This window comes from Miscanthus floridulus, unplaced genomic scaffold (assembly GCF_019320115.1).
Source record: "Miscanthus floridulus cultivar M001 unplaced genomic scaffold, ASM1932011v1 os_1970_1_2, whole genome shotgun sequence".
In the NCBI taxonomy this organism is placed as follows: domain Eukaryota; kingdom Viridiplantae; phylum Streptophyta; class Magnoliopsida; order Poales; family Poaceae; genus Miscanthus; species Miscanthus floridulus.
In genome coordinates, this window is record NW_027098019.1 from 596 (window position 1) to 72,684 (window position 72,089).

A 72,089-nucleotide genomic window follows, 5' to 3' on the forward strand; every position below is an offset into this window, starting at 1 on the left:
CATGGGTGCGAAGGCTCGGTATATAAGAGGCTAGCGGCGTGGGGCGCACGCCACCAAGAGGAATCGTGGCGGAGACGAACATGGCCACCATAGCAGAGTCCGCGTCAAAGAAGGCTGAAGGTAGGAGATGGCACTGATAGGGTGCGTCCACCTGTTAGTGTCAGCGAGAGTGGGGCCAGGCGGTCAGCCAGAGAGAAAGGGCGTGGGCACGCTGCCGAGAGGGCTACGGGCGAAGCTGGGCCGGCGCTTGAGTGAGAAGAGAGGAAGGGGGGAGAGCACTGGGCCAGGAGCAGTAGGCCCATGTGGGGGAGTGAGGGAGAGGAGAAGGCGGGCTATGCCTTGGGCCAGCAGACAGAATAGAGGGAGAGGGGAAAAAATAAAAAAAATTCTTTTTCTATTTTCTTAAACACCATTTCAACTCCAATTTAAACTCAAATTCAATTCTTTTGCAAATTTCAATGAATCCAAAGCATCACAAATAAAATATGCAGCAGCATGTATGCACATACATGTATGTAGTCCTATATTTGATTTTATTTTTAACAAAGTTATTATTTTTCTAAATTTAAATGCTCACAAAATGCATAATTAAATCATTTTCTCCTATTTTACAATCATGCAAATTTTAGAGTGTTACAGCACAGAACCTACAAAAAAGAGGATGGCCACACCACGAACGCTGCATACTTTGCAATGGCCCATTAGAAACTGGCCTTCACCTCTGTTTGTGTTGTCCCATTGCAAAGGCGGCTTGGGACCAAATCTTCTCAAAAACAGGCTGACCCCATCCACTTCAGAGCATGGTGCGAGGAGGCGAAACATAGAAGGCTCAATGGGGTGGTCATCTACATATTTTGGAATATTTAAAAAGAGAGAAATAGGAGAATTTTCAACAATGAAGCAGAAATGGCGCTACAGGTGTGGGGGGGTATGACCCCAGATACCCATGATAGACTACATGAGTTGCGCCCCTAGGGGTGGTTCGGCCCACAAGACAGCCTTGAGGAGCACGACGCTGCTCGGTGCACCCCGCAAGACACCGGGAAGATATCCTGAAGATACTACGAGATCTGTTAGGATACGTTCGATCCCATGATTCATGTAATTTGTTATTACTTACTAGTTATCTCCTAGATCTAACCGATTTGTACCCCTGCCCCCAGACTATATAAGGCGAGCAGGGACCCTCTCAAAACGTACGCAATATCATACGATAGCCAATATAAACCAACAGACCACAGGAGTAGAGTATTACATCGTGCTGACGGCCCAAACCTGTCTAACTCTTGTGTCTCTGTTGCCTTCTTGTTCTTAATTATACACACCTCTGCCGATCAATCTACCTTTATGGGATACCCCTCGGAGGACTACTGAGCATCTTTTATCGACAGTTGGCATGCTAGGTAGGGGTATGCGTGTTGTTTCTATGACAAACAATATGGTATGTTTTGTAGGCTCTTCGTCCTCCCCAAAGCCCGACTAGATCTTTACTATCGGATCAAATCTCCTAGGTCCATTAATGCTGACGAAGACGGAGAGAATCATCAATCCGGGTGCAGATCGATTTCGGTGCTGACCACACCGACACCTGCAACAACAGATCTAATTTGGAACCGCCTCCGAGGGTCGTCTTCATCAACAACTCACTGCCTGCTCCACCACTATCCAAGGAAGCAGATCAACAACGATGATCTGATCACATCCATCGATTAGGTTGGCTAGAAGCTCACCGACTGCCTCTCCCATCGTGAATTGGCTCTGACCACTCTGGTTCAGTGCCAACCACCCCTCCAATTCTGATCCATCAAAGGCCAATTAGGAAAACTCTAGGGGGTATGGCCCTACCCTTTGGGATCACCAGCATCGCCTCCTCCTACAAAGATGCCCTAAGGGGCAAATTTCGCCGACCAGGTGGGAGACATCTATTCTCTTGCCAATCAGATCATCGACCAGCTCTCTCCAACCGTCAATAAGCTGCAAATCGGCCAACGTCCCAAAGCATCCCTCCCAACCATTCTGGAGAAAAACCCAGACTCCGAGTCCTAGGGCTCTACGGAGACTGTCACCAAAAACCGCCGCCATTCAACCTCGTTTCCTACCCTTTTGAGGAGGCAGGATTTTCAATGTCAGAGTTGATAGCCCCCCCACAGGATGGGGAAACCGATGAGGGACCGCGCCGCTCATGTCCACAGAAATGCCAACCATGTGCAGCACTGAGCAAATGAGGCCGCCATTGTGCTAGCCGAGGCTGCTCGTAATGAAGAATAGCTCGACTCGCAAGGGAGGCCACGCCCACTCCGCTGCAAACCTCGATGACGAATTTGTCCGTGTAGATGGCTGTGACGTCTACAAGACTCATAAGCAGCCAACTTGGCCATGGCTGCTAATGAGCTCGCTCGGCTCGAGCAAATGCCAGAAGTCACCAAGGTCACCGCCATGCTTAAAGCGACGCACTGCCAGGTCAACGAGATCCGCCAGGATTAGAGGACCTTCCTACTCGACAAGCTCGATTCACCGATCCACCACGCTAAGATCCAATTACTACCCTAGCCAAAGCCATTTCGCCGACCAACAGTGTGATGATGGACAAACCCCTCTAGGGGAGAGTTAGGGGAAACCGCATCGACTACCCTCTCCAACCGATGAAGAAGTCGATCAGGATGTCCGAGCGCACATCAACAATCTCTAGGACGCGTGACTCATATCGATGGGCATCCGTTTCTCTCACCATGAAGAAGAAGTATGCCGACATCAAGAATACGAGTAAGAATTTAGTATTTGAATGCTGCCCCTCCAGCCACTTTAACACTGACAATGACGATGGTGATGAGCCCAAAGGGCCCTGAGCATTCACGAGGGCACTCCAAACACTCTAGTGGCCCCATGGTTTTAAAATCATCAGGGTCGAGCCCTATGAGGGATGGATGAACCCCACATAGTGGCTTCAAGCTTATGCCACCACTGTGCATGCCGCCGGGGGAGATACCAGTGTCATGTCAAACTATCTTCCCATCATGTTCATGCCAACCGCGATGAACTGACTCACGAGTCTCACCCTAGATTCCATTGGATCTTGGGACAGTTGAAGAGAAAGTCTTCACCGACAACTACATGGTTACATGTACTTAGCCAGGCACCAAGCACGATCTAAATCACATCTACCAGAAACCATCCGAGCTCCTCTGTAGCTACATCAGGTGATTTGTTGAGATGAAGAATTCTAATTCCCAACATCACGGAAGCAGAAGTCATCAGCGCCTTCATCCGAGGACTCCATCACTGTGTCCTTTGCTCCAAATTCAATTGCAAGTTGCCAAAGGGGATTGGCGAGTTGATCACGACCGCTGATCAGTACGCTGACACTGAAGAGGCCAAAGTTTGCTTCAACGAGGATGCGGGGCACTCATTGTCCAGCTTGTAGCAGCAACGAGCGCCCTGACGAACAATGCCACAATGACCACCGCTACGACTACCGTGGCCACCATTAGGACAGTGGCCATGATCGGCCGGAAGGGTCCAAAGCTGGTCAATATCGCCGCCGCCGACCAGACCATGTCATCACTGCCATTGACGAACCTCGCACTAAGCGCAACTTCAATGAGCAGTACAAGAAAATCTTCCAAGGCCTGTGCCCCCTTCCACCAGAACAGCAAACATAAGATGAAGGACTGCCTTGGCTTGTCTAAGGAGTTCTAGGCCACAGAAGAAGGACGACGATGATGGAGCCAGAGGTCGTCGACCACCTTGGGACAACAACAACACATTCTAGGATAACAACAAAGTGGTGCCACCATCTTTGGGGGCCTCGCCACCGCCGAGAGCAGAAGAGATCAAAAGCTCACCGCCCACCGGGTGCTCGCCGTCAACACAGAAGACTCCATCGCCAACCCTAGCTATGCCCCTGGTCTGAGGTCCCCATCACCTTTAGCAGGGCCGACTAGTGGGCGGACATCCCTTACATAGGGCATTTCCCCCTCATCCTCGATGCCACCATCAAGAAAGTACTCTTCAGGAAAGTACTCGTCCGATGGTAGAAGTGCTCTGAACCTCCTCTTCGCCAAAGCCCTCAAGGAGCTAGGCCTCGAAATAGAAGAGCTCACTCCCTTTGACTCCTCCTTCTAGGGTGTGGTACCTGGTAGGGGGCATCCAACCGCTGGGAAGAGATCACCCTCCTAGTAAAGTTCAGCATGGCTAGCAACTTCCACGTTGAGCAAATCAACTTCTACCTCGCCTACTACGCACACCCATACTTGGTCAGCCAGCTCTGGCCAAGTTCATGGTCATAACCGCACTATGCCTATCTGGTACTAAAGATGCCTTCTCCTGCTAGAGTTTTGGCCCTGTGGGCCAACCCTCTCCATCGCCTACGCCTGCGAAATAGAGAGTCTCGACCCTCGCCGAAGCCATTGACCTCTCCATCTAGATGGCTAGCATGGTCACCCTGCCAAGATGGTGCCCGTCGATGATTTGGAGATCCCAGCACTAGAGCCTCCATGTGCCTCCACCAAGTCCAAGGAAATGAAGGAGGTTGGCCTTGGCCTCGATGACCCCACCAAGACTATCAAGATTGGGGGCTCATCTCGACCCCAAATAGCGAAGCACGCTCATCTCCTTCATATGTGCCAACGCCGACGTGTTTGCTTGAAACCTGCAGACATGCCGGGGGTACCATAGGAGAAGACCGAGCACTCCTTGAATGTCTCGCCGACCGCCAAACTGATCAAGTAGAAACTCTGATGATTCATGCTAGACAAGAAGGAGGCTATTAGGGTAGAAATAAAATAGCTCCAAGCCGTCGGATTTATTAAAGAAGTGTATCATCCTGAGTGGTTAGGAAATCCAGTTCTTGTTCAAAAAAAGAATAAAGAATGGAGAATGTGCGTTGATTACACTGATCTCAACAAACATTGCCCTGAAGACCCCTTCGTCTGCCTCAGATAGATGAGGTTGTAGACTACACCGCTAGCTACGAACTCCTCTCCTTCCTCGACCGTTACTCTAGCAATCACCAGATATCTCACAAAGAGGATGACTAGATCAAAACATCGTTCATCACGCCTTTCGGTGCGTATTGCTACACCACCATGTCCTTTGGACTCAAAAAGGCTAGGGTGACCTACCAAAGGGCCATCTAGATGTGGCTTCACCAACAGATAGGCCACAATGTTGAAGCTTACATCGATGATGTGGTCGTTAAGTCCAAAACCACTGATAATCTCATCGTCGACCTCGAAGAAATGTTCGCCAACCTAAAAAGATACCAATGGAAGTTGAACCCTTCAAAGTGCATCTTTGGAGTTCCATCCGGCATACTCCTGGGCTACATTGTCAGCGCCCGTGGCATCGAACCCAACTTCGACAAGGTCTCCGCCATTACCAATATGAAATGGCCAACCTACGTAAAAGATATACATAAGCTCACAGGGTGCATCACTGCTCTTAGCCGCTTTATATCACACCTTGGTGAAAAGGGACTACCATTCTTTAAACTACTCAAGGCCTCCGAGCACTTCTCCTGGTTGGAGGAGGCTAACATGGCCTTCGAGCAGCTCTAGTTGTTTATAACAAAGCCTCCAATCATGATGGCACCTCGACCAGATGAAACCCTATTGATCTACATCGCTGCCACCTCTCGCGTCGTTAGCACAGCTATCGTTGTTGAGCGTGAGGAAGCCAGGCATGCCTATAAGGTACAACGTCCGGTCTACTTCATCAGTGAGGTTCTTAATGAGTCCAAAACTCATTACCCTTAGGTCTAGAAGCTGTTATACGCCATCCTGGTCATGTCGCGCAAGCTCCGCCGTTACTTCGAGTACTACAAGATCACCGTGGTCACCGAGTTCCCTCTAGGGGACATTCTCCATAACAAAGAGGCCAATGGCCACATCATCAAGTGGGAAGTTGAGCTCGGCACTTACTCCATAGAATTCAGAAGTAGACCTACCATTAAGTCATAGGCACTAGTTGACTTTGTCGCTAAGTGGACCAAGATCTAGGAGCCCATTGCTGCTACTTGCCCCCGAGCACTGGATAATGTAATTCGACAACACCCTCAACATCAATGGTGTTGGCGCCAACATTTTGTTCATCACTCCAACTAAGGACAAGCTCTGTTATGTTCTCTAAATTCATTTTCCAGCCTCCAACAACGCCGCAGAGTATGAAGCATGTCTCCATAGACTTCGTATAGTCATCGAGCTCGGCGTCAAATGCCTCATGGTATATGGAGACTCTGCGCTGGTCATCAACCAAGTCAACAAAGATTGGTCCTATTCTAGTGAGAAGATGGACACATACTGCGCCGAGATTAGGAACTCGAAGGAAAGTTCTATAGTATCGAGTACCACCATGTGGTACGAGACAAAAATCAACTCGCCGACCACCTATCTAAAATAGGCTCTTCTCGCACCGTGATTCCACCTAGGGTCTTCATTCAAGACCTCTTTACACCATCTATTAAGGAAGAGAAGGAACTTCAAGAAATCCCCCCCCGCTGAGCAGCTGGTACTTGCAGTACCTTCGCTGGCCATAGATTGGAGGGAACAGTTCATCAAGTACCTCACCAGCGCCGACGTACCCGCTAATAAGATTGAAACTAAACGCCTCATCTGTCGCAGCAAGCATTATGTGCTAGTAGATGGGAACTTGATGAGGAAAAGTGCCAAGGAAGGGATACTATAGAAATGCATCACATAAAAAGAGGGAGTAAAATTACTTCTTGAAATTCACTCTGGCTCCTGTGGCAACCACGCGACCTCTAGGAACTTGGTCGGCAAAGCTTTCTGAGCTAGTTTTTACTAGCCCATGGCCATCGCCGATGCAGAAGGCCTCGTCCGATGTTGTGAAGGATGTCAATTTTTCGCCAAGCAAATACACGTGCTAGCATAGGAATTGCAGACCATCCTAGCTTCTTTCCCTTTGCATGCTGGGGACTAGACATGATCGGGCCTTTCAAGCCTGTGCCAGGTGGTTTTTGGTACATATACGTCGCCATTAACAAGTTCTCCAAGTGGATCGAATACAAGCCGCTTGTTTAGGCTACTACTAAGAAGGCAGTTGAGCTTTTCAAGGATATCATCCACAGATTCGGTTTACCAAATAGCATTATCATCGACCTTGGAACTACATTCATTGGTCACCATTTTTGGGACTTCTATGAAGACCGATGCATCTCCATCAAATACATCTCTATTGCCCATCCTAGAGCCAACGACCAAGTCGAACGGGCAAATGGGTAAATCCTCGATGCCCTCAAAAAGAGACTATACCAGAAAGAGGAAAAGCATCCGGGCAGATGGCTCAAAGAGCTCCCAGCTATGGTCTGGGAACTATGCACTCAAGTTAATCACAACACCGATGTGTCTCCATATTTTTAGGTCTATGACTCAGAGGTCATACTTCCCACGGACATTGCTTTCTGAGCACCTAGAGTAGAGCATTATAATGAAGAGCAAACCATAGTTGTTCGAACAGAGGACATCGATAAGGCCGAAGAAGAATGCCTAATCACTTGCATCTGCATGCCCAAATACCTAGAAGGCCTGCAAAGATACTACAATCACAATATCAAAGGTCGTTCATTTGTGGTCGGCGACCTCATTCTCCGTAGAAAGCAGAAAACCGAAGGGATGCATAAGCTCTCCTCCCCCTAGGAATGGCCTTATGTGGTCAAAGAGGTTACCCGACTAGGATCTTACCGGCTATGTGACATGGAAGGAGTCGATATCCCCAATTCGTGGCACATCGAGCACCTTATACATTTCTATTCTTGAAACGCTCCAAATATGTACTCTCCACTCCATGATGAATAAAGTTTTTATTGCCATAATTTGTCTCCACTATTTCTCCACTTCAGTTTAATCTCCATTTGTGGTCGCCAGCTCTAAGCTACTCCTTAACAAACTCCGACAATTATACGTGATCTCCATAAATGCTCCGCCCCGTTTCTCCATACTAAAATATCTCTAAGATACTTCGCCAACCATCGAGCAGCACACGTTCTGCTCTGTGTTCTTTGGAGAAAACCCTACCTCTGATCTCTCCCTACACGTGCTATAGGCTCCAGCACTCTGCGTTATGGATGGTCAGCTGTGGTTCCTTGGTCATGCCTGTTCCTCCTACACATGCACGGGCTCTAGCGCTCAATGTTATGGAATATAAGCTAGCCAAGGCCAAGAGCCCAGTAACAAACTAACTACTCGGACGCTACTTATACCACGTATAAATGCGTTAGGGTTAACAATACACGTATTTTTCTCTGAAAGTGCTAGCAAGCCGCATAAACATGCACATGTCATCTACATACAACATTTATACAAATACATAAATGTTTGCGTATGCCCTCGCACATCTAACTATCCTCTCTAGATGTCCCATACAAGTTTCCTCTCCACTCAGGTTACTAGGCTTGGCCATCAGCGTCTACCTTGCCGAATAGATCGACATCACCGGCCAGACTCTTCACCGCGTCCTCCACCTCATCTTTCAGTTGCTCCTTCTTTGTCGCACCTGTCCCTTTGGTGAAGCTAGCCCCTATCGCTCGAAGATTGATGGCAGGGTAGTGAGACTAGACCATCACCAAGGCGTGTGTCATGATAGAGATAGTGGCATCGTGGTTGAAGCTCTTGAAGTTCTCCCATGCCGCTTTGCACCTATCGATGATGGCGTCCGGACATGGTGGCCTATCGTTGGGCTGAGGAGCTACCTCCATGTTGATACAGTCGAGCACCGGCTTGACTCTAGCCACCATGGCATTGAGTTTTTCCCTCTAGGTTTGTGCCTCTAGCTCTAACATGTCAAACTACACCCTGGTCCTTCGATGGTATTCTGCAAACACCAAAGGGATTCTTTAAACGAAGCAACCATATCAGCATCAACTCTGACCATGAACTATTCACCTTCAAGATCCACAGCCAGCTTCTCCACTCGCCTAGACACCTTCTCTTTCTCCTCTTGGAGTTGACCGATGACTTGATGCAACTGGCCGAGCTCTGCATCTTGGTCTACAAACGTGATGATCGTTAGCAACATCAAGACTGTTTGGCAATGTAGAATAAACTCACTGGCCCGCAATACCTTTTTTTTGGTCGGAGACACCCTTCAGCTGCTCGAAGGTGCACCCTAGCTGCTTGGAGATGCTTCTCAACTGCTTGGAGGTGCGCTCCAGTTGCTCAGAGATGGTCTTCAGCTGCTTGGATAAGGCACCCTTTTGGTACTCTAGGTCCCTCACTTTTGATTCAACAAGATCTCTTTCGTGCTAGGCCCTCTGGATGTTTTCCACCTTTAGTTTCATTGCCTCCTTCAGCTTCATGTTCTCCTTGGCAAGGGGCACCATCCTCTTGATCAGTTGCTGCCATTGTACGACAGTTCACGCTATGCCCTGCAAAATCACCAAGATTATAAAGAACCCTATTCTCCAATGCCAAAGATGGGCATCGCTGACGCAATACTAACCTCAATTTGCTTCATGGCTGTGCAAAGGGTGGACCATAACCTCTTCACCTCCCTGGTGGTCTCCTCCTCCTCCATGACCACAACTTTGCCCCCTCGCTTGTAGAGGATGCGAACGGCTTAAGGTCATGATTCTTCACGGTCAATCCGCTCGACCTCGTCCTCTTCCTCCACAGCTGGTGGTGCTCCCTGGGGGCTCGGTGGCCACACGAAGTGACTGACCATGCCTCGCAGCATCTCTGGGTGCCCCGCTTGCTCTTTTGACATTGCTAGTGTCTACGCCCCAAACTTTGGCACGACATTGGCAACTCCCGCCTCCACCTCCAAAGACTCGGTGGCTCTCACCGTTGCTCCTGGCGCTTCCATCGACTCGGCTGCCGTCGTCGCCAGCTGCTCTTCACCTTCAACTCCACCAGCAGCGGTGGTCGACTCCTCTGCAAACCACCAAGCACCCAGGGACTCTAGGGCAAAGTTTGCTGGCATTGTCTTCGCATCGGGAACAGCCCCCGGTTGCTCGCCAGTCTGGCCTAAAGGGTTCAGATCCTCCACGGCCCCCGTCCTGCATCAATTTAGCTTTTCAGGCACCGCAACTATAAAAATTGGATAGCTACTGATACCAAGGCAAAGATAGTTACACGTCAGCTTTCCGATAGACGGTCCTAAACTAGGGCTGCCTCCCCGAGCACCTAGCTAGTGCTCAAGGGTCAACCCGTGTGTCCTGGGCTAGAGGTCATGCAGCCCTCACTGCCGGCATCTCCTTCGCCTACTGCTCAGGGACTCCTTCCCCTCCCTCCAATTACACCTCCATGGGCATAGTGCTCGGAGGGGAGCTATTGGAGCCCCATCATCATCTGACCACTTGGATATCGCCGCACTCTGTGTCCGAGCAGTTTGATCGCCGCCAAGTGAGATGCTGCCAGTCTTGCGGGGTGCTACATCTATCGTTCTCCTTTTCTTTCGGGTCAGCTCATCTATCGCTGCCCTTTTCCCTGAACCTTCTTCGACACTGGGGGGGACTATCCTTCTGACCAGCACCTGCACCTCTGGATTCGGATGACGTGTTGATGGCACTTTCCTCTGGCTAAGTGGTCGGCCTAGCATCCACTACCTTCAGCCAATCGCTCCTTGGCACGCCCGAGAAGTACGCCACCCATTCCTGCAAATGGATCTTTCCACAAGCGAATTAGTCCACTGCTCGACATCGGCACATTATAAAAAGCACCAGGAAGAATAGTCGAGATTTTTACCTAAGGAGGTGGGTTCATGCAGTTGAAGGTTTTCGGTTGCCCTGGCACGCTGAATGGTACATTTGGAGCGAATAGCTCTGTGGCCTGGCGTAGCATAGCCTCCTTTGTTAATCTCTTTGTCCTCTCTCGGGTGCCGTTAGTGTCTTCCTTGAAGTTAAAGCCTAGATGGGCCCTCTCCTTGTAGGGCTAGATGTGGTGCACTATGAAGCTCACCACCACCATCACTCCATTCATTTTCATGCCCTTTATTAGCTCAAGGAGCTCCTTCACTTGATCCATGTCAGCATTGGTCGGCTTCTCCGACTAGCTCTTCTGGTTCTCTAGAATCTGATCGATGTTGCATCGGATGGTAGGATGGCTCTACTTCATGTAAAATCACCTGGCATTCCACCCTTTCAGCGAGGTATTTAGTGGCACCATAATGTACTCGCCCGCCATCCCATCGTGGAGTTGTAGATACACACCATTGACCACTTTGGAACCACCCCTGCCCTTCTTCTTTAGCCAGAACCGGTGTCAGAAAAGATTGAACTGGGGAAGAATGCCAAGATACGCCTTGTAGAAATGGATAAACACAGCAATGTGCAAGATCGTGTTTAGATGCAGATTGCATAGGCTCACTCCCCAATACTCCAACGGATCCCACAAGAAAGGATGCACCGAAAGTCCTAATCCACGCCAAAAATAATCTTCAAATACTATGACTTCGTCGGTGTGTGGCATCGGATAGGGCTCACCGTCGGCCAAACACCATCCGGTGGTGACTCGGTCAGGAAGAACGCCTGCCTCCACCATCTCATTGAGCTCCGTCTCCCCCATGAGTGCCGACGCCCATTCCTTGTCACGGCTCGTCCCGACGGCCACCTTCTTTGGCTTACCACCTCCCTCTTCGGTGCCATCCCTCAGATCTAGATCGGAACTATTTCCTTTGCACAAGCTTTCTAGCGCTAGCGGCAGAGCGTGTGTGAGTGCGAATCGGGAAGCGCGAGGGCTGAGGAGGAAGACAAAGTGGTGGAGTGGCAAAGGTGGGAGCATGGAGTGCGGTGATGCAATTATAAAGGCACCCTCTCCACTTTTCGCATTCAAGGGTTTTTGGGAAACTGTGCCATGATTTGCGCCCTTCCGAATTCCCTGAAGCAGCATGCTGGGTCGTTATCTAGGCTTCTACGCAACTACGGCCCATATCACCTATTCTCCGACACAACTTAGAACTGCACACTAAATATTCGCCGACTTCTCCGTAATACCATCAAGGCTCAGTAATTTCTACTGTACGGCCATTACTCCAATTTTTTCTCCATGATTTGATTTCTCTGAGATTTTCACTTGTGACTTGGGGACTACGTCATCATTATGACTTGGTTTCTCACCATATTGGGGACTTTCTTCTAGTTACTGTTGTTTCTGACCCTGGCACCATGTGACTACATCACCTACTATCAGGCTCGGGGATTAAGTGGGCACACTTCACCTTGCGGTGAATGTGTGCTTTTCATTTTAGGACTCTGCCCATGGACTGGTTGCCTGCTCGGCCGATCTTTTTGCCTTTCTTCTACTTTCTGGACCCTGGCACCATGTGACTATGTCACCTACTATTAGGCTCGGAGACTAAGTGGGCACACTTCATATTGCGGTGAGTGTGTTTTCTCTAATCTAGAAGACTCTGTGCCTCCTAAAGTTGAAGACGATTACCTCCCTTTCTCGTGGTCGGACTCTAAGTGGGCACACTTGGTTCACAGCGAGAAATTTTTTGATTTTGAACTTGAGCTCCTTACATCCTTATGGCAAGCCTTACTTGGGATACTCTGCTCGATGATGGTTCACAACTGCTCGGTGACTCATTATGGTGGTCGGACTATGAGTCTGACTGCTCAGCTTTGTTTACACCTGCTTGGACAAGCTCAAGATAGTGTTGCACAATGGATACAAGGCGCTCGGGGACTAGCTATGGGCGGTACAACCCTAGATACCCATGGTAGACTACATGGACTGCGCCCCTAGGGGTGATCCAGCCCACAAGACGAAGCCTTGAGGAGCACGGCAATGCTCGGCGCGCCCCGCAAGACACCGAGAAGATATCATGAAGATACTACGAGATCTGTTAGGATATGTTCGATCCTATGATTCATGTAATCTGTTATTACTTATCGGTTATCTCCTAGATCTAACCGATTTGTAACCCTGCCCCTCAGACTATATAAGGCAGGCAGGGACCTCCTCAAAACACATGTAATATCAAACGATAGCCAATACAAACCAACAGACCACAGGAGTAGGGTATTACATCGTGCTGATGGCCCAAACCTGTCTAACTCTTGTGTCTCTATTGCCTTCTTGTTCTTGATTACGCGCACCTCTGTCAATCAATCTAGCTTCGTAGGATACCCCTCGGAGGACTTCCGAGCATCTTTTGTCGACAAGGTGGCTGCAAGAATCAAAGAAGACATAGAGCAAAGAAAGAGAGCTTTCACTTATGTTTAGCCACTGCCTCCCCCTAGATTGTTGGCTGTTTTTGTGCGGCTCTATTCTGCCTTCCTTTTTGTTTTGAGCGGCCTATCTCTGTTGCTTGTTTCTAAACTCTCTTTCCCTCTTACTTAATTGAAAGGTAGAGCTCCTGCCATTGCATCAAAAAAAACATTGTCTTAGTTGCATATCCATGAATGATGTAGGAGTTGAAGATGATGGGATGGAGATGTAGAGCCTTCAGTCATGAGATAAGGCCTGTGTTTGGTTTTGGACTAATAACTAACCGGCTAAAGTTTGTTCAAATTAGCCCCCTTTGACCAGGTAATATGGTAATACATAATGTGTATGGGTAAAAAGTTAGCGTGCTACAAAGGGCAGTCTCAATGGCATATTTATGGTAGTTTCTATCTATATTAATTATTTTACCAACTAAGTAATTTGTTGACGTGATAGTAGATTTATCATGGAAAGAAGAGAAAAATGAGAGAAACCGTTTCTCATAAAGGAAACCTAGTCTTCTCGTGAATCGATGGACTAAGAAACGAGGGAACCGGCGTTGGGAAGACTCTGCTCATTTCTTCCTTCCCTCTCCGGGATCTCTTGCGCCGCCGGCCGCCGCCAGTTTCTCTCGCTCGCGCACTCTAGTTCCCTTTCCCTCCTGTGCACTCTCCGGCTTCGCTGCTCCCCCGCATGCGCTTTCCTTCTGAAGCCAGAGATCATCACCGACCAGGCCACGGCGTCCTCCTGTGATTCGTTGTCAAACAACATAGGGGATGTGAAGCTGGAGATCATCGCCGATTAGGCCATGGCATCCTCCTGTGCTTTCCTGCGAAGCTAGAGATCATCGCCTACCAGGCCGTACCGCCGCCGCTACCGGCGCTGTGCTGGGCCATGCACCGTGCGCGGGCGCTGACAGAGGATGTGAAGATGAGCTCCGACAGGGAGCCCAGAATAGTGACAAAGATGTAGTGATTACTCCGCTCTCACGGCCTGTGGGCCTGTCATCATCCTGAATGATGGTCATGTTAATATACATGCATATGCTTGCCACAGCTCTCACGGCCCCTGTCGCAAGCACAGTGCAACATGGATTTCTACATAGATGTTTGTCACTGCTGATTGTTCTCAGTTTTTAATACATACACATGCTTCTTAAATGTAATTTTCTACAAAAACTGTTACAGGAAACCAATCATTGGAAGGAATTAGGTCTATAATAATTTATTGTTTTTGGAAAGTACCCTAAGAAACTATGCATTGGGACTACCCTAACCCGACCTGTTTGGATGAGCTAATTCCAAAATTTCAGTCTGCACTCTAATTAGCCTATCGAAACATGCCCTTAACGCGGTGAATAGTATGTAAATACAATGCATGAGTAGTTAAACGTGTCTAGGGAATGACAAATCTAAACATTATTGACTTTGGTTTTGCTACGGTACTTCCATTACCCCTTAGGAGGTACTAAGAGTTTGAATAAATCACAACCATAAAATTTTAGAACATGTTAGACAATTAATGTAACGCCACAGAGTCCAAATGGCTCAGATCTACTCTGCACGCTGAGTGAACCACACCTACACCACCATCCCACTTACGTTTTCGTCCTCATTTCATGTAAAAGGATTAACCCCGTATGGTGGGATGGACTCTAAAAGCCTCATATGTTGGTCTAACCCACCTTTTCACAACCAAGGTAGGACTGAACCTCCCATAATATCTCAATAACATGCACATGGGCTACTACAAGCCAAATTTTAAATTGGGCTGGATGTGACATACACCCCCCTCAAAGGGTCTGACGTCCTTGTTGGCCCAACACACCCGCAACTTGTAAACAATGACCACGAACGTACTTTCTTAGCCCACATGATCGTGTGTCCATGCCTTGCCATGCACCAGCAGGGCCTACACGTGCAATGAACCTCCATATCCACGCCCCTGACCCACACAAGTCCGTGGCCATGAAAGTTGGCTCCGATACCATTTGTAACGCCCCAGAGTCCAAACGGCTCAGATCCACTCTACACATTGAGTGAACCACACCTACACCACCATTCCACTTACGCTTTCATCCTCGCTTAACGTAAAAGGATTAACTCAGGGATTGTGGGATGGACTCTAGAAGCCTTATATGTTGGTCTAACCCACCTTTTAACAACCAAAGTGGGACTAAACCCCCACAATATCTCAATAACAAGCACATGGGACACTACGGGCCAAATTCCAAATTAGGCCGGATGTGACAATTAAATAACAAAATAATCAAGGAAACATTGTTGGCTATATCTATGCGCTGCTTTCCTTGCCATATTATCTGATATATAGGAGCATGCATGACAGTTATGGCACGTATGTAGCAGAATGCAGGACAATTATGCATGATAGTTTCTTTCTTTACATGACGAAGGCATCCAGGCCCCTAGTTGGGTTTCGTTGATTAATCACGACATAAAATTACTGTGACTAACATGTGGTTTGCAGAGGCATTATAAGTTAGGTGAAAGCATCTAGGCCCCTAGTTGGGTTTCGGTGATTAATGACAATACGTGATTACTGTGACTAACGTGTGTTTTGTAGAGGCAATTAAGTTAGGTCACGGTAATGGAGATCGATTGGGCAATTATGGTTGTCATGCCCCTACGATGGAAATCATTTCGATTTTCAAAGGTTGAACGACAAGGTTAAGGATGGACTAGTTCTAAGTGTCGATTGGAGTTGGAGAGACACTTAGAGTAGTTTAGGACTTTGTTTTTCTTTTGGCCATACTATTAAGGGGGGTATGAACGGGTAGCTTGACCTAGGTGAGTCTAGTGAGTTAGATGTGGTGCACACTTGCTAAATCTAGCACTAGGTAGCTCCTTAACAGCCCTTTGATCCAATGGAGCGAACTTCATTCACATATGATCGAGAGTTGGAAGTGAATGGAGGGTCAAATACTGACCGAACGCTGGCTTCGGTGTGACCGGACGCTGGCTCAGGGTCCAATCAGTTCATTTGACTAAGGTGAAAGCATTTGGAAGTGACTAGACGCTGAGAGGTCAAGTGACCGGATGCTGAGGGCCGGCGTCCGGTCAACTCCAGTAAGGTCCTAGAGAGGGAGAATCCTAATCGGACGCGTTCGGTCAATGCTGACCGGACGCTGATTAGGTTTCGACTACTGACCGAATGCTGCTCAGCAAGTGACCGGATGCTGGGGGTCCCGCATTCAGTCGACATCAGTAAGGTTCCAGTGAGGGGAAAACATGACCGAACGTGTCCGGTCAGTGCTGACCGAACGCTGGCCAGCGTCTGGTCAACACTTAACCACTGGAGTTTGGGGGGTACTGACCGGAGCATCTGGTCAACATGACCGGAGCGTCCGGTCACCCCGTAGAGGCACATAACGGTTCGTTTTTTAGCCCATGTTATAAATACCACCTCCATTTGTGTATGGGGGTACTTTTGCTCATTCCAACAGCTGAGAAACACGTTTGAGAGTGCCAAGAAGAGCAAGGTCCTAGTGAGGTGATTGAGATTTGAGAATCCCAAAGAGAGCCCTCATTAGTGAGATCAAGAGTAGCAAAGTGTGTATCCACCCTTCTCATTAGGCTTGTCATGGTCAAGTGAGAGTTCGTGCTTGTTACTCTTGGTGATCGCCATCACCTAGACGGCTTAGTGGTGATTGGAAGCTTGGTGATCATCCGGAGAGCTTGTGGATGACCCAACTCAAGTTGTGAGCGGTTGTGGGTGATTCACCACGATAGAGTGTTGAAGAATCTACCCGTAGAGAGCACTTGATCCATGCACGGATCAAGGGGGAGCTACACCCTTGCATGGGTGCTCCAACGAGGACTAGTGGGGAGTGGCAACTCTCCAATACCTTGGCAAAACATCGCCGCATTTCTTCTCCTCTCTTTACTTTAAGCATTTACTTTGAGCAATTCAATACTTATCTTTTACATTCCTAGAATTGCCATGCTAGAGTAGGATTGGAACTTAGGGTGCTAAACTTTTGTGCGTTAGATCAATAGAAACACTTTCTAGGTATAAGGGGTTAATTGGGCTAACCATAGGATTTGTTTATTGCAAAGAAATTTGTAATTAGCCCAATTCACCCCCCCCTCTTGGGCATCTTGATCCTTTCAATTGGTATCAGAGCCTCGTGCTCACGTATTTAGGCTTAACCGCCTAGAGCAAGATGTCTCAAGGGGATGAACCTCCTCCTATCTTTAAGGGAGATGATTTTCCTTATTAGAAAATTTGCATGGAGGTGTATCTAGAAACTCTAGATGTTGGTACACTTAGAGCCACCTCACAAGGCTTCCCAAAATCTCGGGATGCTACTCACCTATAAGACAATGAGGTGAATTACGAGAAGTGGAATGCAAAGGCTCAAAACATTATCTTTAGAGGCCTTTGCAAAGATGTGTTCAATCGGGTGAGGAACCACAAAGACGCCCATGCACTATGGTCGGACGTTTGTGCGCTCCATGAGGGAACTAAGAGTGAGCATGAGGAACGCTATCATCTTGTCATGAAAAAGCTCAACTCTTTTGAAATGCTTCCTAAAGAATGTGCTAATAAAATGTATTCATGTTTGAATGTTTTTATAGAGGAAGTCAATGGGATTGGACTCACTCAAATGCAACCATCCGATGTTGTAAGAAAGATCTTGAGTGTCCTCCCCATTGATAAATATGGGCATATTGTGACCATGCTGCATCAAGGTGATCTTTCCACCGCTACACTGACACAAATCTTGGGAAAGATCAATGCTCATGAGATGTACATGCACATCATGCCACAAGATGGCTCATCCTCTACCAAGAAGAAAGATAAAGACTTAGCATTCAAAGCTAGCCAAGAGAAGGGCAAAGCAAGACTTGAGTACGAGAGCTCAAGTGATGATGGAGTTGATGATGAAAGTCTTGCTCTCATGGTGAAAAAGACCGCCAAGATGCTAAAGAAGCTCAACAAGAGTGGCATCAAGTTTGATGGCAAGAAGAAGTTCTTCACTACCTCTAGAAGAAAGCCAATCTCCGAGATGGATTGCTTCAATTGTGGAGAACTTGGTCATCTTGCACACCAATGCACTAAGCCCAAGAAAGACAAGTTCAAGAACAAGTACAAGGGCAAGAAAGATGACTCAAGTAATGAAGAAGAAGAAGAGAAGAAGAAGAACAAGCCATACAAGAAGAGAGATGGCAAGAAGAAGGACTTCCACAAGAAGAAGAGTGGAAAGGCATACATTGTCGGTGATTGGCTCATGGACACTGATTCATCTAGTGCCTCATCCGATGATGATAGTGACAATGAGAAGGTGGCCGCCATCGTTATTGACTCTTCATCATCTTCACCGCCACCACTGCCATCATCCTCTACACACCTATGCCTTATGGCCAAGGGTGACCGCAAGGTATCTAATGATGATGATAGTAGTGATGATGAGCATGTTAGTGATGATGATAGCGATAGTGATGATGATGAATATGAATCACCTTCTTATGATGATCTTGCTAGGTTGCTAAAACAATACACTAATATCATTATAAAAACTAGAGCTAAAAATGAAAAGCTAGAAGCTAAAAATGATTCTCTTTTAGCCAAATGTGATATAGCAGAAAAGGCTAGTGTTGAGCTTAGAGAAGCAAATCATGCTATATCATCCAAACTCAAGGAGCTCAAATCTTCTAAGAAAGAGCTTAAAGAAAAACATGATAAACTTGAGATGACACATAATGAGCTCATCACTAGCCACAACAAGCTAAGAGAAGAATATACTACTCTTAAGGTTAATCATGATAATCTTGTTATTGCTCAAGAATTCTTATCCAATGAGCCACATGATGCTACTAACAATGTTGTTAAGATTGATATAGCTACATTATGTGATGACTTGATTATTGAGAGCATTGAGCAAAGTTCTAGTAGCAAGGGCAAGCAAGTGGTTGAGGCCGATGATTATGATGAGTTTGTCAAGCTCAAGAAAGATCTTGAAGAGATCAAAAGCCACAACACCATTGTGCTAGAAACTCTTGATCATGATGGTGAGTTGATGCTTGAAAATGAGAAGCTCAAAGAAGATAATAAGAAGCTCAAGGAAGAGAAGAACAATGATGCTCTTAAGGAAGAAAACAAGAAGCTTAATTTGGAGAAAGAGCATCTCAAGATTGGATTGAGCAAGTTCACAAGAGGCAAGTATCTTCAAAGTGAGCTACTAATGAACACCGTCATGAAGATGGATAGAAGTGGCATTAGGTACATGGCAAACAAAGAGAAGAAGGCTCAAGCTCAACAACAACAAAAGCCAAAGCCAAAGAAGTGTTTTGAGTGTGGACAAGAAGGCTACTTTGCTCATGAGTGTCAAACTCCACCACCACAACCCTTGCCCAAGCATGCTAGACCTTTTGCCTTCAATGCTCACTACATGCTTAGAAAGGATTCTAGTGGAAAGATGAAAGTGATGTTCTTAGGACCTCCTAACAAGAATAGGCCTAAGAAAATTTGAGTTGCTAAGTCACTTGTTGAGAAGGTGAAGGGCCCTCAACAAGTTTGGGTTCCTAAAGCTTGATCTCTTGTGTGTAGGTGAACTACAAGACCGGTGGAAGTCATTGGGTTATTGATAGTAGTTGCACACAACATATGACCAGTGATCCTCGTATGTTCACCTCACTAGATGAAGAAGTATATGGACAAGAAAGAATCACATTTGGAGATAACTCAAAGGGCAAGGTCAAAGGATTGGGCAAAGTGGCTATATCAAATGATCATTCCATCTCAAATGTGCTATATGTTGCTTCATTGAGTTTCAACTTGCTATCCATTGGACAATTGTGTGATCATGGCTTCCAATGCTTATTTACCGAGAAGGAGGTTGTTGTATCCAAGAAGAATAATGATCATGTGATATTCAAAGGATTTAGATACAACAATCTATATCTAGTGGACTTCACCTCTAAAGATGCTAACTTGAAGACTTGCCTATTCACCAAAACAACTCTTGGGTGGCTATGGCATAGAAAACTTGCTCATGTTAGGATGAGCTCACTCAAGAAGTTAATGAAGAATGATTTGGTGAGAGGGTTGAAGGATGTGAAGTTTGAGAAGGACAAGCTTTGTAGTGCATGTCAAGCCGGCAAGCAAGTTTCAAATACTCATCCAACCAAAGCTTTCATGTCAACCATAAGAGTGCTAGAACTCCTTCACATGGACTTATTTGGACCAACAACATACAAGAGTTTGAGAGAAAATCTTTATTGTTTTGTGATTGTTGATGATTATTCAAGGTATACATGGGTATTCTTCCTTCATGACAAATCCAAAGTTACGTCTTGCTTCAAGAAGTTTGCCAAGAGAGCACAAAATGAATTTGAAGTGAAGCTCAAAAAGATAAGAAGTGACAATGGGAAGGAATTTGACAACACAAACATAGAAGCATATTGTGATGAAGTTGGGATCAAGCATGAAGTCTCCGCAACATATACTCCTCAACAAAATGATATAGTTGAAAGAAAGAACCGGACATTGATCACTCTTGCAAGAACAATGCTAGATGAGTACAACACTCCCAAAGCTCTATGGGCGGAAGCAATCAACACCGCATGCTATGCATCTAATCGCCTATTCCTTCAAAAGTTCCTTGGCAAGACACCTTATGAGTTGCTCAATGGGAAGAAGCCGGGCGTCTCTTTCTTTAGGGTGTTTGGTTGCAAATGCTACATCTACAAGAAGCGGCAACACCTAGGGAAGTTTCAAAGACGTTGTGATATTGGTTTTCTTGTTGGTTACTCATCAAAGTCCAAAGCATATAGAGTATTTAATCATGCCACCGGCTTGGTTGAAGAAACATATGATGTGGAATTTGATGAATCTAACGGCTCCCAAGGAGCACATGAGAATCTTGATGATGTAGGTGATGAACCATTGAGGGAGGCTATGAAGAATATTCTAGTTGGAGACATCAAGCCTAAAGATGATGAAGATGATGTACAAGTGATTGATCCACCTTCTTCATCAAGTGTGCCACAAGATGGTGAAAAAGATGGGAGAGTAGAAAATGAAGATACTCATGTCTCCTATGAACAAATGGTGGTACAAGCATAAGATGTTGATGCTCCACAACCTCCCCCTCAAGTGGTCAATAGAAGAAATACACCTCTACTTCAAGATCATCCACAAGATCCCATCATAGGGAGTCCATCAAAGGGTGTAATGACTCGATCACAAAAACTTGCTTCATTTATTGCTCATCACTCTTTTGTCTCTTGCTATGAGCCTACTAAGGTAGAAGAAGCTCTTCAAGATCCGGATTGGATAAATGTCATGCATGAAGAGTTGAACAACTTCACCTGCAATGAAGTTTGGACTCTTGAAGAGCGACCACAAGGTGCAAGAGTCATTAGAACAAAGTGGGTGTTCCGCAACAAGCAAGATGATCAAGGTGTTGTTGTGAGGAACAAGGCAAGACTCGTAGCAAAGGGGTTCTCTCAAGTTGAAGGTTTGGATTTTGGAGAGACCTTTGCACCGGTTGTAAGATTAGAAGCTATCCCTATCCTCCTTGCATATGCATCACATCATGAAATGAAACTTTATCAAATGGATGTGAAAAGTGTATTTTTAAATGGCTTTATTAATGAACTAGTCTATGTTGATCAACCTCTTGGGTTTGAAGACCCTAGATATCCTAATCATGTTTATAGGTTGTCTAAGGCTTTATATGGGCTTAAGCAAGCCCCAAGAGCTTGGTATGAGCGCCTTTGGGACTTCCTCATTGAGAAGGGCTTCACCATTGGGAAGGTTGACACCACACTATTCACCAAGAAGCTTGATGGGCATATCTTCATTTGTCAAGTGTATGTTGATGATATCATCTTTGGATCATCAAATGAAGATTCTTGCAAAGAGTTTAGTGAATTGATGTTGAAGGAGTTTGAGAAGTCAATGATTGGAGAGCTTACATTCTTTCTTGGTTTTCAAGTCAAGCAAATGAGAGAAGGGATTTTCATCTCTCAAGAGAAATATACTAATGATCTTCTCAAGAGATTCAAGATGGATGAATGTAAGCCAATCAAGACACCAATGCCAACTAATGGACATCTCGACCTAGATGAGGGAGGTAACCCAGTTGATCAAACTCTCTACCGCTCTATGATTGGTAGCTTGTTATATTTGACCGCATCTAGGCCCGACATCATGTTTAGTGTGTGTATGTATGCTAGATTTCAAGCTAATCCTAAGGAAACTCATTTAATTGCCATAAAAAGAATTCTTAGGTATCTTAAGCACACACCAAGCATTGGCCTTTGGTATCTCAAAGGAGCTATATTTGAATTAGTTGGCTATTTCAATTCGGATTATGCCGGTTGCAAAGTTGATAGAAAGAGCACATCCAGAGGGTGCCATTTGCTTGGTAGATCACTTATGTCTTGGTCCTTCAAGAAACAAAATAGTGTGGCTTTGTCCACCGCCAAAGCGGAATACATTGCCGCGGGTGCTTGTTGTGCACAAATACTTTACATGAAACAAACTTTGCTAGACTATGGAGTAGTTCTAGAAAAGGTACCTCTTTTGTGTGACAATGAAAGTATAGTAAAACTTGCAAATAATCCGGTTTAACACTCTCACACAAAGCACATAGATATCCGCCATCACTTTCTTAGAGATCATGTTGCAAAGAATGATATATCACTAGAAGGTGTAAGGACCGAGGATCAATTGGTGGATATCTTCACTAAACCGCTAGATGAGGCAACATTTTGTAGATTGCAAAATGAGCTCAATGTGCTTGATTTTAGTAACTTCACTAAGGATGAGCTTGTGTTGTCCCTTGCATTGCATTGTAATATACAACATGTTTAATGTTTTGTAATGCATATAGGGCTTGTCTAACATGGTTAAGATAACCGCCGAAAAGCGTGTGAAGAAGCTTAACCTTGGATTAAACTTGACAAACAACTAGATTTACTTTCAAGTATTGCATTGCATATGCATGAATGTTGTTTGTCGTTTATCTTCAATTGCCCTCTTATTGCCTATTTTCTTAAAAAGAATTATAGCCTAAGGCAAAATATTTTTGAAAAACATGATGGTTTGAGAGAGGTCACTCACATCAGTCCCAATTGGTGTTTATTTGGATCTTACTCAAGTTGGGACTTGATTGGGAACAGGCAGCATGAAGAACTTTGAAGATTTGCTGGAAAAAGAGTGACCGGACGCTGCACCAGACTCTGATGTCCAGCGTCCGGTCAGTTCACAGGAGGTGAACTTGCTGCAAAGAAGTGACCGAACTCTGCCTTTCAGCGTTCGGTCAGAAGGCATTTCAGCGTCCGGGCGTGTGGAGAAGACGAAGGCTGTATTGATCGGACTTTGGCTGTGCCCGGTCGGTGTCCACCGGACATGTTCGGTCATGATTCCAGAGGCATTGGACCTCTATGGAATCGACCGAACGCTAGGTGGCAGTGTCCGGTCACTGCCACCGGAGCATTCGGTCAATAGGAATCGTGCGGATTACAAACTCTTTTTCCGTTTCCTATTTACTCCCACGGGGGACCCCTTTATAATCGCCAAGCCATTATCCTTACCCCGCATCAACACCGCAACCGTGCCCTAGCCACTGACTTCGCTGCCTATCCATGCCACCATGCCCGCGCTCATGCCCTAGCCACCGCCTCCATGCCGCCGCAGCACCTCCCCGCGCTGTCTTGAGCACGCACGCCACCGCACGCACCGCGCTGTCGCAGCCTGCTCATGCCGCGCCACCACAGCACCACCCTCTGCGCCAGCACCGCTGCCCTGCTTCCGTGCGCCATCCCGAGCCCACACTGCCGCATCCATGCCTGCGCTCGTCGCAATCCCACATCACCGTGCCCTGCCGTGCTTGGTTCCAGCGCCGCCCTAGCATGCTCCAGTGGCCTCACAGCTCTAGCTTCAGTGCTTGACTGATTCCATGGCTGATCCATGCCATCCAGCGAACCCTAGCCGATCCGGTGGTTCCCCATTCGTACCTCTTCTCATCGATTCGCCGGTTCATCAGGTAGCAAGCCCGTGTTTCAATTCCATACCTCATTGCTTGCTCTATTAAGGTTTCGTATCTCTAGATGAATAATTAAAATTATTTGTATATCCTATCTATTCCATCGTGCAGTGAGTCGGTGTCATTGAGGTGTTAGTGGCAGTTGTCAGTTAACTCGAGGCCAAGCTCGTGAGTACGGAATGGGGCCAAGCCTCGAAAGTGACAGTTGATCTTTGTCAGCGGTAGTTGATTCTTCTCACATCCATTAGATGGCTCGTACGAAGAATGTTGGAGGTGGTCCCTGTGATGAGGATCCGAGGCCCCCGCCTCACCAGCCTATAGATCCAAAAGGCAAGGCGACAAAGAAGATGGCAGTAAGGAAGCACAAGTATCCAGATGCAGAGACAGCGAGAGCCGCCACAGTTGCAGAGGCCACAGAGCGTGCCGAGAGAGGAGGTGCTCGCAGCAGAGTCCGGATTGCAGATCAGCTTTCACTAGAAGCAAGGGCTACACTTGAGCGAGTTGAGCGCCTTCATGGTGGTCCAAGTGGGACTCTCATGATTGGAGGACAGCGTGTTGCCATTGATGAGGGTTAGCCTTAGGGAGAGTCATAGCAGCAGCCATAGGCAGCAAAGCAGACTCAGGAGGCACAGCCAGCACAGTAGACTTAGGAGGGTGAGTAGGCTGAGTAGGCCAAGGAGACAAAGCCAGCACCTCAGCCACTATTACGCCGCTCTGGTCATACTCGTGCTCTAGTCACGCCGAGGGTAGATACTCAGCAGAGGGGTTCTCATCCACTGCCTAGACCACAGGGTCCACCTCTAGTGACCCATCTTGACCTAAGGGCCGCCACGGCCAAGCAGGTGCAGCAGCTGAGGTTCATGGACTTTGAGGTGTGGTTTCCACCCAGGAAGGATGAGAGAGCATTAGAGGGCTTCTACACACCATTCTAGGAGGATTTCTATAATTCCTATCTTAATAGTGGAGCAGTATTTAGATCACAGAGGGTGTGCAACATAGAGTCTATAGTAGCAGTAGCTGGAGAGCACATTCGCCCGTATCTATCCTATTTACCAGGGCTAACAAATCTGATCAGACGGACAGGCCTGTATGTTCCATCTTGGGTTCGACAGTTCTATGCTACTCTCTAGATTGATCCGCAGCACAGATATATTCACTTTGCATTTAGAGGCAGAGATTACAGGCTGACGAGTACTAGGGTCAGGGAGATACTCAGGCTTCAGGAGCAGCCAGTCAGGCTTCATGTGGTTTGCTATGGACAGACCGTGCCTCCCAGATGCCCTCATGGTTGTATGGTGCCGCCTACGAACTTGGTCCATCACTGTTTCACAGAGCCCTTTGGCGAAGGGTCGAGGAGGAACCCCTATGATCTCACTCCCACTGCTCGCGTGATTGAGGCTAGCATAAGGAGGACATTACTTCCGAGGATGGGATATAGAGAGGGATTGACTCATATACAGCTATGGCTTCTCAACTCTCTGATGTAGCAGATAGTTTTTGATATTTGGGATCTTCTTCTGTCAGAGATGGAGGACACTATAGTTGAGGGCTTCAGAGGTCACAGGCAGCTACCCTATTCTCACTAGATCACATTCCTTATCCACAGAGCAATTATAGTTAGGCCACCTGAGATGCTTATAGAGTATAGTGGTGCTATGATAGAGTTCTCTGCTTATAACCTGTCTCAGATGATTCTCCATAGTACACCATAGGCACCTAGTCAGCCACACCGTCGTCTAGAGGTGCTAGAGACTGTAGCCTAGCAGGATGATATTATCAGGGGTATTGCAGCTATAGAGGAGGAGCAGCTTGCTCAGTAGGAGGGGATGGTCGCGAGCAACCCTAGTGACAGTTCTGATGATGACTACCAGCCCATTCCTCAGATGCCTCTATGACGACATGACCATGAGGCTGGTAACTCTAGTTCAGCGCCACCTACCCCATAGACAGACCCCGCTCTTCTTGCTATACTTGAGCGGATGAGGCAGGACCAGGCACGACAGACTCAGGAGACCGCTGCTACGTTCGCACAGTTTCAGACTCGACAGGACGAGTTCCAGAGATAGTAGTAGGCCATCCAGCAGCAGCAGCAGGCCATGCATCAGCAGTAGCTTCTCATGCAGCAACAGCTTCTCGGATTCATGCAGCATGTAGTGATAGCGATTGGGGCCCCACCACCACAGGCTTCGCCCTAGCTTGGTTAGCCTACCACCACTTCGATGACTCTAGCATTACAGCCTAGTGGGCTTCAGAGTCAGGGATAGCCACCAGCATAGTATGCTTCACCTACAGAGCAGGCGTCCTAGTGGTTCGCTTCGCTAGTGATAGCCCCGTAGTTCACACCTCTTCAGATGGGCTTCACACCGGCACAGACGTCGTCGCTGCTAGTGCCAGACACTTTAGTCTCCAGGAGTCTCGGAGCGACCTTCAGCGAGTTGACAGGGCAGCCTACTCCACCATACCTGCATGTTCTAGGTCCTTCTATAGCTGCACCTATCATAGCGACTACAGAGACGCTCCCCTCCTCAGTGGCATCATCAGAGCCGGCTACTTTAGTCATACCAGCACAGCCTACAGCAGCACCAGTTCCTAATCTGACCTAGACTACTTCAGCCCCACTTCCAGCTACAGAGGGTTAGACAACTTAGAGCTCAGGATCAGATGATGATGGTAACTAGTTCCAGCTCGCTCCTCGTACCTCAGCGCCCGGCTCATCCGCTGTAGCCCCACTGACTGACCCTTAGGTTTTAGTGTTTGACGCCAAAGGGGGAGAGGGTTTGAGTATGTTAGCCTTAGGGGGAGCGACATATCTAGGGGGAGCTTAGTTATTATATTACCTTATCTATTACATTTGGAGTTTTTATGTGTGTGATACATTATGCATTCATGTTTACTACTATATTTATGTGATAGTGATATCTACGTGATCATGATATATGACATGTGTGTTCCCTACTTTGAATTCTTTATATGTCATATCACTTGTGCTATGCTCATTTGCTTTGCTTCCGCATTTTACTTCGATGCAAATGAGCTTTATTACTTGTACTCATGCTTATTTCATATCTTTTGAGTATATCATGTTGGCTTGGGTCATATAAGCTAGCCTAACACTTTTGTTCTTATTGCCAAAAGCTTATATGAACCAAGCATGTTAAAAACCTCATCTCTTTCACATACTCAAGGTAGTATTGTCATCAATCACCAAAAAGGGAGAGATTGAAAGCATCTAGGCCCCTAGTTGGGTTTCGGTGATTAATGACAATACGTGATTACTGTGACTAACATGTGTTTTGCAGAGGCAATTAAGTTAGGTCACAGTAATGGAGATCGATTGGGCAATTATGGTTGTCATGCCCCTACGATGGAAATCGTTTTGGTTTTCGAAGGTTGGACGACAAGGTTAAGGATGGACTAGTTCTAAGTGTCGATTAGAGTTGGAGAGACACTTAGAGTAGTTTAGGACTTTGTTTTTCCTTTGGCCATACTATTAAGGGGGGTATGAATAGGTAGCTTGACCTAGGTGAGTCTAGTGAGTTAGGTGTGGTGCACACTTGCTAAATCTAGCACTAGGTAGCTCCTTAACAGCCCTTTGATCCAATGGAGTGAACTTCATTCACATATGATCTAGAGTTGGAAGTGAATGGAGGGTCAAATACTGACCGGACACTGGCTCCGGTGTGACCAGACGCTGGCTTAGGGTCCGGTCAGTTTATTTGACCAAGGTGAAAGCATTTGAAAGTGACCGGACGCTGAGGGCCAGCGTTCGATCGACTCCAGTAAGGTCCCAGAGAGGGAGAATCCTGATCGGATGCGTCTAGTCAATGCTGACTGGACGCTGATCAGGTTTCGGCTACTGACCAGACGCTGCTCAGCAAGTGACCGGACGCTGGGGGTCCCACATCCGGTCGACATCAGTAAGGTTCCAGTGAGGGGAAAACATGACCGGACGCGTCCGGTCAGTGCTGACCGGACGTTGGCCAGCGTCCAGTCAACACTTAACCACTGGAGTTCGGGGTGTAATGACCAGAGCGTCCGGTCAACATGACCAGAGCATCCAGTCACCCTGTAGAGGCACATAACGGTTTGTTTTTTAGCCCATGTTATAAATACCACCTCCATTCGTGTGTAGGGGTATTTTTGCTCATTCCAATAGCTGAGAAACACGTTTGAGAGTGCCAAAAAGAGCAAGGTCCTAGTGAGGTGATTGAGATTTGAGAATCCCAAAGAGAGCCTTCATTAGTGAGATCAAGAGTAGCAAAGTGTGCATCCACCCTTCTCATTAGGCTTGTCGTGGTCAAGTGAGAGTTCATGCTTGTTACTCTTGGTGATCAGCATCACCTAGACGGCTTGGTGGTGATTGGGAGCTTGGTGATCATCCGGAGAGCTTGTGGATGACCCAACTTAAGTTGTGAGCGGTTGTGGGTGATTCACCGTGATGGAGTGTCGAAGAATCAACCCGTAGAGAGCACTTGATCCTTGCGTGGATCAAGGGGGAGCTACACCCTTGCACGGGTGCTCCAACGAGGACTAGTGGGGAGTGGCGACTCTCCGATACCTCGGCAAAACATCACCGCGTTCCTTCTCCTCTCTTTACTTTGAGCAATTCAATACTTGTCTTTTACATTCGTAGAATTGCCATGCTAGAGTAGGATTGGAACTTAGGGTGCTAAACTTTTGTGCGTTAGATCAATAGAAACACTTTCTAGGCACAAGGGGTTAATTGGGCTAACCATAGAATTTGTTTATTACAAAGAAATTTGTAATTAGCCCAATTCACCCCCCCCTCTTAGGCATCTTGATCCTTTCATTAGGTCATGGTAATGGTGATTGATTGGGCACTTATGGTATTCATGCCCCTGTCGATGGAAATCGTTTTGGTTTTCAAAAGATGGACGACAAGGTTAAGGACGGACTAGTTCTAAGTGTCATTTGGTGTTGAGAGACACTTAGATTAGTTTAGGACTTTGTTTTACCTTTGGCTGTACTATAAAGGGGGGCATGGATGGGTGGATTGACCTAGGCGAGTCTAGTGAGATGAATGTGGTGCATATTTATTAAATCTAGTGCTAGGTAGCTCAAACGAAACCATCTTATAATTATAGTCATACTTATGAACTAGAGTATAATCTTTATGTTATGATCTTGACATACGAACTAGAGTATAGTTTCTATGTCATGAGATTAGCATACATGACTTTATGCTTAACTATTCATATAATTCATATAATTGGAATTAGAGCTAAATTGAGGTGACGGTTCATCATGCCTTCGGGTGTGCCTAAGTCTTTTACTTGTCGATCCATAGGGTCGAAGTCTCAGTGGGATTTGGGTAGTTTCTGTGTACACGAGCGTGGTGCTCGGGTATGGAGAAATAGGTGAATGCATTGTCCTTCTCCACGGTTGAGGGGTAGACGGTAGGTGGTGACAGCCCTGTCCGTCCCTTGTATTCCCCCACGTTTGTTTAGGGTGTAGGAGTCTAAATTTTCACATGAGGTTACTGGCAGACCAGTACTCAGTGGCCTCCCGGCCTACTTCATACTTAGCACTAAAACTAATTATGTAACTTATATGATCATCAACTATTTTTTGAATGGCTATATTAGAACAATGCCTGCTCTATTTAGGATTATTCTTTTATTCTTTACTTTCCTTTTATCCTTGAGGAGTGTCCAAGTGTGTGTCCACTATCTTGATTATATCGTCTTTACCACTGTATTAAACATTGGTTCACTTTGCTAGTATATTATTGAGCTCATATCCATACTAGACTCTTAATCAATTAATGCCTTCCGTTGTGAAAATATAAATAATGATACCATAAATACTTTCGGGTGAAATGCTACAATCCGTGCGCTTGTGGATAAATATCTAAAATTGGTAAGGAACTATCAAGGTTTTACCTAGTGACATTGCTAAATATTAGTAATGTTGCTAAGTATTGCCAACACACATTTCTGGCGCCTTTGCTGAGGATGGATTCTATCTCCATACTTGATGATTGCGTTAAGAAATGTCAATAGGTAACGGCTAGTTCGTTGGCTTAGGGCTATTTATTATACCCCCTCCATCTCGTGCATTGAGGCTCTCTTGCCCATTTGTTCAGCTGAGGAAATACTTTGAAGTGCAAGGGAGAGCAAGAGCCTATTGGGATGATTGAGATTTATGAATCCAAGATTAAGGACCTCATTAGTGCATAGAGAGTAGCAAGTGTGCATCCACTCTTCTCATTAGGCTTGGTTGGATAAGTGAGAGATTGTAAGTAATTAAACTAGAAGCATACCCCGCATGTTGCTATAGGAATTTCATATTAGTGAATTGTGTGGCATGATGCGTAGATAATAAAATGCTTATGTCTTACTGATGTAGACATTATAATTGCATGTGCTAGTAGATTTTAATTATATGTGATAGTGTATTGCCTAATTGTATAGCTTGTATGTTGAGAGAAATATGGTAGTGGGGTTTGGATTTTAATGTTGTGTGATAATGCATTGCCTAGTTGGAGAACTTTCATGTTGAGACAAATATGGTAGTAGGGTTTTGCCTTATAAAAGTATAAGATAAGATAAGATAAGATACGTACACTCTATTAGAAAGTTATCATATTTTTAACGGTAATGCTATGAAGCGGGTGTCCGTCCGTCCGGACAGACTGCTCCACATGCCGCGCATTTTGTTAATCCAAGCCATGGGTTTGTGATTTGGTTTAAGCGTCCAGACGGACACCTCCGCCAGCCCCGCCATCGTTGGTCCAGGGCGCACCGTCTGCTCAGTGGACCCGATTGTATTTTAATCCATGGACGCAGCGTAACACAAATATGTGCATGTACATGTATGTACGGATGCATCATTAGAACATGAATATGCCACATGCATGTATACCAGAAGAGGATATAATCGACTTACATGGAGAGTTGTGCTGAATGATCAGCTAGTGCAACAATGGCTACCGTCTATACTTACATGCATGTGCACAAAAATGCTTTTGGTTCAAAAATAATTATACACCACAAATATACGTGAGCATAATCATATTGTGAGTCAACTTAGCAAGGTCAACATAAATAGCACACATTTCCATATGGGACCTCATATGTTAGAGCCACATATATAAAATATTTGCATGGCCGACTTATAATTTATTTTGTCTGATTAACCATAGTCAACACCGTGCCAAAATTTCATCATGCACTTCCTTTAACGATAATGCTCAGAAGCGGACATCCGTCCGGACGGACGGACCGCTCCGCGCGCCCTGCCCACGTCACTTGCTCCGCGCGGTCCGTTCTGCCGCCCCAACCGCGCCGCTCGCTTCGTGCACCCCATGCCCCATCCGCTCACGCCATTGCTTACTCCCGCCCGCGTGGATTCACCCCGGCCATCGTGTGACCCGCCTGTTGCGGCCGTCTCGTAGCACCACGTCCACCACGCCGGTTCGCTGCCTCACTCGCCCATGTTACACTGAAAGCGTATGATGTAAACATATGTGTCAAATGTTTTAGATGTTCTAGATGTATGCTGCAAGTATTTTATATGGATATTGCAAAAGTAGATTTGGATGTTGCATATGTTGCAATGGCTATACTTGTATGTTGCGAGTGTCTTTTCAATACTTCACACGTATATTGCAATTGTTTTATCTAGATGTTGCATATGTTACACTGGCTACACATATGTTGCAAGCATATGTTCCAAATGTTTCATCTGCTTTAAACATATGTTGCCGGAAGTGCTTTCATGTTGCAAGTGTTTCATGAGTAGGCGTAGGCGGTCCATGTAGGTGAAGGTGGTCCCAGTGTGTGCGATGCGGATGTTGCAAAAGTATACCTGAATGTCGCATATGTTGCAATGTCTATACACGTATATTGCAAGTATCTATTTAAAATATTTCATCTACTTTAGACGTATGTTGCAAGCGCATTTATCTGAATGTTGCATATGTTACAGTGGCTATACATATATGTTGCAAGCGTATGTTGAAAATGTTTTATCTGCTTGAGACGTATATTATATAAAGTGCTTTCATGTTACAAGTGTTTCATGAGTAGGCGAAAGGCGGTCCCATGTGTACATGTGTTTCATTTCTATACAAGGCCCATAGTTGGATGTTGCAATGTTAGTTGGACAACAAATAAAATGTAATCTACATAGCCAACATTAACAAGAGAAGTTGATGACGCCATCCGTCAGTGAGAATGGTATAAGGTTACTTTGGTCTCATCGTTTTTTTATGTTTGCACATTTTCTTGGCATCAACACAATGAATAAACATGATCCAAGCACCGACTTTAGTCTCTGTACCCTGCTCTCGAGCACCATTCACTTGCAGAAGCAATTACTCCCTCCGTCCCTAGATGTTAGTCGCCACAATTTGCATACCGATAACTTTGACTCGATTTATAGAAAATACGTGCAACATTTCTATCTCTAAATAAATTTATTAAAAATCTAGATTCAAATATCTATCAATAATACTAATTATATATCATAAATATTAATGTTTTTTAATATATAGTTAGTCAAAGTTGTTTCTCGGGGAGTGAAACCCACAAACATTTAGCGAGGTAGACCATGGAGGCAACGTCGAGTGCGCGTGTTGCAGAGCAAGCAGTAGGCAGCAGGTGATACGGCCCAGCAGCTGACCAGGCAGCAGTAGGCGCGTGCAGTAGACCGGGCAGCAGCAGGCGTGGGCTGGCGGCGCAGCAGCACCATGCACGGGCGTGGTAGCTTGGCCCTATTTTTAAATTCCCACACACACGTGGGTAATCTGATCCTCCGAATGCAATGGATCCACACGCACAGACCCACCGGCCCATGGGAGGTTTCCATTTTCTATTATGCGGGCTATCGCACATTCACGAGGCCGGCAGTTGGCGGCTCGGCGCGGAGATTTTGCGCATGAAAACCGTTCAGAAAAAAAAAAAAAAAAGTTGCAGGAGACCGTTCGGTTACGAAGCCCAGGCCCGTCATATGTGGTTATGTTGGGCCTTGTTGAGTTTATTCCGGAGGTTGGGTCGCCGGCCGTCGCAGACAATGACAAACCATGGAAGGTGAAGGGGCTGGATGGATGGCCAGGCGGCATGCGCGGGCGGTGTCGCCACCGCCACCGCCACCATGGGCAGAGAAGGAGAGGGAGAGGGAGAGGGAGAGGGAGAAATTGCATGCCTTGATCGAGCTGGCATAGCATAGGTAGCGACGATCCGGGCAAGGGCAGGGCAAGGGCAAGGGCAGAGGAGGGGCTGGGCGGTCCACGGAGGCTCCCCAATTCTCCACCCTCCTCCCTCCCTCCCTTCCCTCCGTCGCGTCGCGTCGATCAATCCAGGAGCGACGCCATCGAGCTAGGGGAATGTCCCAGAATTCCGTCGAATCCTCAGGGGCGTAGCTTCTTCTTCTTCCTGCGCACGCGCGCGCGCGTATGCCTCCTCCAAATCCGAAGCAACAAGCAACAACAAGGGAGGGGGCACCGCATGCACCGCTCTCCAATCCGCCGCCGCGTGTGTGTTCATGGATCATGCTTTCCCACTCGTCATATTAGCTCCTGACGCGCCGCCCTCGTCGCCCTCCCCTCGCCTTCATTGATTTCGTTATTATTATTGGTAAAGAAAGAAAGAAAGAAAGAAAGAAAGGGCGCCTCCGTTATTTTAATTTGATGGGCATTCTGTTTCCGTCTCAACTTCAACGCCAACAACAGGTAGGACGGAATACATTTTTTTTTTCATTTTTTGTACATTTCTCTACCCTACATATAATAATAATAGCTCTGTGTTTGCAAGCAAGAATGCATAGACAAAAGGTCCATTGCATGTTGACGCAAATTAAATTGACAATTCTCTGTTTTGTTTTTTCTTAATGACGAAAAAGATACTATCTTGTTCATATAATCGCTTCATATAATGTCCGTGTTTGGCTGCACTTATATTAAACGGCTGCTGCTGCTTATTGTACTGTAATTTGTGAAAGGAGGAGCTGCAGCAGCAACCGGCTACGGCTTAAAATAAGCACAGCAGAACAAGATGAATACTTATAAGCATGAAAGATTGTTAGAGTGTTCCTGTGTTGTTTTAAGCACTAGCGATCGTTTTTTTTTTCAACCAGGAAAACTATTATCACAGATTCCTCTTGCAGTTTTGTATCTATATATAGGCTGTCGCTAGTACTATAATGATCTTTATCCCAGTTGCTTCCTAATAAACAACCTCATTGCAGTTTTTTTTTTTTTTTTTGAGAGGACCTCATTGCAGTTGATGCTACCATGGTTGGGAATCGGACATGGTTTGGAGGGCTTTTCAACGGCTCAGGCAAAAGGCGACAAGTCAGTGCAGAGAAGATAGTGCTTGATCTAACCCCTCTACAGGTACAGATGTACTACCATCACTTTCATCATGTGTTTAATTAGACCAAATACAATCAGGATTCTGTGCCGTCTCTCGTTTCTAGGAAACAATAAATAAAATAGACTAACTACAATCAGATGTACCATATATACAAATTTCGTTTCATCTTGCTGCTGAAATGACCTCTTAAATATATTCAGGAACAGAGACTGCAAAATTTGAAGGAAAGGCTAAATATACCTTATGACGAAAATCGGCAAGATCATCAAGTGAGAAACTCTCGACTTAATTAGCTTCACAAATACTACTTAGCATTAGTCATAGGGTTCTGTGCATCCCTATGACATAGATACAGGCTTCATCTAACTTTCTGTAGTGATCTAAAAGAAATCAAATATTCAGCAATGTCATTCTAATGGATAGAAAAGAGACATGAAAAGTTATAGTTTCACCTTGATTTCAGTTCATCCTTGCAACACTTGGCACGATAATATATTTCAACTTGCTATACCTTATTGACTTGTGAATTTTATTACATTGTGTGCTTTGGATTTAGGAATCGCTTAGGGCTCTTTGGAAGATCTCCTTTCCTGATACAGAGCTCACTAGCATAGTTTCAGCGCAGTGGAAAGATATGGGGTGGCAAGGCATGAATCCAGCGACTGATTTCAGGTTACTTCGTGTTTTTTTTGTCTCACTCTATGCCCTATTTAGGAAATAAGTTTCACACAGTTCATTTTTTTATTTTTCCTGTAAAAAAAAGCTTAAAACGCTCCCTGTCTCTTTCTTCTTAGAGGCCCAAAATCAGCTGCTGGTTTCTTCCAACAAACATGCTTGTGTTTCCCTGACAGACGAAGAGTCTTAACAATATCATCTTACTTTTATTTCAGGGGCTGTGGATTTGTTTCGCTTGAGAACCTTCTATTTTTTGCAAGAACATATCCGGTAGGCCTTTTTTCTTTAATTAATTTAATAATTAACCAGGGGGCTTGGGGGGATCTGGATTCATGAATCCTCTATTTAAAAATGAATGAAGTCCTCCTTACGAAGTGAGCAAAGTGTCTACCTTGTCATGCATATAGACTGACGGTTGCTGGTGGCTGATCCAACAATTAAGCAGGCTTCTTTCAAGAGGTTGATGCTGAAGCAGCAAGGAATGCGAGCTACATGGGAGTATCCCTTTGCGGTCGCGGGTGTAAACATCTCATACATGCTGATTCAACTGCTGGAGCTCAACTCAGGTATGCATCATAATTCATAGATAGGGATTGGACCATTCCAGAAGCACCAAAAGGATCGTCGCTAGTTTTTTTTTTTTTTACTTCCGGGCCGGGCATGGCATCTGATCTCTACATGTGAAACTGTCTAGTGGCCTGGAATTAATAAGAATTTACATGTATATAGACTATGTGCATTGCATTGCATCGCATCGCATCAGATTTGTTTTGGTCAAAGCACTTTAAAAGTAGTAATCAGAGTACGTACATGTAAACCCACCATGTGCATCGCGTTTGTACGAGTCAAACGGCCCCATCATTGTGCAGCCACATTGCAGTATAGTATTAGGTTTTGTTTCCTTTCTCAAGATGAGGAATCTTTGGATTTGATTACGACTGTTCGACGATGAACATTATAATAGGCACATGGACACAGCTGGTGCTAACTGCTAACCGATGTGCAACCGTCTCGTCCCGTTGCATATATGCGTTGTGCCACCCATGATTGGCCTGCCTGATCATCCATACCAGTATGCAGAAGAAGCCAGTCCTCACCAGAATCATCATGTGGTTTCAAACAGAAAAGAAAGATAGGCTTATTTATTTCATTTTATTTATTTTGTATGATTGCCCATGTACTATCTCTTTGAAAGCAACAACTGAATGAATGATTGTTGGTTTCATAACTTCTGGTAGCTAGTAGCTGTGCTGGTTTTGCTTATTCGTTCAGATAATGATTTGCGATACCTGAAAGAAAGGAAAATGTTGCTGACTGTACTCAATTGTTTTCCTTTTTGCCTTTTTGTGTTTCAGTGCGTCCGAAATCCTTGCCAGGGATTAACTTCATCAAAGTGTTGACAGGTAGGTAGTAATTGATGACGCTGTTATTTCTGTCAAGTCCGGGACCAGAGTGATTTGTAATTTCTCCATGCATATACCTCCTGATTAAGAGCTTAATGTGTTGGTTGCCACATGGATGGATCTTTTGTATTATTAGAACACGAGGATGCATTCGACGTGCTCTACTGCATAGCTTTCGAGATGATGGATGCCCAGTGGCTAGCAATGCGAGCCTCGTATATGCAGTTCAAAGTAAGCTGATGATCCTCGTTGTCCTTTTGTTTTAGTTAATTGATTAATTATGATTAGGGTATGTGATTGTGATGCAAATGAAAATGGATGAAACAATTGCAGGAGGTGCTGGAGGCCACAAAGCAGCAGCTTGAGAGGGAGCTCTCCCTGGAGGATCTCAATGGCATCCATGACCTCCCAGCCTGCAACCTCTTGTACAAATAGTACTGGTAGTTAGACTATTATGGTGCAGTCAGAGGAAAATTGCACTAAAACAAACATGATGAACAGATTGCCTCATAATCAGCATCATCAGCCTGTAATGAGAAGGAATACACATCTCTGGTTGCAAGAAATACGACGCAGTTAATTTTGCCGAGGATCGAGCCTTACACATACCATGTATGTATACAGTTGCGCGTGTATATAACACCGGCATTTATATATCAAATATGTAAGAGTAAATATAAAGTAGTTTGCCCATTTTTTGGTTTTTGTGAAAATTAAATTAATCTGAACTATTGCTGAGGTCATGTGAAGAGGAGACAGCACTTGCTTTGTGTGCTTTGACTGGACCGTCTGAGAGCATATGCTAGCTACCGATCCAATGCAATGATCACAAGCCTCTGCATCATCAGAGAAGGACCGACCCTTTTGTGCCTGGTTGATTGTGTATATAGATAATATAATATGCAAAAAGATAGATACAGGTATTATGTATATCTGTTGCATGTGTGCTTGTTTTGTTCCTCTTGCTCCAGATCCTGATTATTATATATACTACTGTAGTCGTATATAGAAAAAAAAAACACAAAAGGCATGCATTGTTTGAAGAGGGGAAGAGAAAGGAAAAGGCAAAAGGCAAAGGAACGGAAAAGGAGGAGCGTGTCCTTGTATGCATTATAGAGGACTTTTGCTTTGCCAGCAATGGCCTCGTTCGGCTGGAATGATATTTGGCTTGTTCGGCTTCTTTTTTTAGCCGGAACAGTATTTTTCTCTCACAACATTTCAGCCTGAGCAATGTTTTTCAGCTAGATTCAGCCAAGTTTCAGACCAGCGAAACACATCCCCTATGCTATGCATATGCCATCCACATCATGTACTAGTGCTGTAGTATAGTTGCTTGTACAGTTATACGTATAGGAGGAGCAATTTTTTCTTCTTCTGATGTGTTGGTGCTGTAACAGCGACCGGAGGAGCAGAGGTCTGTCATTTGGGATGCATTGCATTGCACTCCAACGGGATCAGATAAGGCATCTCGTCCTCTCATCTATCTTGAATCTTGATCCATTCGTCGATTGACTGACTGAGAAAGGAAGAGTGAAGAGAACCAAGTCACCAACCAACCAACCATGGTCATGCGCATGCATGTTCACCGTACCTTTCTTTCCCTGTTACTACCTGTATGATGAGATGAACCAGCTCTTCTGTTACCAAGCAAGCATGACCGAGATGGCTGGTCTGCCCGGACCCTGATCAGCTCAGCTCACAGTTTCGGCTGGCTGCTCTGACTGTTAGCAATCGGAATCAGAAACAGAAACAGAAACAGAAACAGAGGAGCATGACAAGTGATGAAGAATCATGAGCTGATTGGTATCAGGCAGCCTGCTTTCCCTTGCGACTGGTTGCCGTCAGACAGGCTCCTGTTGCTCATGATCTGATTGACACTGCAAGATGTAAAAGCGCAACAGCAGCTGCCACCAATTATCTTCTACAGTAGTACTCATATAGCAACAAATAGGAACAATGAAAATGGAAGGATTCATCCTATTTGGGTTGATTAAATAATCGTCATCATAATTGATAATCCATATATAATAAGGGGGTATTTAATAACAACAACAGCAGCTCTGACTGCTTCTGTTCATCTTCTACTAGCCGCCGTTCGCCGGACTCAGGCCTTGTTTAGCTTGTCTTTGTCAAGTTTACTCCCTCTCCTATCGAATGTGTTTGAACACATGTATGAATTATTAAATATAGACTAAAAATAACTAATTATATAGTTTACGACTAATTTATGATACAAATCTTTTAAGCCTAATTAGTCTATGATTTGACAAGGTGATGCTACACTAACACATGTGCTAATGAAGGATTACTGATGGATTTGTAATTTGATTTTTTATTAGTATAACACCCCATACGACACGTGACACCCTAAGATTTTATGCACTAGGTTTAAACAAGGCATCAAGCGGGGCGAGGCACGGGGCGGGGGCTCTCTTCTTCCTCCTCTTCTCCTCTTTGGTTCTGTCTCATTTCACAAGCGAAAACGAAAACGAAAAAGGGCAAAACAAAATACGACTCAATTACAAACAGACATCTCAGGCATGACCTGACAGGGATCACAGCTAGCTTCAGAAGCGCGCGTTCTCGAAGCCGTGCAGGTCGCTGACCCGGTTCATGGACTTGCGCATGATGGCCACCTTGGCCAGCTGCTCTGCCGCGCGCCACGCCGACGTGGGCGTCAGTGGCTCCCCGGCCCCGCCCCCTCCAGGACCGGCTGACCCACGCGGGGTCCCCACGGGCGTCGTCGTGTCCCCGTCTCCCCTCCTCCTGCCGCTCCTCGACGTCGGCGTCAGTGGCTCTTGCTGCTGGTACTGATGCTGGTTGGCGCGCCGCCACCGCATGTCGCTCAGCTCCGTGTCAAGGCTGCCCACCAGCTCCTGCTGCTGCTGCGTCGGCGGCGACTGCAGCACCAGCGCCCGCGCCGACGACAGCAGGTGGATCGCCGTCGCCAGGTCCTGCAGCTCCGCCAGCCGCCGCGACTCCGCCACGGCGCGCGTCGCCACGAACAGGTCGTGTAGCCGCCGCGACGACGACGACGACGCCCGCTCGCCCTGGAGCGGGGGCAGCAGCAGCGGCTGCTCCGCGCCGCGGACCGTCTCCTGCGACGACGGGTCGCGGTAGCTGCAACGCACCGACAGCGAGTGCGGGTGGCTGCCCAGCGGCGCGCGCACCTCCACTAGCAGTTCACGCTCTTCCTCCGCGTACATCTCGCCCAGCCGCACGCTCACCCCCGCGCCGCCGCTGCCGGAGACCGCCACGGCCTGCTGCCCGGGCCCGCATGAGTACACCGCCGTGATCTCCCCCGTCGGGAACGCCAGCTCCAGGTGCACCTCCTGCATCACCACGCTCACCAGCCCACCCAGGCACTTGGCGAACGCGTGCTCCACGGGAGGCTCAGAGTGCTTCACCTCGGACTCGGACACGAGAGGCGGCGCGTCGCCGGGGCCGATGGGGATCTCCACGTGGGTGAAGCGCGTTGCTGGGACCACGGCTGGCCGCCCAAACTGCTTCCTCGTCGAATTTTCCGGCGCCAGCGGCGGCGCCTGCTGCTTCTGTTGCTGGGTGTCGGAGAGCAGCATGACGGTGGCCACGGGGTTGCGGTCGCGCCGGTCCTCGAGGACCTTGGTGGCCTTCCGCAGCGCGTCGCCCACACACGCGCTCTGCTGCGCCTGCTCCTGCCCCTGCGTGGCCGTGGCCGTGGTCGAGGCGGCGGCGAAGACGACGAGGCGATCGACGATCTGCCGCGCGGACCGCTGGCCCGTCCTGGTCATCCGGCGCAGCGGCAGCAGGCGCTTGGCGGCGCCGGAGAACGCGACGATGGAGAGGCGGTCGGCGGGGCTGAGGGAGGCGACGACGAGGCGCATCCCGCGCTTGAGCATCTGCAGCTTCTCGCCCATCATGCCCTGGCTGACGTCCAGCACGGTGACCAGGTCGATGGGCGCGCGCCGCGGGGCCGCCGACGAGGAGCGCAGCCCGGGCGCCTTGACCTTGACGGCCACCACGTACTTGCCGTGGCGCCGGCCCGAGGACACGAGCGCGGCCTCGGGCACCACGGTGACGGCCAGGCCCGACGTGGTGCTGGGCCGCGGGAAGAAGCCCCTGAACTCGGCGGCGCCCTGCTCCTCGTCGTCGTCCTCGTCGGCCTCCGGGATCGGGTTGAAGCCGCCGCCGTTGGCCGCGGCCTTGGGCGCCAGCAGCGGCTCGTCGTCGTCGTAGAGCTTGGGGCCACCACCACCGGTAGCGGCGGCGGAGGCGGGCGGCGGCGTCTTGCGGCCGTCGTCGCCGCCGCCTCGGTGCTTGCTCTGCGCGTCGTCGTGGAAGGAGCAGTGAAGGCGGAGGGAGGCGAGGAACGGCGCCTGGCGCCACGGCGAGGCGCAGACGGGGCAGGACAGGACGCCGTTGGCGGAGGAGGAGCGCGCGTGGGCGGCGATGCAGGGGAAGTGGAAGGCGTGGGAGCACTCGGCCGTGAACACCGCCGAGCTGCCGCCGCTCTTGACGCCGCGCGAGCACACGCCACACCGGGACTGCACACAGGCACAAAGAGAAAGAGAGCAACCATTAGCAGCTGACAAATGCACGCACGCATTCTGCAAGAAAAGACAGAGAACGATGAACAAACAAAAGAAAAGAAAACAAATTTGGGTGATTTCTTTCCCTTGGCTTCCCTTCCCAAAGAAAGAAAGAAAAGAGCAAACGTTGGGATGAGGGAAAAGATGACTTTTTGGGCGCTAGCAGTAGGATCATTTGGAGCACTCAAATCAAAATCTCCATCTTGGACGAGTAAAAGCTGCTGTGATCTGATTGGAACCATCTTTTTGTGCTCTAGGCTCCACCTTCTCCTCCCACGGGGACACACACCTTCTCCAAAAGAAAAGAAAAGCAGGGGATTTGCATCCTGCTGTGCAGCTGCTGCTAGCACTACTAAAAAGTGTAGTACAATACTGCTACAGAGGTCCTCAATCCTAAAAGGTGTTGTTGTAGCAGTACGGTTTTCTTTTCTTTTTGGACGGATAATGGCAAGAGATGCATGAGAATCAAGAAAGGGAGAGGAAAAGGCTGGATGGGAGGATCTCTGCTGAATGCTGCTTGGTAATCTAGGGGCATGGCAGTCTATCCAGGGAGAAGATGCTATGCAACGCATTGCAATCAGGGGGATTGGGATGGGAGGAAAACAAAAACAAACGAGTGGCCTGATTGGAAAAAGCTGCTCCTTCTGCTGCTGCTGTGAGTGACGACGACGACGACGACGACGATATAATAATAATAATAATAATTGCTCAATCATCACAAGTTGGAGAGGAAGAATCTCAAGGAGGAAGAAAGGTGGAAAACAGGGGAGGGTGGTGGCAATCATTGCTGGCTGGTTTCTTCTTCTTTCTTTCTAGAGAGAAGGGAAGAGAGATGGGGATCACCAATCACGAGCGGCCAGGGCAAAAGACAAGCTCCATTGCTGATAGACTAAGTTAGTGTTATACTAGGACAATCATGGTGGAGTGCATTCGATTCAGTTTTCTTCGTCGGCTGGCTTTGCTTTGCTTGCGCCGCTGAAGAACAGCAAGCAAGGGTCAACCAAATCAGAAGAGACGAGAACGAATCGATCCATGTTTTTTTTTCCATCCCCGTCATTGTAGTTCAGTTCAGTTCTTGGATCAAGCCAAGAGGACGGAAAGAAAGAAAAAACGTGAAATGTGAGAGATGGTGTACACAGTACCGTACCTTGGACGGGAGCAGCGACGCCTTGAGCAGCGCGAATCTGGAAGGGGATCTGGGCGAGGCCGGCGCCGACAGCGCCTGGAAGAGCGGCACGCGGTGCTTCCGCGCGGGCGGCGGCGTCACGGGGGCGGGGTCCGCCGGCTGCTGCAGCGGCCTGGTGCGGCAGCGGAGGGTGGGCGTGGACGGGTTGCTGCCGCTCTTGACGGCGGAGAAGAAGCCGCCGCCGCTGGTGCTGCGTGGGCTGGGCGCGTCGTGCTGCGGCCGGCGCTTCTTGTTCTTGGCGTCGCGGTCATCCCGGTCGTCGTCCCGCTGGACGGACGTGCACAGCGCCCTCCGCCACCCCGTCCCCATCCTTCTCTTCGTCGTTCTTGGTTGGTCAGGCCAAAGACCCCCAAGAAGAAGCGAAGGGAAGAAGGGTGGAAGGAAGGTGGCGAGCTGCAACTGGTGGCGCTGATCTCGCTCTTAATTGCTACGCGCTGATGCTGCTGATAATAATACTACGGAGCAGGAGGATGAGAGGGAGAGCATCAATCACATAGGAATGGCATGGCAACGGAATCCCGGGTCGGAGGAGAGGAGCCTGCTCGCTCTCTTGAAGCTCTCTGTCTCAGCAGCAGCAGCACTCGTACTCTGTTTGGTGCTGTGTGTGTGCAACGAGCGAAGAAGTACTGGTGCGACGACGACGACGACTGGTCTGCCATTATTTATGTACAGTATGTAGGAGTATCCCCTCCTCCCCGCTCCGCAAGCAGCTGCCTTGCAATTATGAGGGTGCCGCCGCAGCTGCTGTATCTCTCTCACAACCTACCCGGGTGCGGCGGGTCCCCCAAGCTGATCGTATCATCATGCCCTCCATCATTTGATTATTATATTCACAAATCCATGTCTCGCTCCTCCCGATATCTTCTCCTCCGGGCTCTATTGTTATTGGTAACCCAAACCGATCATCGCAGACTTCGAGAATTGCATTGCAGCTTCAAGATTTCCCACTAGCAACAGCATAGTAGGATAAACCAACCAAAACCAAAGCAGGACGATATTTCTAGAGAGTACTGGCAGGAGCGGAGCAGGGAACTCAAGATACCGTATCATATCCTGAACAGGAAAAGATGGACATTTCAGGCTTTACATACAACAGGCCTCATCTATATGCCGTTGCTCTAATTTTGTGGTCGATGTTAAAAGGTGTCGATATGGGCATGTTCGCTTGAACTTATCAGCCGACTTATCAGCTAGAATCTACGATATTTTTCTCTTACAACAAATCAGCTTCAGCCGGCTTATCAACCGGCTTTAATACCAGCCGAACATGCCCTTTAAACGTATATGATTAGAGAAAAGTCATAAAATACATGATGTGTTCCTTCAATTTGCAAGGACGTGTCTTCTTGATTCTCAAACTTTCAAACGCCTATTCCAAACCTCCAATCTCTCTTCAGGTCAACAGTAGTCCGAACCGTATGCTAACATGTGGAGCCCACATGTCATCTCCGTATGCCTCCTCTTTATTCTCTCTCTCTCTCTCTCTCCCGAGCCCTCTCTCCTATATCCTATCTCTCTTCTCTCACAAACTCATTGAGGGGTGTGCGGTCGCGGGCGGGGACTAGGGTGTCGGACGTAGATGGGGTTGGCGAGGGTTGCGACGGTGCAGACATTAGTAGGGGTGAGAGCGGTGATGACAACAGAGGCGGCATGTGACGCGTGCGGTGGCAACAATGACGGTGGGCCAGGCCACGAGCTAGGGCTCAGCGAGGGTCGGGTGGCTTGGCATGGCTTGACTAGGGTTTCTGAGAGAAACAGCCATGGCACCAGTGGAGATGACCTTGCTGGAGTACCATCAGGACACATGCAAGATTGTGGCAACAACGAGCATTGAGAACAAGATGCGTCGAAGCCTCACGTGGTTCGGCTTCAGCTCTGTCATCGTCGCGTGGAGATGACACACCCTTAAAAGTTTAAGGATCGGCTATGGACTAGCTTACTCGACAAAATGTATTTTGACTTAATTTCTCGTACAATATATTGATGTTTGCTAAAGAATTAGATATCACCTTAGAGAACCTTGAACACAAATCTATTGATTTGAGTTTTTTTGTCCAAAACTTGTATATAATTTGAATAATTATTGATCAAAGTTTGTAAGATTTGGCCTCATGATTACTCAACCTACGAACTACTGGCGAGGATTTTAATTATAATATGTAGTGCTTAGATCTAGAATTTTAAGACGAACTGATAATAAGAAAGAAAAAAACCCCATCAAGTAGCATATATAAAGGATTGCACAACCAAGGAATCAGTACAAGGAGGTGCTCTGTATTTTTAGGAGGAATGTACATTTTAAGATACTGCAATGTACATTTTTACCAGATGCCCATCTTTATGTAGCCATGTGACAAGTAGAGAGGTGGTGAGATGTGACACCATGTGTATATTATATATCTATTTGTGTAGGTCAACTCTTAACCACCGCCAGTGGCTTCATAAAAGAATCTCTCTCAGTTTATGAAAAGAAGTGATTTGATGTTAATTACGATGAAGCAGAGGGATAAAACCATGGTTTCCGTTAATTTCTTCAGACGACGTTTTTATTATTTTCTCTAGTCTAGGAAGTAACAGTCCATTCTTCTGGTCATAATGATTTCGTTTAATTTTTTTTCCCAGCAGTGCAACTGCTCAGCTTGCGGCGGCGGCGTGGACGCTGCAGCAGTCATCTCATCAGCCAACAGCGTATGGGATGGTTGGTCGGCACAAATGGATGGATGTGGCCGGAGCGGAGCCATCGGCCATCGCATCGCAACCATGGTGTGGGTGACTTGCCATCTATCGCCCGTGGCCTGCTCGATGAGCTCGCATCAACCAACAGCGTGTGTGCCTCCCCAGCTAATGAAATTCACGCCAGCCTGCTGCCGCTGCTGCCTAGCGGTACGTATTTCCTCCTTGAGCTCATGCAGCTTAGCTTAGCTTGCTGCACTTTTGGAATACCTCCTCCTAGTCCTAACTACTCCTAGTTCATCAGCATGTTCGCTTGGTCGTAAACGATCGTAGATTATAAGCCAGAACAGTATTTTTCTCTCACACCAAACTAGTCAGCAGTAATAATCCACGATCGTTTCAGCCGAAACGAACAGGCTGCATGTTCACATCCCCTTTTATTTTTTATATATAATAATAAATACACATGATGCTTTTACGTACATTATATTTCTATATTGGTTCTTGAGAATTTTCTATCAAATGTGTGTGTATACATGACGCAAATTAGTAGCTTCTACTTCATCTATCCACGGATCCACCAAAGAATAATTGCACTTCTATGATTCAAATTTTATCCTAAAACAAATTTTATCCACCGATCGATAGGCCTGCCAGATTCTAGCACTAGGGTTCTAGACACAAGTTCGTCCGCCTGTCACCACAAGTGTCAGACCCTTTTCTACAGGGACAATAGTGTAATTTTTCACCTACACTAGCCCCCACCCCATACACACACACCCAAAAAAGTCATAGTTAGGCGCATGCTTATTATGGGACAACAAAGGCAATAGATATATAGGGTGTTTGACTCATAGGCTTACCTTACTTTGTGCGCCTTGCTAGGCAAGCATATCATTGCCAAATTAGGTAAGCAAAATTGGCTCTCCTATTCCTTAATAATGGATAAAAAGGCTCTCCAGCCCACAATAGAAGATGAAACCTTGCATATCAAAATGTATGGCTTCCACCATTCATATCTATGCTCGATAAGGATAGATAGTGCCTAGCAAAGCAACCAAGCAACCCCCCTCACACTTTAATGTTAAAAAAAGATTCACGTGCTGTTAAATAAAAGACTTACAAGTATGGTAAGTATAATGAACCCTAACATTAGTTTTTCCAAAATTTAAGAGAAAATATAACCGATTCAATCAATTGAAATAGAAGTTAATTGTATAGGTATTTTAGCTTGAATTCCCACTTGGAAACCCTTTATTCTTGCTTCCGTAAAAAGAGAGACAATGCATTTTTTAGAATAAAAAATGCGAATAAGAAAGTTCACAAACTGATCTTTCTTTTACAAAAGAAATGGAATAATTTCTTACTCGAGTAATATAGCTAGACTAACGGAAAAGCCCGTTTTATTCTTACGATTTTGGATTAGAATTTTGCCTATATAGTATGGAATAAACAAAAAGTATATATGGACCTACATATTCCAAATAAAAGCTTCTGAATTGGAAACCAATGCAAGATCCCTTGTTACATTTGGCTATCCTTTTTTTTCCTCCATGACGCAAGCTTATTATATTTATTATATGGAAAATTGATCCACCATTAACATTTTAGTGCAAATTGCGGTTGCATGCATGATGTGTTTCGATCTGTACAGATGCCGTGGCCGTGCACATGGTGATGGCCTGATGGATCGGCTTGTCTTTGAATTCGGGAGTTGTAGCCCCTGGCCCCTTGCAGTTGCTGGTGGCCCGCGTTGCAATGAAAATGCATGCATGCATGGCCCCGGCCGGCCGGCCGGTGGATCGGAGCAGCAGTTGCAGTTGCAGACGAACCAACGAATCAACGATCCATCATCTATCATCTATCAATCAACCATGTTCTATGCGATCGGCTTGTGAGCTGCTGGGGCCATCCATGCATCATCTCTCTCTCTCCCCCCTCTCCTGCCATGTTTATCATATATCACTGTGACAAAAACTAGTACTAGTAGTACTGGCTACGACGTGCATGGTAGCTTGGTTTGACGTTGGCGTTTGGATGGATTCGCCGGAGTTGGACGGGTCGATCCGTCCACCACATGCGGCATGTATGCTGATGAATCTGAATGATTGGTTAGGCACGCAGCAAGTGCAGCGGCAGCGGCAGCAGAAACTGTGCAGCGCCACCCGGACTCCGATAGATGACCGTCCAGTCCAGTCCAGTCCAAGCGTCGTGTGTCGTGACAAAAGCCCCCCAAAAGTGAACTTCAGCATTCCTTAGTGGAACTCAACCTGCCCAACTTTAGACTGAACTGCCCAATTAGTAGTTGAAAAACGAGTAGTATAAAGCAGGCAAGGAAGGAGCGCTAATAAGGAGAAAATGCAGATGAGCAATCATAAAAAAAAGGATAACCTTATTAACATAACATTTTTAGAGTGGAATTCACCGTTGCTCCTTACACTAGCTTGTTATGCATCCTCCATCAAAGTCAACAAACTCTCAAAATGCATATTAAAGATATGAAACGGACTAAGAACATGTGTTGGGGGGTGGGGGGGGGGGGGGGGGGGGGGGGGGTGGGGGGGGGGGGGGGAGCAGCAGGAGTGAAAGACTGTTTAGTTTGGAGAAGCATAGGTGAGATGGAAATCGTCCTCAGAAGAAAATATTCCCATATGCATGAATCTAATATGTGGCCCCACCTCGCCATTCAAAACCCGAGGTATCATCGCATCCCCTCCTGATGTTTCTTGAATCCGTTATGTGCATGAGTCCTTCCTCCTCCCACACGTTGCTTGACCATTCGACTTATTTAAAAATTTTAGACAAATAATAAAATAAATAAATTATTATTAAAGTATCTCTAATAATGAAATAAGTCACAACAAAATAAATCATATTTATACAATTTTTTTGAGTAGGATGAACGGTAAAATAAAAAGTCTAAAAGTAAAAAATGACCACTTTCAATAGGACCGAGGGAGTTCATGTCAAAGCTGAAGTGTGTGAAGCTCAAAGGCTGTTTGTTCTGTTTGGACACGTGGATTGAATAATAATGAGGGTTTCTAACCGGCATGGAACCATTTGTCAAACCCCGGAGCCGGAGGACGGAGGTGGGCTGGTTGCTTTGCACTGGTGGCTGGTGCCTTCACGTTGACTCTCTGGGCTCGCCTGCACACACACTAGTATTTGATTGACCTTGTTTCAAGATTTCATCAATCTTATAATTGGAATCGGAATGGATGCCTGATGAGTGGAGAAGACGGACGGACGTGTCACGTGTGTGCAGGTGAAGCGATGCGAGCCGACGGAAATGGTTGTGTTTGCGTTGTTGAGCGTGTGTTGGGGATGCCGCTGCCGCATGGGAAAGGAAGCAGCAGGATGCCAGCCTGAGCGCCTGTGTCCGTCCTGGAGGCTGCTGGCCACCTCGGGATTCAGTGAGCTATAGAGTCAGCGGAAGCGGGCAAGTGCAAAGGCGGGCACACGCACCCACGCAACCCACCGGTCTCTACTCTCTCCTTGCTGTACCTGCATTTCTCTCCTCTTCCCTTTGATTCTGTGGTTGTCTACAGCACTCCATTCAGTAATCCCACCCTCAAAAGAAAAAGAAAAAAAACACCTATCCCATTTTTCAAGGAGCGAACAATTTTTAAATTTAATTAAATCTGGATAGTATAAGCATTTATGGTCTCATTCGCTGGTCTAAAACTTAGCTGAAAAACACTGTTTCGACTGAATTATTGGGAGAGAAAAATACTATTCGGCTAGTTTGGTGAATAGTAAACTGAGAGGGGGACTAGCCGGCTGGCAGGTCTGAACTAGACCAGCGAACGGCCTGTATATATTTAAATTTGTTTACTACGAAACTGGATACTATAAACATATGTTCTTTTGTATATATTTGATTAAACTTTGAGATTAGTTCTCATTGTAATACCAGATGTACATTCCTACAAACCGAATTACACTCCTACAAACCGGATACGCTAGTACTACTACTAGGTTTTGTTTGGTTCAAGTACAAAGAGAGGATTCGTACATTTCAATTTTCTAGGATGAGAAAAATGCATCTTTAGTATGGACCCCAGTTGTTATTCACCCCCTTTTTCTATTTTTTCCTCCTTGCTTCTTCTTCCCCATGGAGAGATCCTGAGCATGCACTACCGGACAGAGCATCTTTACCGAGGGCCTGAGGATTTGCCAAGGGAAAATGCTCGAGCACTCGGCAAAGAGTCTTTGCCGAGGGCTTGACCCTCGGCAAAGAACAGCCCTCGGCAAAGACTCTTTGCCGAGGGCCAGACCCTCGGCAAAGACAAGCACACGGCAACAATAATTATTTGCCGCGACATCCATCCCCTGCCGTCAATCTTTGCCGAGGGCGTCACCGTTAGGCCCTCGACAAAGACTTTTTAACCGTTTTTGAAAATTTTCTTTTAAAAAATTCTTTGCCGAGTGCCCCTGGACCAGCACTCGGCAAAGACAGTCTTTGCCGAGTGCCAAGCTAGCACTCGACAAATTTTCAATTTTTTTTTTGTTTTTTTGACCCCAATTTTTTTGTTAGGCCCGGCTACATTGTTTACAACTTCATGTTTAAATTTGGTGCTTTTTCTAATTTTTTGTTATATTTCGTTGATTAATTTGATTATGTTGAATTTTTATATATAATTCAAATTTGAACCGCAAGTGCATGGAATATTGTAATCTAGTGCTTCAAAAAATGTTATTCATGGTATTTGGTGTATGTTGAGTCTCTATACACGAACTCGCATCAAATTTCGCACATCTTCTTCACGTAACATGACGAGTCACTTGCCGGAAAAGTGTTTTAAAATTATATAAAGTCCATACGAAGTCCGAAAATCACGAAACTTGTCGAGGTGTCATGTTATCGCATGTGTAGGCTGTGGTAAAAAATTGAGAATGTTTCGAGCAAGTTGCGACGTCAGATGCATAAAACTTGGAGATGTCTGGCTTTTAGGCATCCGACGTCACAACTTGCTCCAAGCTTTCTCAATTTTTTACCACGGCCTCCACATGCGATAACAAGACACCTCAACAAGTTTTGTGATTTTCGGACTTTGTTTGGATTTTATATAATTTAAATACATTTTTCCCGCAAGTACATCGTCATGTTACGACAACAAGATGCTCGTAATTTCATGCAAGTTCCTGGATACGGCCTCAACATACGCCAAACATCATGAGTACCATTTTTTGAATGACCAAATTCCATTATTTCATGTACATGCAGTTCAAATTTGAAATAGTCGGAAAAATTCAACGAAACAAAACTAATTAAGGAAATAAAGTAAAAAACTAAAAATTGTCCCAAACTTTGAAATGGAGTTTTAATTACTGTAGCAAGGCCCCAGAAAAAAATGGGGCGAAAAAAACAAAAAAAAATTTGTCGAGTGCCAACCTTGGCACTCGGCAAAGAAGCCTTTGCCGAGCGCCAGGTCGCAGGGCGCTCGGCAAAGAATTAAAATAAAAAATAAGAAAACCTTTGTCGAGTGCTGCTAGGCCTGTCACTCGGCAAATCTTTTAACCTAAAGGCCCAGAATGGGCTGGCCCAACCCCACCCCCTCCTCACTCGTCTCCCACCCGCCCCCGCGTCGTCGCGCTGCCGCCGCCGCCGACCCCGCCGTCGTCCCCCTCCGGCGAGGTCCTACCGGGCCGGCCCCGATGCCCCCGTCCCTGTCCCGGCCGGCCCCGAGCTCCCCCGCCGGCCCCGAGCTCCACCGGCCCCGCCGTGCCCTGCGGCCGGCCAGCAGAGGGAGAAGGAGAGGAGCAAGAGGAAGAAAGAGAAGGGGATGAGGAAGAGGAAGAAAGAGAAGGGGAGGAGGAAGAAGAGGAAGGTGCCGACCCGACCGCCCGTCGATCCTCGCGCCGTTCCGACCGCCCGTTGATCCTCGCGCTACTGCGGTCATCCCCGCCGTCGTCGCCGGCCCTCGCTCTTGCCGTTCTTGCCGCCAAGGTAAGCCCTACCCTTGTAGTGTTAGTAGTAGTAGTTAGTAGTGTTAGTAGTAGTTAGTTGTAGTGTTAGTAGTAGTAGTTAGTAGTGTTAGTTGTAGTGTTAGTAGTGTTAGTTGTAGGGTTAGTAGTAGTAGTAGTTAGTAAGTAGTAGTGGTTGTTATTAGTAGTTAGTAGTGTTAGTTGTAGGCTTAGTAGTAGTAGTAGTTAGTAAATAGTAGTAGTTAGTAAGTAGTAGTGGTTAGTAGTAGTAGTTGTTAATAGTTAAGTAGTTCTTAGTATTAGTACTGTTAGTAGTTAAGTAGTTGTTAGTAGTAGTGTTAGTAGTAGTTGTAGGGTTAGTAGTAATTGTTGTTGTACTACTTCAATACTTTCATCTGCATGGAAAGAGAACTAAAGTACATGGATCCTCTTGATATATTGGTGGTTGTTGGCCTTCGTGCCCATGTTTGGTATATATGTGGTTGTTGACCTTTGTGCCATGTTTTTTGCAGATTTTGGGAACCTCCCCGTGCAGGGGAGGTGCTGCCGAAATTTTGAGTCGACACTAACCATTTTTGCCCTTTTTTGCAGGAGGACCTGTGGGAGGGACTCGGCGACCCCGATCGTCTTCGTCGGCGCTGTGGGTCTTCCTGCACCGCGTCGACTCGCCACTGCACCGACTCTCCACCGCCCCGCTACCCTGACCTCACCGGCACCCTAGGTATAACCCCTCTATCCGTATGTGGTCTTTAGTCGCATAACCTAATTAGGTGTCTCCCGTCCGAAAGAGATATGGTTGGAGGTATACAGATCTTTGTATATCTGCGACCGTATCTGTTTCGGATTGTCCACGTTTTTTGGACAGCCCGCGGATGCGTAGATGGGTTAGTTTCCATGGTCCGCTCCGGTCCGAGATGGTGTTTCGGCATCACCCCCTGTTGTTCTCCGGATACACACTCTCCCTTGCAGGACGTGCATCGGGAGAACAGCGCGGAGGTGCTACCGAAATTCTGTCTCGGATAGGGAGCGGAGCATGGAAACTAACCTCATCTACGCATCCGCGGGTGGGATTAGGACCTATCCTCACCTATTAGAGAGTAGGAACACCGCGTAGATGCAGTTAATGGTTACATTACTATGTGCTGTATATGTGGAAGGATGGAAGACCGTCAGTGGATGTACATGGGCTGAAGAAGCAGGAGTGACTTTGACATTGAGTGGGTGAATGGGACAGATGCTTTCTTGGAACATGCATGGAGCTCGGGTGTAGCTAAAGGACATTCTAAACTTTGGTGTCCCTATAGCATATGTGACAACAACAGAAGGGTAGACAAGGTGACCATGGGTAAACATCTTGTGTACAATGGTTATACAGCTGGCTACCACCGGTGGATCCACCATGGTGAAGCAGATCGTATAAGAGCGGAGGTGGTGAGACCATGCCTCGAGGCTTTTGATGATGATGCTGGAGTAGCAGACATGCTAGATGACACTCATCAAGCTCAGTTCATAGAAGGACGTGAGAAGGAGGAGATGGAGGAAGCCGCTAAGGCCTTCTACGAAATGTTGGACTCGGCACAGAAACCCCTTCATGAGAGTACAACGGTTTCTCAGCTGGATGCCATTGGATGTGTTATGGGGTTGAAGGCCGAGTTAAATCTGAGTCGCGAAGGCTTTGATAAGATGTTGGCCGTGTTTGGCAGCATGCTACCGGAGAAGCACATTCTGCCGAAGAACTTGCACGAGTCACAGAAACTACTTCGTATGCTTAAGATGCCATATGACAAGATACATGTTTGTCCGAAGGGGTGCGTATTATTTAGGAAAGATCACAAGGATGTAAAGTACTGTCCGAAGTGTAAATCCTCAAGGTACCTGGAGGTAGACTCTGGAGATGGCCAGAAGAGGCAGCTTACGATCCCCGTGAAAGTCCTACGGCACCTTCCGTTTGTGCCGAGGATCCAATGGCTTTTCATGACCGAGGAATCCATGAAACAGATGACATGGCATAAAGAAGGTGTACGGTACAAGCCATGGACGATGGTGCATCCGTCCGATGCCGAAGCATGGATGTACTTTAATGACAAACATCCTGACAAAGCAGCTGAGGCTCGTAATGTACGTGTCTCGCTGGCAACAGATGGGAGGCAAGAAGCATGGGCGACTGTGGATTGCAGACGGCGCCATCGACTCCACCACTGTTCCCTCTCTCGACGTGCTCCGAGCACGGAGCACGAGCTCCAGCCAGCCCATACGCCCACGGCCTACTCTGTCACTGAAGTGGGTCGACGCTCTCGAGGTACATCCTGTTTTACTCGTCGTACGTTCATCTTTGCACACCTAAGTTACATTTGCATTACTGAAACATTGAAGTTTGTATTGCAGGCCGAGCTGCAGGCCCAGAAGCTCGTGGTCAAGGCTCAGAGCGCGTAGCTGCAGGCCCAGAGGGAAGCGTTCGTGGCCCAGGAGAGGAGGATGCAAGAAATGGAGGCCTTCATGTGGAGTGTCTAGCAAGGGGGTGTACCTTTGCCGTTGGCAGCTCCTCCACCGCCTACTCCTACAGCCACTCCTGTAAGTATGAAAGTTCACTCTTACTAGATGCTTCCTTGACATACAACCATGGTTGACATACAAACTTACTAGATGCTTGACATAGAAACTTACTAGATGCTTGACATAGAAACTTACTACATGCTTGCACTAGCTATGACATACAACCATGCTTGACATTCTCAATTTACTAGATGCTTGACATAGAAACTTACTAGATGCTTGCACTAGCTATGACGTACACCAATGCTTCACATAGAAACTTACTAGATGAATCTCACACATGCAACCTCTTATCCTTTTTGCAGCTTCCGTCGGCGGGTTCGAATAACCCCGCTCATGCGTCACCGAATGATGGAGCCTTTGCTTCACCATCATGTCATAGGCCGCTTTTTTTTGAGGAGTTGTGCTTCGTCATGTGCTTGGACTTGAGCTTCACTTGTGTTTGTGACTTGTGCTTGGACTTGATGGATTGTGGTTGTGAATTTATGACTTGTGGTTGTGATATTTGACTTGTGGTTGCGATATGTTGTTATTTGAGTTGTGGTTGTGATATAATGTGTGAAAATGGTTTCGTTGTGATATATATGTGATTATTGTGATGTTTGTGATATATATGTGACATGTGATATATATATTTGAACTGTTTGTGTCAGTGGAATGCAAAAAACAAAAAAAATTGCAATTTCGGTTGATTTGCCGAGTGCAATGGTCATGGCACTCGGCAAAGTTGGGAAACTTTGCCGAGTGCCAGGACATTGTACTCGGCAAAGATTTTTTTTTTAAAAAGCAAAAAATCTTTGCCGAGTGCCAAGCTGGGGAGGCACTCGGCAAAGACCTTTTTTAAAAAAAAATTAAAAAATGGCTTTGCCGAGTGCGCGCTGCCGTGGCACTCGTGAAAGAGTTTTTTTTTAAAAAAATGTCTTTGCCGAGTGCCTTAACTGTCGGCACTCGGCAAAGGCGCCGTCAACAGAGCAGCGCCATTGACGGCTGCTTTTGTTTGCCGAGTGTCGCCGTTGGCACTCGAAAAAGGCTTTGCCGAGTGCCCGACAAATAGCCCTCGGCAAAGAGCCTCTTTGCCGTTAAATTTTTTTCCGAGGGCTCTTTGCCGAGGGCGGCGCTCGGCAAAGCCTTTGCCGAGGGCTTTTGGGCCTTTGCTGAGTGCCCTGGGCCCTCGGCAAAGAGGGCGCCTCCAATAGTGATGTCAACCACCACTTAGCTTGCTCTTGCCTAGTTCTAGCCACCACCCATAGCCCAGGCTTTGCTTGGCACCCCACCCAACTGCTACATACGAATTTGTAAGTTGTTCTTGTTTTTTCAATATATAGTTTTTATTGTGTACCTAGATAAGCATTATTATGTCTAAACATATAGTGGTAAATAGTTTATACTCCCTCCGTTCTTGATGTGGAGGTTGGGATGTTACCATTCCATTATCTAAAATAAAACAAACTCATCACCTACCGGCTACTTTGGGGTGCTCGAATCCAAGTAGGTAGTGGCTAACATTAGATAGATGTAACAAGCTAGAAGCGCAAGCGCAAGTTGAAATTGAATGTTATTCTTCGTATTCGCAAATTTTTTTTATTAAGCTAGTCATGTGACCAACGTGCGGTACATAAGATTGTATATATATAACGTACTTACACCTTGTATGATACTTAGTATTTAGAGACTTAGGGCGTGTTTGGTTACCTGTGGTAGGCTGGCATGCCTCGCACCGCTGGGACAGGCTCCCCTTGGCCATGTGCTGGGCATACATGAGTGTGTGTTTGGTTGTATGTTCATTTTCAGACAGGCTATATAGGGATGGTGTTTGGTTTCATGGTTGCGGCATCTGCACAGTTCAAACTCGGCTGCATGTGTGTTTGTTTGGTAGGCTGCATGCAGCTGAGGTTTGGTTACCTCTTTCTTGTCATGGTAAGGTTACCACATAGAGGTACAATACAGTTCAAATGGATACAAGAGGTTTGGTTACCTCTTCTTACAGCAATTTAATATATAAAATGATTATGATAACAACCATGACTAAGATTATGGCATCCTTAATAGTAAATAAAGGATCCTTAGGCTTCACCTGTGTTGCGGCAAAATCTTTTTCTTCATAAAAAAAATACTTGATTCATAAAAAAAATACTTGCAGCAACATATGCTCACTACAATTAACCAGAGCAGGAAAAATACTTGATTAAAAAAAATCCACATCATTGGCAAGAGACATATGCTCAGTAAAATTAACCACATCAGCAGGAAAGAAAGCTTTCTTTTGATAAGAAAATCTATCATTGGCAAGAGACATATGCTTAGTTTACACATTCATCAGACATGATCAGAACAAGTTCTCATGAATGCAATGGACACAAGCTCAGATTGCCTAAACATGCATAGCATCAGCATGGTTGATCCACTAGCTAGGTAACTCACAAAGGAGCTAGTCATCTAAATAATGGTAGTTCTAGAGTGGCATATGGTCACCAACTATGATCTATAGTTAGTCATAGTTAGATGGTTGGAATAGCAGTTTAGCTGCACAAAATATTTCTCAAAGAGATGGTCTGCACATTGTCCACCAAAGGAGGAGATTATGCACAAAAGAAGCCACCCATGGAGTAGGGACTGCACTAGAGAAGCATCCAGCAGGGCACTAGGAGAGGACTCCTAATCAAAAGATGGATCAACCAGCAAGGTCCAAGCCTCATCCATAGAAGGCCTTGGACAGGAAATTCCTAAGCCACAGAAGTCGGTGAGCCTCAGTCATCCCCATAAAGGCAGTACCCTAAGCCTTGTTGTCTACAAGATGGTTGAATGCAATAATCAGAGCCTCCTCACTGAAGCCTGGGATGTACATGATAGCACCATACAACTCAGGATGCACAATAGGAACCTTGGTGTCACGAATTGCATCAGCCACATTGTTCACAGCCTATGACATGCCACTCAAGACAACACAATCATCATCAGATAGCAGTGACCTCTTTCTCTTGTTACCAGGACCTGCATCAGTCCCCTTGGATCCATGAAAGTGCATTTGCCCTATGTGGGCTTTGGTGTATTGATGACATCCAAATTAGGGACTAATGAGATCTTAATGAGATATATTGCAGCTTTAGCCTCTTGAAAGTTTCAAAGAGTTGATTTAAGATGAAATGGTAACCCTCAATTCTTCAAGTGCAAAAGGCGGATGAACCAAAGCGCTCTTCAAAGCATTTTTATTCTGTTTTGGGTTTAGGTATGCCGTACTATAAAGAGGGATGCAAGTTTAGGTGGTCTGAGAAAGATAGAGTGCTCAAGCATAAAAATAAAATCTAAAGAAAGACACAAGATCACCTCACGAACACTTAGATCTAGTTTATGAACTTTTGGTGGCCAGATGTCCCGACGTGAGCCAGGAGTTCCGGTAGTCGGAAGTCCCGACATTCGGTGCCGGAAGTCCTGGTGCTTGTTGACTTAGCCACCAGCCCGCCTGCGCACCTTCGTCCGTCGAAAGTCCCGGCTCTCGCTGGAAGTCCTGATGCCCTAGGACTTAGCCCCCTGGCTCAGCTGTGCGTCGGGAGTCCCGACAAAAGTCGGAAGTCCCGACTGCTAGAAGTTCCGGCATTCCGCTAGGAGTTCCGGCTCTGGCTATGTTGACCATCTTTGACTAGGCCTTGAACAGTGTTTTGTAGAAGGATCGGAAGTTCCGACGATCTGTGTCGGAAGTTCCGACTGAGATCTGAACGGTTGGATTTGTCTTTGAGTATAAATAGCTCTCTCCTCTCTTCTAACTAAGACCACTCATTCATTGCTCACCAACCTTCGTCCAAAACAGCTCCCAAGCATTCAAGGCACCCCTCTCCTCTCTCCTTTGCTCCAATCTTTGATTCCCATAGGATTTTGAGTGAAAGGAGAGTGGATTGCTTGTCCATTACCAAAGATCTGACTCGTCTCCTTGTAGTTCTGGATTGACTTGTTTAGGAACTCAGCATCTTTTTGGTGAGTCTGCAATGACACCAACAAAACAGTTAGCATATTTACAAATTGCAATTAACTAGTACAATAATTAGTTTTACAAATTACAGTACAAACCATTATGTGCCCATTGTAGTGCTCTTCCTCAAGTGTGATCATGCAGTGGTCATCATCCCACAAGGCTCCACTTAGTTCCCTCATCTTAGTCACTTTAACCCACCTCACCCTCCACTTCCTAAGGTGATTGTACACATGAGTTCTACTTACTTCCTGACCAAAGAACTTCTGTACTTGCTTGGCCACTTGATTAAGGTGCATTTGAAGGGACCGTGATGCCTAAGAGGGGGGGGGGTGAATTAGGCAACTTAAAATTCTAACTCTAAACTATGGCCTCTTTTTCTAACCCTAACAAAACCTATGCAATAGATAAACTATCTAAATGTGCAACTACGGTTTTGCTAGTGTGTTGCTATCTCTACCACAAAAGGTATAATGTAATTAATGTAAATGCGGAAGCTAAAGAGTAAGGTAGAGATATGCAAACTCCCGTCGTCGACCCCGGTATTTTTATCGAGGTATCGAGAAGCGCGCAAGCTTCCCACACGCAAGTGGGTCTCCGACGTACCTTTCGGCAAGCCTCTTCCAGATGCTCCCCACTGTCTTCACTATCAAGCTTCTAGCCAAAACGCCGTAGGCCTTGTTCCCTCCAGTACGCAGTGGTGGCCACACCACAAACGCGGTTGGTGTGATCTCGCAAGACTACAAGCCCCTCCGATGTACAAAAATGGTGCTCGCAAGCACCGAGTGGTAAGAGGTATGCAAACCTCACTAAACACTAGGCCTAAACCTAGAGCAAGGGCATAAGCGGTGGTCTAATCAACCTAAGCACTTCGCAAAGCACCTACGCTAATCACCTAATAAAACACTAAGCACTATGCAAGTGGACATCACTAAAATGGTGTATCAACACCCTTGGTATGTTTCCTCAGCTCCACACACTCATTTGGCCGATTGGGGGTAGTATTTATAAGCCCCACTAAGAAAGTAGCCATTGGGGACGAAATCCCGCTTTTCTGCTACTGACCGGACGCTGATCACGTCCTGACCGGACACGTCTGGTCGTCCAAACCATTAGAGTTGCGATCAACTGATCGGACGTTGCCAGCGTCCGGTCATATGCCACCGGACGCGTCTGATCGCAACTTCACCGCTCTGGAACCTCTCTATACTTGACCAAACTCTGCTGTCCTATGTCCGGTCGATTTGCCACCAGCGTACGGTCGCTGCTGCTGACGCTTGTTTGCCGAGCCTCGATCGGAGCGTTCAGTTACTTTCTGCAGCGTCTAGTCGCTTCTGCCAGCGTCCGATCGCTTCTGCCCTCGTCTGGTCACCTCTATGAGCTCATTTCTTCATGATCTTGCGTACGACTTGGTTCCTATCTTCGTGCTTGGACTTTGCTTGATATCTTGGTTCTTCTCTTGTGCTCCTAAGGTCTTACTTATGGTGTTGATCATTAGATCATCACATTGCCTTTGTCCAAGTCACGTCTTGCACCCTATTGAACTATAAAACAATCACTTGCAAATTCATTAGTCCAATTTGGTTATGTCGGTCATCAAACACCAAAATCCAAAGTAAATGGGCCTAGGGTCCATTTTCCTTACAATCTCCCCCTTTTTGGTGATTGATGACAACACGACCAAAGCAAGCAAATAATAAAAAATTTAGAATTTAAAAACTATCTACTTGCTAGGATGCAATGCAAGGGGCAAGATTATATGATGCTAAAAGATACTACATGTAAGACTAAAAGATACTACATGAAAACTTATCTTTCCCTTGCAAATGTCCCCATGTGGCTTGCTAGGATGCAATGCAAGGGGCAAGATTATATGACGCTAAAAGATACTACATGTAAGACTAAAAGATACTACATGAAAACTTATCTTGCCCTTGTAAATGTCCCCATGTGGCATTATGGATTTAAGCCTTGCTTCCTACAAATTCTCCCCATTACTTAGACTAGTCCATAATCCACTATCCTCCCTTTCTCAGACCATTACCACTTGTAGACCAATACCACTTGTAAATTAATATGATTTAGCTTTTGGTCCTATAAATTAATGCTTGCTTTTGGTCCTCTAAATTCTCCCCCATTGGAATCAAACACCAAAAAGGAAGACATTAGTAGCACAAGGGAGGGTCAAACTTTGTGATCCTTTGTATGTAGACTGGAATAGGTCACAAAATTTGACTCTCACATTATGTAGACTAAGCTCCCCCTAAATATATGCATACATATGGTAGAGGGCAAAGCATATGCATAATTGGTAAATTATTGCTCAAGAGAATTTAATCTATATAATGTATGGAGAGAGCATATAAATATAAAAATAAAATCAACATGATGATATCGGTTTAGAAATACCACATGTGGAAACCAATTTGATTTCTACCACTTTGCAATCGGTGGTGGATATTTGAAGTATGATGCTTAACTCCGGGGAGTTCATTTTCCTTGCAATGAGACTACTACACACATGATAAACTTAAAAAGGTGTTAGTCTCAAAGCATCCAACTTGTAGAGTAACCTCCCCCTAAATTTGTGCACACAAGTATGGAATACTTGTAGGAAACATGCACATTGATTTTAGAATCAAAATACCACTTGAAAGATGACATCACATGAATGCAAGAATCATTTTCAAAGATGATATTTGGGAGAAATTATCCACAATTTGGACTTTGGCACATATTAGATGGTGAACAATTGAAAGACAAGCTATGTGCCGTGCTCCTAAACAATTTTAAACCATGTAGGTTTGCTCCAAGGATTAAGAATGAGACCGAGCAAGCCTACCATAAGATATACCTAGTGTATGCATGACAAAAGATATAAATATGCAAATGCAAACCTAGGCATGAAAAGTAACTAGATGCTTAAGGATACCAATTTGTAAAAACAATACTACTTGTAGGAAATGCAAATTGATACTACTTGAAGGAAATTGAATCTAGTTACCTAACATGGGAAGGGGAATTTAGGTCCATAGTATTCACTAACCCACTTGGTAATAACTTTGTCCATCATGATGCACCCCATGAAATGCACCCATACTTTGCCAAGTCTCCAAATTCCCCAAAGTCCTTTGGACCTCTCACTTCCCTTTCAGGATCCAAACCTTCTTGGTGCTCTTCATGTTGGTGATGATTTCCTTTGGCACCCAAAAGCATTTGACCCCATTGCTGGCTTGCTTGTTTACCTTGATGGCCACCACCTTGTCATTTTTCTTCTTCTTCAAGAGATAAGGTGTGGAGGCCTTTTTATCCACCTTGTTGGTGTAGGTGTTTGAGAGCTTGCTTGTTTGCTTTTTCTCTTTCTTCTTTGCCCCTCCCCCATTCTTCACCTTGCACTCATAGGACTTGTGACCTTCCTTGTGGCACATGTAGCAAACCATGGTTTGTCCTTCATCAAGCTTCTTCACTCCCTTGATGGTATTATCTTGATAAAGTTGGGCTTGCTTCGCCTTGCCTTTCACTTGAGTCAAGTCCTTGGTGAGGCGAGCTACTTGTTGCTTGAGTTGCTCATTCTCCTTTGCAACCACTTGTGTGTATGTATCTACAATAACTTTCTCAACACAAACTTGGTTGCACAAAGGTGTGTCTAAACATAAATCATTACAAGAAGTAGAGGCATCCTTTTTAGACATGTTAAAGATAGAACTTTTCCTTTTAGATGCCTTGGTAGGGGTTGTACTAACGGCTTCAAAATTAGCAACTTTATTAGTTAGCTCATCACAATGTTTGCACATGGTTTCCATTTTAGCAAGCAAACTTTTATAAGCGTCTTATGAACTAGCTAACTTTTCTTTTAATTTTTCATTTTTCTTTACAAGTTGCTCATCATTAATTGTGCATGCATTTGTTGTTGCACTAGTCTTAAGTTGCTCAATTTTAGTAGATAGTTCAACATTTAGATTAGCAAAGTTTGCATATTGTTCAAGCAAAGTTTTATATACTTCTTGTGAACTATCTACCTTTTCTTTTAATTTTCCGAGCTTCTTTTGTTGACTAGTGTAAACTTTAGCATAATTAAGATTTTATTGCACAAGTTCATCATAAGAAGGCATTTCATCATCACTATCACTCTCACTAGAGGATGAGCTTTTGTTACCTCGTGCCATAAGGCACATACGAGAAGAGCTTGATGATGAGTGCTTGCGGCCTCGCCTCTTGTGATGGTGTTCTTCTTTACTTGAAGAATCATCCCATGACCTTATTGATGTGAGGGCTTGGTTCTTGTATGCCTTCTTCTTTGTCTTGGGTGTGGGCTTATTTGGACAAACTTCCACAAAGTGCCCCAACTCACCGCATCCATAGCATCCTCTCTTTCTTTGCTCATTTCTTTGATTAGTGAAAATGAGATCTTGAATTTGGATGGGCACACCCTTGACATTGAGCCTTTGGATCATCTTCTCCACCTTGTTGATAAGTTTAATTGATTCTTCATCAAGGTCGGAGTTGGAGGAGGAAGATTGATCATCATCACTTAAATCTTCATCATCATCATCATCCTCATCTTCTTCTTTATCTTCACTTGAGGAGCTTGAGCTTGAGCTTGTCTCAACTTGCTTGCCATTTACCTTCTTTTTCTCGCTACATGCGAGAGCTTTGCCTTTGCTTGATGAAGAGGCTTCTTCTTGACCCATCTTACATGACATTTTAAATAACACTATCTTGCCAATGACTATGCCTGGGGTCATGGTGCTCAAGTTCTCCATGTTGTGAAGGATGGTGATGATGCTTTCATATTTCTTTTGTGGTAGCACAGAGATGATCATCCTCATGATGTCCGCATCATCTAGCTTTATTAATCCTATTGAATGAAGCTCATTGATAATTAGATTTAAACGAGAATACATATCACGAACAAGCTCATCATCATTCATTGTAAAGGAATCATAATTTTGTTTAGCTAGATAATGTTTTTGCTCATGGACATTAGATGTGTCATCATGGAGCTCTTGGAGTTTTAACCAAATTTCATGTGCCGTATTTAAAGTGAACACTTGGTTAAACACATCCATGCTAAAAGATTCAAACAAGCAATTCTTAGCTCTAGCATTGAAATGTATTTCCTTTTCATCACTCTTTATGGGTTTTTTGGGATTCTTAATGGGTTTTATTCCGTCATGAGTGACTCTCCAAACTCCCAAATCAACCGCCTCAAGGTAGCAATCTATTCGAGCTTTATAATAAGGGAAGTTAGTGCCGTCAAAGTGCGGAGGCCTAGAGGTATCCATCCCAACCACTCAAGATAGCGTTGGTTCAACGGCGGTTAAGCCAAAGGTCCAAATTAAGCCAACCAGCTCTGATACCAATTGAAGGAACCGTGACGCCTAAGAGGGGGGGGGTGAATTAGACAACTTAAAATTCTAACTCTAAACTATGACCTCTTTTTTCTAACCCTAGCAAAACCTATGTAATAGATAAACTATCTAAATGTGAAACTACGGTTTTGCTAGTGTGTTGCTATCTCTACCGCAAAAGGTATAATATAATTAATGTAAATGTGGAAGCTAAAGAGTAAGGTAGAGATATGCAAACTCCCATCGACGACTCTGGTATTTTTACCGAGGTATCGAGAAGCGCGTAAGCTTCCCCCTAGTCCTCGTTGGAGCCCCTCGCAAGGGCCAAGCTCCCGGTTGGGTAACTCCGTGGATAGCCTCGGGCCTTCCCCATATGCAAGTGGGTCTCCGACGTGCCTTCCGGCAAGCCTCTACCGGATGCTCCCCGTCGTCTTCACTATCAAGCTTCCGGTCGAAATGCCGCGGGCCTTATTCCCTTTGGTACACGGTGGTGGCCACACCACAAACACGGTTGGTGTGATCTCGCAAGACTACAAGCCCCTCCGATGTACAAAAATGATGCTCGCAAGCACCGAGTGGTAAGAGGTATGCAAACCCCACTAAACACTAGGCCTAAACCAAGAGCAAGCGCATAAGCGGTGGTCTAATCAACCTAAGCACTTTGCAAAGCACCTACGCTAATCACCTAATAAAACACTAAGCACTATGCAAGTGGAGATTACTAAAATGGTGTATCAACACCCTTGGTATGTTTCCTTAGCTCCACACTCATTTGGCCGATTGGGGGTAGTATTTATAAGCCCCACTGAGAAAGTAGCCATTAGGGACGAAATTCCGCTTTTCTACTACTGTTCGGACACCGATCACGTCCTGACTGGACGCATCCGGTCGTCCCGACCGTTAGAGCTGCGATCAACTAATCGAACGCTATCAGCATCCGGTCATATGCCACCGGATGTGTCCGGTCGCAACTTCGCCGCTCTAGAACCTCTCTGCACTCGACCGGACTCTGTTGTCCTACGTCCGGTCGATTTGCCACCAGCATCCGGTCCAACATCCGGTCGCTGCTGCTGACGCCTGTTTGCCGAGCCTCGATCGGAGCATCCGGTTGCTTTCTGCTAGTGTCCGGTCTAGCGTCTGGTCGCTTTTGCCAACGTCCGGTCGCTTCTGCCAGCGTCCGGTCTAGCGTTCGGTCACCTCTGTGAGCTCGTTTCTTCGCGATCTTGCATATAGCTTGGTTTCTATCTTCATGCTTCGACTTTGCTTGATATCTTGGGTCTTCTTTTGTGCTCCTAAGGTCTTGCTTATGGTGTGGATCTTTGGATCATCACGTTGCCTTTGTCCAAGTCACGTCTTGCACCTTATTGAACTACAAAACAATCACTTGCAACTTCATTAGTCCAATTTGGTTGTGTTGGTCATCAAACACCAAAATCCAAAGTAAATGGGCCTAGGGTCCATTTTCCTTACACACTTCTTTGAAGCCTTTGTCAGTCCTGACCCCACTGGAGATGAGCTGGCACAAGCGGCGAAGCATGAAACCTAACATGGCACTAGTTCACCTTAGAGCCAGCCTATGTTGCTGGTCACCATCACCAGCCTCACCTTCCTCACTAGGAATCACCACAACATTCACATTGTCCTCAACCATCTCCTAATTCCAAAGGCCACATACCACTCAGAACATATTACAGAAAGATTTAAAAAAAATCAGAGCTACATGTCTCAAGCCTCAATAGAAGTGTATAAGCATCATTGCATATGTCTCAAGCCTGAGTATAAGTGTATAACTACACATTTCAAAAAAATCATCATTGCATGTCTCAAGCCTCAGTAAAATTATAGAACCACATATTATAGAAAATCATAACTGCATATGTCTCTAGCCTCAGTACATGGTGTAGTATCAGAAATTTAAAAATTCATCATTGCACATGTCCAATGCCTCAGTTTGACATGTCCTCATACATTATTGAAACACATAACATTAGAACTACATAATCTAGATGTGGGCATGCCCCCCTATTCGCCCATATGCTATTAGCCCATTCATCCCCAATGATAGCCCAAGCTATACTATCATCTACTTGGATGCCATGCCCATTAGAGGGATTGGAGTTGGGACCCCAAGAAAACTCATGTGTGAAAGGTCCTAATGGCTAGAGGGGGGGATGAATAGCCTATTAAAAATTTCTACAATAACACTTTAACAAACCGGTTAGACAATTATGAGGCGAAGCAAGTATTGCGCCAGCCTACTAAAGTTGCAAGCCACCTACTACAATTCTAGTTTATATAGCTTCTATCCACACAATAGCTAAGACACTATACTAAGTTAGTGTGCTCTCAAAGACTAACTAAAGAGACACACTAACCAAAATAATAAGCTCTCACAACTAGCTACACTAAAGAGCTTGACAACTAGTTTGCAGTAATGTAAGGAGAGTGAGCAATTTGTTTATACCGCCATGTCGAGGAGTGAACCAATCAATCACAAGAATAAATATCGATGAAGACCAATCACCTCGGAATCAAATGATGAACACAATGATTTTTTACCGAGGTTCACTTGCTTGCCGGCAAGCTAGTCCTCGTTGTGGCGATTCACTCACTTGGAGGTTCATGCGCTAATTGGCATCACACGCCAAACCCTCAATAGGGTGCCGCACAACCAACACAAGATGAGGATCACATAGGCCACGAGCAATTTACTAGAGTACCTTTTGGCTCTCCGCTGGGGAAAGGTCAAGAACCCTTCACAATCACCACGATTGGAGCCGGAGACAATCACCACCCTTCGCTCGATGATCCTCGCTGCTCCAAGCCATCTAGAGGGTGGTAACCACCAAGAGTAACAAGCGAATCCCACAGCGAAACACGAACACCAAGTGCCTCTCGATGCAAACACTCAAGCAATGCACTTGGATTCTCTCCCAATCTCACAAAGATAATGAATCAATGATGGAGATGAGTGGGAGGGCTTTGGCTAAGCTCACAAGGTTGCTATGTCAATGCAAATGGCCAAGAGAGTGAGCTTGAATAGGCCATGGGGCTTAAATAGAAGCCCCCACGAAATAGAGCCGTTGTACCCCTTCACTGGGCACAACGTGGGGTGACCGGACGCTCTGGTCATACTGACTGAACGTTGGACCTCAGCGTCCGGTCGTGCGATGCATGCCATGTGTCTCCTCTCTTCAAATACTGTGCGCCCGATCTCAACGGTCATAAGGTGACCGAACGTAGTAGCTCAAAGTGACCGGACGCTGAACCCTAGCGTCCGGTCGTTTCTAGTAAGCATCTAGAGACGATTTTTCTCGACCGGACGCGTCCGGTCACCCTTGATCGGACACAACCATCGTCTAGTCACTCGGTGACACTTCTGTGCTCTGGTCGACCGCAAGACTAGACACGCCCTGTCAGCGTTCGGTCGCTGAGTGACCCAGCATCTGGTCAGTTACCTAGCGTCCGGGCAGTGACCGACGCTAGCGTCTTCGCTGCTGCTACTGACTGGACGCACCGGTCCTTTCGAGACCAGCGTCCGGTCACTGCGTGACCAGTGTGACTAACTTCTTTTCACCTCTATCTTGTTCACCCTTCCTGAAATGTGCCAACCACCAAGTGTATCATCTTGTGCACATGTGTTAGCATATTTTCAAGGGTGTTAGCACTCCACTAGATCCTAAATGCATATGCAATGAGTTAGAGCATCTAGTAGCACTTTGATACGAGTTTCACCCCTCTTAATAGTACGGCTATCAATCCTAAATGTGATCACACTCTCTAAGTGTCTTGATCACTAAATCAAAATGGCTCCTACAATTTATACCTTTGCCTTGAGCCTTTTGTTTTTCTCTTTCTTTGTTTCATATCGAAGCACTTGATCATCACCATGGCATCATCATCATCATGTTATGATCTTCATTTGCTTCACCACTTGGAATGTGCTACCTATCTCATGATCACTTGATAAACTAGGTTAACACTTAGGGTTTCATCAATTCACCAAAACCAAACTAGAGCTTTCAATCTCCCCCTTTTTGGTAATTGATGACACTTAGGGTTAACACTTTTGGTTGGAGCATTAGAACTTGATTGCTTGCACTTGCTTGATCATTGTGTTGAGATGATGTACTAGCCACTTGATCTTGTTTATTATCATGAGAGCCACTTGTACTAGCTGGATTTGTATCATCTTGCACATTTGAGTTAGAGAGGACTTGCACTTGATCATCTACATCATCATTCACTTGTCTAGGCCTCAATTCACCAATATCCATGTTCTTCATGGCATTTGAAAGTTGAATGCCTCTAACATCTTCCAAGTTTTCATTCTCTACTTGTGAACCCTTGGTTTCATCAAATTCAACACCATAAACTTCCTCAAGAGTACCACTATCCAAATTCCAAACTCTATATGCTTTGCTTGTAGTGGAGTATCCAAGTACGAATCCTTCATCACATTTCTTGTCAAACTTGCCCAATCTTGTGCCTTTCTTCAAGATATAGCATTTGCAACCAAAGACCCAAAATATGCAATATTAGGCTTTCTACCATTCAATAGCTCATATGGTGTCTTCTCTTTCAATGGGTGACAATAGAGGCGGTTGCTACAATAGCAAGCCGTGTTGATAGCTTCGGCCCAAAAAGATTGACTCACATTGTACTCACTAAGCATAGACCTTGCCATATCAATTAGTGTTCTATTTTTCCTCTCAACAAGGCCATCTGATTGAGGTGTGTACTTGGCCGAGAATTGATGTCTGATAACAAATTCATCACACAACTCATCAATTCTAGTGTTCTTAAATTCACTACCATTGTCATTTCTAACTCTCTTGATGGTTGTTTCAAATTCATTGCGAATGCCCTTGACAAATGATTTGTATGTTGCAAACACATACTTTTGTCCACTAGAAAGAATACCCATGTATATCTAGTATAATCATCCACTATCACAAAGCCATACTTGTTACCACCGATGCTAGTATATTGTGTTGGCCCAAACAAGTCCATGTGCAATAACTCAAATGCTTTACTAGTGCTCATCATGCTTTTCTTAGGATGGGTGTTTCCAACTTACTTGCTGGCTTGACAAGAGCTACAAAGCTTATCCTTCTCAAACACAACATCTTTCAAGCCTCTAACCAAGTCATGCTTAACCAATCTATTCAATTGTTTCATTCCAACATGACCAAGCCTTCTATGCCATAACCAACCCATGCTAGACTTAGTGAACAAGCATGTAGATAATCTAGCTTCACTAGCATTGAAATCAACTAAGTATAGATTCTCATATCTAAAGCATTTGAAGATCAAATTAGAGCCATCTACACTTATAATTTCTACATCATCTACCCCAAATATGCACTTGAATCCAAGATCACATAATTGAGCCACAGATAGCAAATTGAAGTTCAAGCTCTGTACTAGCAACATATTGGATATGCTCATGTCATTAGATATTGCAATCTTACCAAGGCCTTTGAACTTGCCTTTGCCATTGTCACCAAATGTGATACTATCATAACCATCATTGGCATTGGTGTTGATTGAGTTGAACTTTCTTGCATCACTGGTCCTGTGTTGAGTGCACCCACTATCAGGAATCCAATGCCTTCCTCCGGCTTTGTAATTAACCTACAAAAGAAAATCAATTCTTTTTAGGTACCCAAACATGCTTGGGTCCTTGAAGGTTAGTTACTAAGCTCTTTGGTATCCAAATGGCTTTCTTCTTTGAGCCCATCCATGGTTTACCAATGAACTTAGCCTTTATACCATTTGCACAATTAGTAAGTACATAGAAAGAATCAAGCTTAATGGAGGATACATTAGCTTGTGGCTTCTTTTTCATGCACTTTTGCTCTACATGACCAACTTGCTTGCAACTAGTGCAAAACCGACCATTGTTCTTCACAAAACTAGTCTTGTGAGGAGCAAAGGCCACCTTGCCTTTCTTGGGGGTATAGCCCAATCCCTCTTTGTAGAGAGAAACTTTTTGGCTACCCAAGCACATAAGCAAGCGGTCCTCACCACCATAGGCCTTAGCCAAGGTGTGAGTGAGCTTATTTACCTCCTTCTTAAGGTTCTCATTCTCAACCATTAGTGAGTCATCACAAGTGAGACCATCACTACTAGATGAGGTGGTGAAAGGTACTAATGGCTAGAGGGGGGGTGAATAGCCTAATAAAATTTCTACAACAACACTTAATAAAATGGTTAGACAATTATGCGGCGAAGCAAGTGTTGCGCTAGCCTACTCAAAATGCAAACCACCTACCACAATTCTAGTTTAGATAGTCTATTCACACAAAAGCTATGACACTATGCTAAGTTAGTGTGCTCTCAAAAACTAACTAAAGAGCCACACCAACCAAAATAGCAAGCTCTCACAACTAGCTACACTAAAGAGCTTGACAACTAGTTTGCGGTAATGTAAAGAGAGTGAGAGAGATAGTTATACCACCATGTCGAGGAAGCAACCAATCAATCACAAGGATGAATAACAATGAAGACCAATCACCATGGAATCAATGATGAACACAATAATTTTTTACCGAGGTTCACTTGCATGCCGGCAAGCTACTCCTCGTTGTGGTGATTCACTCACTTGGAGGTTCACGCGCTAATTGGCATCACACACCAAACCCTCAATAGGGTGCTACACAACCAACACAAGATGAGGATCACACAAGCCACGAGTAATTTACTAGAGTACCTTTTGGCTCTCTGCCGGGGAAAGGTCAAGAATCCCTCACAATCACCACGATCGAAGCCAGAGACAATCACCAACCTCCGCTCGACGATCCTCGCTGCTCCAAGCCGTCTAGGTGGTGGCAACCACCAAGAGTAACAAGCAAATCCCGTAGCGAAACATGAATACCAAGTGCCTCTAGATGCAAACACTCAAGCAATGCACTTGGATTCTCTCTCAATCTCACAAAGATGATGAATCAATGATGGAGATGAGTGGGAGGGCTTTGGCTAAGCTCACAAGGTTGCTATGTCAATGAAAATGGCCAAAGGTATGAGCTTCAACCAGCCATGGGGCTTAAATAGAAGCCCTCATGAAATAGAGCCGTTGTACCCCTTCACTAGGCACAACTCGGGGTGACCGGACACTGGCCCTCAGCGTCCGGTCATGTGATACACGCCATGTGTCCCCTGCTTCAAATATTGTTCGTTAGATTTCAACGATCGTCTATTGACTGGACGCAGCAACTAAACTGACCGGACGCTGAGCCTCTAGCATCCGGTCATTTCCAGTAAGGTTCCAGAAACAGATTTCTTCGACCGGATGTGTTTGGTCACGCTTGACCGGACCCTACCAGTGTCCGGTCACACAGTGACTGTAACACCTCTGGTGTTTTGACCTAGCACTAAAACTTGACATGTTATCATATGCATTGCGAAGCATTCATAAAGTAGAAAATTTTGAATGCATTCACTAAATAAGCTTTATTTCATAAAGTTGTTATTTTATGTGTGATGTGATTCAAACTCTAAATAAAGATCATGGCCACAAGGGTCAAATTTCGTGTGATCATGTGAGGCTATGTGTCATTTGACTCAAATAACCCTAATGGGCCATGTTACTGGTCAAAAATCAAAGTTAAAGTAAAAAGGTAAACAAATCAAATTTTAATTCAAATTCAAATCATAAAGGTCCTTTTTGCCCCTTTTGTCTAATTCAAAATCCATTTGGAATTAGGGGTTGTGACAAAAAGCAAAGTTGAAGCTTATTTTATAAAGATCAACTTTGTTATTCAAAGTTTTTCAAGTTTACATATAAAATTTGGAGTAATTTTGAAATGATTCAAATACTCAAATGCACCCCAAATTCAAATTTCAAAATAGAGGTAGAATTTGAAAATGTTCCTTGAAGCAAAGTTGTAGAGTTTGAAAAGTTGAGCAACTTTCATTTTTGGAGATTTTCAACTTCTTTTGAAAATTTGTGAGTAATTTGTAAAATAAATGCAGTGGCAATTTTGTAAATACTTCAAAAATCAAAACCCAGCCGAGCGCCACCTCCCTGCTTGCCGCCGGCGCCACGCAGCTGCCGCCGCCGATCGATTTTCGCTGCTTTCTCATGCGGTGACACGTAGAAGGCTCCGTGGCGAGCTCGTGCGTGAGCTGTCGACACCGGACGCGCTCTTCCCTGCTATAAATAGGAGCACCGCTACCGTCACCCTCCATTTTTCCCCTCTGCTCTACTCCGCCACCGATCAGCTCCGCCGCTTGCCATAGCCGCCGTCGAACCGTGTCCGTCGTGCCCAGCTACACCAGCGTGATCGCCTCAACCTTGCGCTCCTCTTCGGCTCGCTTGCATCGCTTGGGTTGGCTGGAATCGCCCGACGCAACGCGTTCGTCCCCGTGACCGGCCGGAGCTCCGCCACCATCGACCTCGCCGTGGCCAGGACGTTCCAGCCCATCTCTGTCTTCACCAAGCACATCGGCGTGATCGTGGTGAGCTCCTGAGCGTGATGCTCGCTTTGCTTTAGCCTCTACTGCATCATAGCCGTGGTTACGCCGTGCGTCGTCATGCCCGCGCCGCCATGGCCGGCGTGGAGCTCCCTCCAGTGCGCCTATTGCCGTTCTGAGGGTTGGGATGGATTCGCGGGGTGGCATAGGTTGTGTTGGTGCAGTCCGTTGCGTCGGAACCTCACCGCCGGCGTGTTTTGCTGGCCGGAGCTGACAGCGCCGCCGTATGCTCTGTGTTGTGTCACTGACGAGTGGGGCTGGCTCTCAGTGAGAGAGAGAACAGTAAGGTTTTGATATTTTCTGAATTATGAATAGTGCAGCAACTTTGGAAATTTATAGGAAATTCATTACAGCTCTAAAAATTCTGAAAATTCATGTGTAGCTTCTGTACATGTTCTATTATGGTTTAAAAATATGAAACTTGAAATTTGAATAAATTTTTAATGTTCAAAAATTCAGTCCATTAATTGATAAATGCAATTTCCATGATTTTTGTAGGCCACTGTATAATTCCAAAAATTATGAAATGTGTTTTGGTACACTAATTTATCATGAGGAAGCTTACATAAAATTTTGAGGTCATTTGGAACAAGTTCATTTTTGGGCTTATTCCCAAATTAATTCAAAAATAAATAAAAGCAAACTCTAAGTGTTAGATTAGTGTTTGATCTTGTTTTGGTCATGTTTTGTGACCAGTAGGGTTTCAAGATCATTTTGGTCAAGTCACTTGTGTGGTCCTTGATGGTAGAATTGCAAGTTGGTTTTGTAGGCTTGCAACTGTACCGTGAAAAACAGT

At 45.8% G+C, this 72,089-nt stretch overlaps 2 protein-coding genes across 4 annotated transcripts; one reads left to right on the forward strand and one right to left on the reverse strand.

Annotated features, from left to right (window-relative positions):
* Window positions 1–33,240: 33,240 nt before the first annotated feature.
* LOC136534478 (uncharacterized) lies at window positions 33,241–37,402 on the forward strand. Of its 3 annotated transcripts, none has more exons than XM_066526901.1 (9): window positions 33,241–33,871; window positions 34,409–34,534; window positions 34,715–34,783; window positions 35,071–35,186; window positions 35,405–35,459; window positions 35,632–35,755; window positions 36,545–36,592; window positions 36,729–36,823; window positions 36,926–37,402. In XM_066526901.1, exons 1-9 carry the CDS (start codon window positions 33,830–33,832, stop codon window positions 37,025–37,027), a joined length of 777 nt encoding a protein of 258 aa, XP_066382998.1. In that variant the 5' UTR covers window positions 33,241–33,829; the 3' UTR covers window positions 37,028–37,402. The 3 variants fall into 3 exon arrangements, with proteins under 3 accessions (XP_066382998.1, XP_066383001.1, XP_066382999.1); XM_066526904.1 differs by having other exon boundaries at window positions 34,422–34,534; window positions 36,926–37,396; XM_066526902.1 differs by having other exon boundaries at window positions 35,635–35,755; window positions 36,926–37,392.
* Window positions 37,403–38,686: 1,284 nt separating this feature from the next.
* Window positions 38,687–43,050, reverse strand: LOC136534477 (E3 ubiquitin-protein ligase WAV3-like). Its single transcript, XM_066526900.1, has 2 exons — window positions 42,308–43,050; window positions 38,687–41,115 (listed from the first exon to the last, which is right to left on the reverse strand). Exons 1-2 carry the CDS (start codon window positions 42,653–42,655, stop codon window positions 39,160–39,162), a joined length of 2,304 nt encoding a protein of 767 aa, XP_066382997.1. The 5' UTR covers window positions 42,656–43,050; the 3' UTR covers window positions 38,687–39,159.
* Window positions 43,051–72,089: the final 29,039 nt, after the last annotated feature.

Coding starts and splice junctions, on each gene's coding strand:
- LOC136534478 (XM_066526901.1), top strand. CDS start 33,830: ATGGGCATTCTGTTTCCGTCTCAACTTCAACGCCAACAACAG. Junction 35,187..35,404: donor AATCCAGCGACTGATTTCAG/GTTACTTCGTGT, acceptor CTTTTATTTCAG/GGGCTGTGGATTTGTTTCGC. Junction 36,593..36,728: donor CTTCATCAAAGTGTTGACAG/GTAGGTAGTAAT, acceptor TTGTATTATTAG/AACACGAGGATGCATTCGAC.
- LOC136534477 (XM_066526900.1), bottom strand. CDS start 42,655: ATGGGGACGGGGTGGCGGAGGGCGCTGTGCACGTCCGTCCAGCGGGAC. Junction 41,116..42,307: donor CGTCGCTGCTCCCGTCCAAG/GTACGGTACTGT, acceptor GCCTGTGTGCAG/TCCCGGTGTGGCGTGTGCTC.